This window comes from Vicia villosa, unplaced genomic scaffold (genome assembly GCF_029867415.1).
Source record: "Vicia villosa cultivar HV-30 ecotype Madison, WI unplaced genomic scaffold, Vvil1.0 ctg.001829F_1_1, whole genome shotgun sequence".
Taxonomy (NCBI): domain Eukaryota; kingdom Viridiplantae; phylum Streptophyta; class Magnoliopsida; order Fabales; family Fabaceae; genus Vicia; species Vicia villosa.
This window is the reverse complement of record NW_026705740.1, coordinates 57,109-129,197: the sequence shown is the minus strand read 5'-3', so window position 1 is coordinate 129,197 and position 72,089 is coordinate 57,109. Positions and strand designations below refer to the sequence as shown.

General features: G+C 36.2%; 3 protein-coding genes across 4 annotated transcripts; all 3 read right to left on the bottom strand.

Annotated features, from left to right (window-relative positions):
• Positions 1–36,131: 36,131 nt before the first annotated feature.
• LOC131636776 (probable F-box protein At4g22030) lies at positions 36,132–36,826 on the bottom strand. The gene is made up of 2 exons (XM_058907374.1): positions 36,800–36,826; positions 36,132–36,665 (listed from the first exon to the last, which is right to left on the bottom strand). Exons 1-2 carry the CDS (start codon positions 36,824–36,826, stop codon positions 36,132–36,134), a joined length of 561 nt encoding a protein of 186 aa, XP_058763357.1.
• Positions 36,827–37,958: 1,132 nt separating this feature from the next.
• LOC131636774 (probable F-box protein At4g22030) lies at positions 37,959–39,635 on the bottom strand. The gene is made up of 2 exons (XM_058907371.1): positions 39,217–39,635; positions 37,959–38,850 (listed from the first exon to the last, which is right to left on the bottom strand). Exons 1-2 carry the CDS (start codon positions 39,633–39,635, stop codon positions 37,959–37,961), a joined length of 1,311 nt encoding a protein of 436 aa, XP_058763354.1.
• An 18,970-nt stretch (positions 39,636–58,605) lies between these two features.
• Positions 58,606–60,735, bottom strand: LOC131636767 (S-type anion channel SLAH4-like). Of its 2 annotated transcripts, none has more exons than XM_058907364.1 (2): positions 59,698–60,608; positions 58,606–59,610 (listed from the first exon to the last, which is right to left on the bottom strand). In XM_058907364.1, exons 1-2 carry the CDS (start codon positions 60,595–60,597, stop codon positions 59,365–59,367), a joined length of 1,146 nt encoding a protein of 381 aa, XP_058763347.1. In that variant the 5' UTR covers positions 60,598–60,608; the 3' UTR covers positions 58,606–59,364. The 2 variants fall into 2 exon arrangements, with proteins under 2 accessions (XP_058763347.1, XP_058763345.1); XM_058907362.1 differs by having other exon boundaries at positions 59,485–59,610; positions 59,760–60,735.
• Between the last annotated feature and the right edge of the window lie 11,354 nt (positions 60,736–72,089).

Below are 72,089 nucleotides of genomic sequence, written 5' to 3'. Positions count from 1 at the left end.
ACGATTCGTTGGTTCCGTCGCTCAAAATTGCGCGTTTTGAAGTCGTGTCTTTGGCACTTTATTGCTCGTGCTCCAAAAGCGACTTGATATCTACAAAATGAATAGAAAACTATCAAATGGTATATAAATGAATAAAAACTCAATTAAATTCTATTTATACATATTTATACAAAAAGCGGGGAATTATTCAGAGAATATAATACAAAAGAATCGATAAGTGCCACAAAACAATAGTAAAAATAACGAATTTATGGTACTCAACACTCTCCCCAACTTTACACTTGTTTGTCCTCAAACAAGAAACAAACAACTCAAAGAAACGAAAGCAATCAACCAAAGAATCACGAATCGACAAGTTTTGAAAAACGGAAACAGATGTATGGCTCAAATGAAAAATGGTACACACAAAGTAAATACTTACCACTAAACTAGAATGATAACATAAACATGAAACAAACGCAAAGTACAAATAATATACCAAACATTCTAAAACAATACTAGTTCAAAAATGAATCACACCTAGCAAAATGAAATCATCGATAGATGACAAACACACAAAATAAGGTAATTTCACTCATCCACAATCTTGCAAACAAAAGACTAAATTATGCAGTCATCCAAAAATTATGTTGAAAACACAAATGCAAGAATCACAAGGACTTTTCAAGGTTGTAATGTGGCTTGGTTAAGAAACAAGGGATAATTCCTAAGGCTAATTGAAACAAAATTTTGCCCAAACCTAAGGGAGTGATCAACTCACAAAAGTTCAAACACAAAATTTCAATCAAACTTCCTCATCAACCCACATTTCACACCAAAGCACCATACTTATTTGCACAATTATTCAAACTCTTTTTTTTCTTTTTTAAAACTTTTCTCTTTTTTCTTTCTTTTTCTTTTCACTTTTTTTTTCACATATTTTTTTTCTTTTCTTTCAACCTCATAGCAATCAACCAATAAGTACACAATCATTCTCTCCCCAACTTGAATTCAACCATATTATCAAAATGTGAATACTCCCTACTTTCTAAGGCAAGGTAAAAATTCAAACCAAAAATCATGGTTAAGGGTTCAAGAAAACAAAGAATCAACATCCATACAAAAATGAGAACCAAACACTCATAGACAAGCATTTAGCAAAAACAACATGGACATTGACAAAAAGGCTCAAAGGAGGTACTAATGATCACACACTCACAAGGTGAATTGTCTATTTGGCCAAGGTAGTTGTGCTCAAAATGAAACAAAAATGCCTTGATCCTTTTCATGCTTTCATATAATCAACACAAACAAAAGATTAAGCATAATAAAATCCAGTTAGAACAAGAATGTGGTCTCCAGCATATGTAAATAATGGAAAGCTACCTCACAAAAAGGGTAGGAACTAAAGTGATTCACAAACGAACAAGTATACAAAAGAATGAATGACATAGAAATTGTAAAAAACTTAAGTAACATGAATATGCTAAAGTCTAGAAAGCGATAAAAACATACCTTGAATGTGTACAAAACTTTAACAAAATCATTACCATACACTCGCAAGTTGAAACTATCAAACTTGGAAAATCACCTTAAATTTCTCAAGCTACTCAAAACAAGCTCAAAGACAAACACACAACTATTAATATACACAAACTAAAAGACCGGATGAAATTGTCTAAACAAATTTAAAAGTGAAGATATGAAATTTAAGAACTGGTCCGATCTAAATTTGTTTAGACAATTGCATCACACTACCTAAACTAAACACAAACTAAAAAGAATAAACATGCTTGTTTTCCGTCGTAAGCTCGACGCCTGTTATTAAAGAAAGTTCCTTCAAGTTACTTCCGTCCGGCTATTCCTAACAACACACAAGCAAACGTGAAAAGAACAAACAATGATATAACAAATTCACAACTTTAAGTATAAATATAAACAAGTAAGACTATACAATATGTGCGATATATACAAAACTCAAAACAAAAGAAACTATTGCGATGCAAGTTCAATAAAACACCAATCCCCGGCAACGGCGCCATTTTGTTGGAGCGGTAAAGCGGCAAGCAACAAAAGATTTGGAAGTATTTATCCGGAAAAAATTATCGTCTCCACAGGGACTAGTGCATTGAACTGCCGTTCAACAGTTTCTAAAGTTATGAGTTTGGGTTATAATGGGTTTAGACGGTAAATGCGGAAATTTAACTTATGAACACAAAATAAATTCATTCTTCAAATAGAAGAAACTATCAAGTATTGCATATAATCTACTCTTCACAAACTTAAACTTATTGACCGAATATACTCAACTTGTAACCTATCAATATTACCACATGTCAACAACACAACCCACAATATTATCTAAGTGACGATCTCTCAGACACCTAAACAACACATGAGAAATCTGAGCTTCCCGTAAATGTCGATCTTTCAGACAAACATGACCACTCAGACGCATTAAGCACTGACACTAAGTGATTATCAACCTAATCCATCTCTGCAATTAAGTTAATAGAAAATCATCCTAGATAAGCATTAGATCCCTACATCTCTATAGCAACCCAAACACATAGCAACAAAGCAACAATCTAAGATAATAATCCATAAAAATATGAAAGCAAGCTTTATATAACATAATAGTCAACAAATATACATGAGATCAAAGTATATACATAACAAAACTCACAAAAGAAACTACAAAGAGAAGAAATGGAGAAAAACCCAAAAATCTCCCGGTTTGTCGACTTTGATTGATGAAGGATTCAACCCCGGATCATCCATTTGACAGCTCCAATGTGTTTTCTAGCATCATTCCACTCAATAAATGCTATTGGATGGATTGGAGCTCTAAAAAATCCAACCATACCTCCAAAAATGTGTTTTTTCTACCTTAAAACACGTTTCTGCCGACACTGCTTCGCCCGACGACTAAAATGGTTCGCCCGACGACTCCAGACAGCAAGTTGGCACATTTTTGGGCCATAACTCGAGAACCGTAACTCCGATTTGCGCCCGGTTCGAAGCGCTGGAAAGCTTATTCCATGCTCTATCCAATAATGAATGAATATCAACTAAATTGATGATTTATTTTTATTTGATTTTGAGATTTATTCGACGATTCGTTGGTTCCGTCGCTCAAAATTGGGCGTTTTGAAGCCGTGTCTTTGGCACTTTATTGCTCGTGCTCCAAAAGCGACTTGATATCTACAAAATGAATAGAAAACTATCAAAAATAAATGAATAAAAACTCAATTAAATCCTATTTATACATATTTATACAAAAAGCGGGGAATTATTCAAAGAATATAATACAAAAGAATCCATAAGTGCCACAAAACAATAGTAAAAATAACGAATTTATGGCACTCAACAAGTTTTGCAATGAGGCATTCGACTACTTTTGTGCTGCCTCTGGGATTGCAAGGCATAGAATTACTGCAGGAACTCCACAACAAAATGGTTTGGCTGAAAGGTTTAATCGAACTATTTTAGAGAGAGTTAGATGCATGTTGACTAGTGCTGGGTTAAAGAATGTGTTCTGGGCTGAGGCTGTTTCGACAGCAACATATATGATAAACAGATGTCCTTCGACATCATTATATATGAAGACACCTGAAGAAGTTTGGTTGGGACATCTACCAGATCTTGAAAGACTGAGAGTATTTGACTGCGTAGTGTAGCAACCTGCCTAAAAATTATAACTTAGAGAGTCGCCACCTATTCTGAAGGGCGAATAGGAAACCCTACGCAGTATAGAGATCAGGGTAAGATACTATATTCAGGTCGAGGGAAGGTGTTAGGCACCCTCAACCCTTTCCTATTGGCTTTGAATCTAAGGTAAAGGTTTATAGCAAAAAATTTGAGGTTTAATAGCTAAAGAATTGAATAAGGGAAAATTGAGATTTTAGGGAGGGGACTCGCCTTGTTGCCAAGGGCCTACGTACCTTCTTATGGAGGATCAGAGTCTACGTAGTTCGGGCACAGGGTTGTACGCCTTAGAATTGAATTTGATTATGGAGGTGTTTGAAGTTGTTTTTGAAGTTGTTTTAAAATGCGAAGTTCGAAGGTATTTTGAATTACCTTATCGTAGTTGTGAACATCGCAGTGTTTTAAAGGATGTAAATCCGTAGTTTTAGAGTGTCTTGAATGTTTTGAGTTTTGGGCGTACAACCCTGATTTTAATTTGTACTATTAACCGCGATAATCGATTGATTCAATTACCATAGTTAACAGATTAATAGTTGTATCATTACCAATTCTAATTGATTGATTCAATTATCACTAATAATGAATTATAGTATTTTTTAGAAATTTAAATGATTTAATCTGTATCATTACCCCTCGTAATCGATTGATTCGATTAAAAATGATAATGAATTAAGATGAAGAAAATAGGCTAATCATCGCAACCAATAAAAATGGTTGAAACCCTTTAGCCAAATAAGTTTATTTTAATTTATATTTAATTAAAGAATTAAATAGTTAATTGATTATTACCCATCGCGACCGATTAATTCAGTCGAAACGAATAACAATTAAATTCCTAATATTTTGGCCAAATGGCCAATGGGATTGGGCATATCCTAATATGTTAATGACCTTGACAGGGTTTTTATGACTTATGAATAATTAACTAAATTAATCGACATAATCGAATAATCAGGAAAATAATTCTAAACCCTAATTCTAATTGAATAATTCTAACCCTAATTGAATAATTTGATTAAAACTAACACAATTTAATTATCAATTTAATCTAACTAATTAAATAAAAATAGATAAATAAATAAACCTGGAAATGGTTCTGTGCAGCTGACCTTTGAAGCTCCATGGTATGCCCTCAATCCCTGATGCGTTAGATTGGAATCATTGGTGATCCAATGGCTGATAACGAGGCTCCTCCATAGTCTTGCGTTGGGGTCATTGTACCGAATCTGTAAGCTGAATAACTCAAAAAATATTGTCACCAGCCTCCGGCGAGGTTGCATTATGGATGTTCTGAATGCACCTCTCCCTGCCTGAAGCTTGTGTTTCGCTCCTTGTGATCTCAGGGACGTGAATGGGCACTTGGTTTGTGTTAAAACTTGCTGGAAAGCTTCCTTGATCGTGCCCTAAAATTCTATCTTTTGAAGTTCTTAGAATAGGGTCTTTTGCCACAGATTTTCAGCCCCCTTCACGTTAGGATTCTTATGCCCATATATACTAAGTCATTAGGTCAGTTTATGGGCTCCTCTTTTCCTTATGAGAAAGATCCAATTTAATTGAAAATTAAACTCTCTTTTTTTATTTTTTTGAAGGATCTCTCTTCCTATCCATGAACCACGAATTTGGGCCCTTGTGGATGTATCTTTAGGTCCTTGGGTGATTTAAAATGAATCCTTTTGATTTGCTTCACATCTTTTGGATTTTACTTAAATTAATTTGCTTTTTTTTAATGAATAAAATACAAAATAAATTAAATAATAGTCCAAAAATGTGTGAGTGAATTTATAGGTCCTATATGAGCTCATAATCATGTTTGAGATTCAAAAGTTTGGCCCATTCATTCAAAATTGTGAAAAATTGCTTATTAGGGTTTCATGCATTTCTTGAAATTCGACCAACTTGTGCGCATCATATCTCCCTCCATTTTAATCATATGAATGCATTCTAGAATTTTTTTTAGAAAGCCCAAAGAGTCCTCTAAATGACCTTTTCGGTTTCATCTCAATTGAAGCTTCCGTGCTCAAGTTATGAGCTTTGACCCAAAAGGTGTTTTTGTCGACCTTTTCGGAGGACCTGTAATGTTTCCGTCCATATCTCCCAAATAGCATTTCTTGATCTTGGGCCTAACATCAAAGTTGTAGAGGATGAAATTTCCTTGAGGATAGGCTTTGGTTGATGAATTTCTGACAAACCATGTGAGAGTTATGACCGGTCAAAGTTGCATTGGCTTTCTCCTTTTTAAAAACCCTATTCAAACCTTTGATTAGAAGAGAGTGTTTTGAGTTTAACCCTTGAGCCTCGAACCCCTTAAGATGAAATGAGACGGCAAATTTTGGGGTATGACAGCTGCCCCTGTTCAATCTTCTTGAACCTGGAGAGCCAGATAGGCACGTCTGCCTATCGTGATCTAAAGGTAGAAGATGATTGGACACTGAAATGCCCTAAAATTTGCATTTATCGAGGAGAACTTCCGTGGGAGATGGGCTTACAGATGTCACCCAGGGTAAATATCACTCCTTCTTCTCTTTTTTTTTTGCGAAGCAGATGCTCCTTTTTTTTAGGAGCTACACATTTTGATCGTAGCGTGGCCTGAAAAGGCAGTTTTGACTTTATGCAATGCTTATGATGCATGCGATGCATGATGCAGTGAGCTTCTCAAAATAAATGAGAGCGGTGTATGTATATGCAATATGTATGAATGAAGTATGTAAGTTGAAATGATGCATGATTGTTAGTTATGTTAATTGAAGTATGTTAGTAACTCTGAAAAGAAAGATATCACCTTTGATTGTTGTTGATGATGTTTTGAAAGATATCACTGCCGAGGGACTAACGTGATAAACCCAGTTGAGGAATCGTTTGAAAAATCTTGTATGTCTGGAAAAGCTCCTAGAAAGGATGGAATACGTCTTGAAGAAGACTTCCTGGAAAGGTTCCTGAAAAGGAATAGCGAGGACCTTCTGTTGGTTGTGTAATTGGCTTGCTATGGTCAGCAAGCTTCCGCAGTTTGTGAACCCCCACTTACTATAGTTCTAGTAAGTTTCCGTAGTTTGTGAACCCCCACTTACTGTAGTTCTGGTAAGTTTTCGTAGTTTGTGAACCCCTCACTTACTATAGTTCTAGTAAGTCTTCGTAGTTTGTGAACTTCTCACTTACTATAGTTCTAGTAAGTCTTCGTAGTTTGTGAACTTCTCACTTACCATAGTGCTGGTAAGCTACTCGCAGTTTGTGAACTTCTCACTTACCATAGTGCTGGTAAGCTACTCGCAGTTTGTACCTCTCACTTACCATAGTTCTGGCAAGTTACATCGCGATTTGTACCTCTCACTTACCATAGTTCTGGCAAGTTACATCGCAGTTTGTACCTCTCACTTACCATAGTTCTGGCAAGTTACATCGCAGTTTGTACCTCTCACTTACCATAGTTCTGGCAAGTTACATCGCAGTTTGTACCTCTCACTTACCATAGTTCTGGCAAGTTACATCGCAATTTGTACCTCTCACTTACCATAGTTCTGGCAAGTTACATCGCAGTTTGTACCTCTCACTTACCATAGTTCTGGCAAGTTACATCGCAGCTTGGACCCCAATAGGATTGCTTGCTATAATTCTAGCAAGTTCACCTGCACCGACAAGGTTATCGGCGAATATCATCGCAGAATTTACCTGTTTCACCAGGGTTATCTGCGAGTGTTATCGTAGAATTTAGCTGTACCCCCAATAGGGTTATTCGCGAGTGTTGTCGCGAAATTTACCTATGTCACCAGGGTTATCTGCGAGTGTTATCGCAGAATTTACCTGTATCACCAATAGGGTTATTCGCGAGTGTTGTCGCAAAATTTACCTATGTTATCAGGGTTATCTGCGAGTGTTATCGCAGAATTTACCTGTACCACCAATAGGGTTATCCGCGAGTGTTATCGCGAAATTTACCTATGTTATCAGGGTTATCTGCGAGTGTTATCGCAGAATTTACCTGTACCACCAATAGGGTTATCCGCGAGTGTTATCGCGAAATTTACCTATGTAGAATTTTGTTTTGTAAATGCGTATGCATCATGCTTATGCGTTATGCACATGCCCCCGTTGTTTGTATAATGCGTATGTGTGAATGCTTACACATGTATATGTTGTATGTATACTGATGAAACGGTCAGACGAGGACTGACTACCAGACGGGAACTGGACTTTGTAATGGTTTGGATTGCCAATAAAAATTGGGCTTTTGTGATATGTATATGCTAATGCTAATGCGTATGCATGTATGCTAATGCTGATGCAATCTCATGGTTTTATCTCCTCAAACCCTTTGAACTTGTTTATTCCATGCTTGCACTTATACCCTGACTATGCTTATGCTGGCTTTGTAATGTTTATGTATGCTTATGCATATGCGTATGCTTGGTTGACGTAATGAGTGGAACGAAGTAATGTCTTCTGTAAGATTACCCGAAAAAGGTCTTTTGAATGGATGTGAATGTTTGTCTTGAAGAAGACCACATAAAGAGTTACGGTGTAATGTATCAACCAATGTATGTAATGCGTGATTTGTATGTATTTGTGTGATGCTCCAACGGTAGGTTATTAATAACCAAAGCGTATATAGTTCGCTGGAGTTGCAGGTCTGTTTGCTAGGATGGGGTGTGTCATACCCCAAAATTTGCCCATACTATTTCTCATGTGCAAGTTCAAATCAATGCACAAGGTTCCTAGAACACTTCCATATGATAAAAATTGAGAGAGTTATGACTTGGTGATATTGGCCATATTTTGAGAAAACGCATAAAACAAATACTGAGTAAATTCATCTTTTTTTAAAGGGGCCTAAGTTTTGTGATTCAAACTTGTTCCAAAAGGTCATCCATGACCCATAATCCATTCAACCATTTTTTAGTATTTATTATCTATTTTATTTTGAATTTAAATTCAATTTAAAATTCAATAAAATATTAAAAATATGCAAAGATTATATTTGGATTCCAAGTGTGATTCAAAATCTCACCAAAATCAAAGGAAATTAATTGGATTTTATTTAAGGGATAATTGGCTAAATTTGGTACCAATCTAGCAAGTTTCCCTCGAAAATCAATCAAGAAGATTTCACAAATCAATCTTGCCAATTGCAAAGATTTAGACCAATTCTGTTGACCTACTTGAATCCCCATAAATACCTAGATTAATTCAGAGGCAAGGAGGAGTTTTTGGCTGGGCAAGAGAACCTGAACCGAATCCTTAAAATTCTCCCAAAAAATCCACATCGTTTCCTCAATTGCAGCGAAGTTCAAAGCTTGTTACCGATTGATTACGTATCTTGGATGCTTCCTGAAGGCGTTTGAAGCATCTGCAGAGTCGCACGCGTCAAGCATCACCGCTAAAATCACTCACGGTTTGCCTTTTTTTTGTTTTAATTCAATCGCATCAATTTACGCATCATGAGCATGTTTTGATCATGTGTTTACGTTTGTATGAGTGTTTGGTTCGTTTCTGGATAATTGGATCGAAGTTTAAGTGCAGGTTCGGCCCCCCACCATTTTTAGGGTTTATGAACCTCAAATTAGGGATTTCGGATGGAGGCGAAATCGACCCAAATTAATGGCCCCATTTGATTCGCAGTACCGTTTATAGTTGATTTTGATTGTTAGTTGTGTTGTTTTGAGCGTGATTTGCAGATTTGATGAGGGAGGGTCTACGGCCACGCACGAGAAACCGTTGCCTAAAAGCTGTTATATTTTTCCAGAAACTCAACGAGGAAGAAGAAGTGGCCTGGGCGCGCAAAGCTTGTTTAAATTCCTGAATTAATTTGGTTTTTTCTATATAGTATATTACGTTTATGTTATTATCATCAAATGACAATTGGTTCAGTGGTAACAGGAGCGCGTTAAGGCTTACATGTACAAGGTCAGGGGTTCGACCCCTGCGCGTGACAAGCTATTATTTTTGGGTTTGTTTTCTTTAAGTGTTCATGCAGATCCTGTGTGCGATGCGCGTAGGCATTACTATACACCCTCAAGATCCGACCGTCAAATCTGCAGCGTTTTGGATCAAGCGTACCAGGGTTGAAGGATTATCACATGGGCATTCAGTCTCACCACACTCAAGCATCAGCTAAGTTTCTTTCAAATTTTATTTATTTATTATTACATAAGCTTGTTTTTTATTTAATTATATATCTATATGCAATTCTTTCTTTATATTTTCCTTTTACAAAACATTTTATTAAATTTCTTTTTCTTTTCATAAATAATAAAAATCATATTTTTATATATTTATCTTATCTTATTTATTTATTTTATTTATATTAATTATTAAAATTAGTTTTTATTCATTTAAAATTCTTTAAAAATTCATATATATTTTATTTCAATTCCAAAAATTCCTAAAAAATTTTATTTCTTACACTCGATTCAATCTTTTGTCCCGATTTAATTAATTAGGTCGCAAGACCAATAATTAATTAAATCAATTTACCATTATACTCGATTTGAATCCTAATTAGGGTTTGCCCTACACTGAATATATCTCTTCTGTGCCTTTTCAGGTTTACCAACATGGTTCTTTCCGACTATGCGCCTCGCCGATTATAGAAGCTAAGTTCTATTTCATATTTATTTTAAATAGTCATTCTGTTTTATTTTGTTCCTTTTCATCAAATTAGGGTTAACCTTAATTGCCAATGAACTGCCTATACACTCACGCCTTGTTGTTTCTTCTTTCAGTTCTCAATGGTCAGAGTCAATGCTTCAAGCTACCCCCAATTCTCAACCTTCATCAATCGAAGCTAAGTTTCTTTTACCTTTTTCTTTTATTGTTATTTTTATTGATTAGTGTTAACCATACCTGCATCGAAACCGATAATGCACTCACCCCTATTTTCTGTTTATTTTTCCTCTTCCAATCTTCAGGGTTTGCCAAATGCCAAAGCTTCGCATAGTCGGTAACTCTAAACCCTGATTTTAAATTATTACTTCCCCTTTCCTCCGCTGGTTGCAATTTCCCTTCCCCCATTATTATTGTTAATATTAATTGTTGTGGTTAGTAATTATAGGGAGTGCAAGCTTGTAATTAACTTAGAATCACTAATTACAAGATAATATAACCGAATATAATCACATGATTGTTGCACCCACGCACTCTTTTGGGGTAACCTCTCTGTTGCCTGTTGCCTTGTTGCCTGTTGCCTTGTTGCCTTGTATTTTGTGCAGAATAGCCAGTCCCTCGAATACGAGGATACCTCAGCCATGTTGCCTCGATTAAAGGTCATGGTCCCTAATGATGCTGCCTTCGATACACTAACATGACCTCGACCCTCGAAAGTTGCCTACGGAAAAGGCTGAGGTATCTTCTGGCTGCCTACGAAATGGCTTATTCTGATCCTTGCCTTAGACTACCTGCCCTTCTATGGCATGGGACAGTCTTATGGCAAAGGATGCTTCGATGACCCTTCAACCTCCAAACGAAAGGCTTCCTGCCCTCTTATGGCAAGGATAGACCCTTTCATTCTGAAAGGCTAAAAAGAGACCTATCATCTGAGTTTAAGGTAATTGCCCCTAATTGCCTTGCAATGCTCAAACTTTCATTATATTCTTTCTCATAATTTTTCAAAAGGGCTACGCTCATTTACGAGCTAAAGTCCCTATCTCTTTCATCTACATTTTCTAAACAAACGAGCAAGCAAAGCAATTAAGAGCCCATGGAAAACCATGGATGCAAAGGGTGCCTTACACCTTCCCTTTGTATAAATTACCCCCCGAACTTAGATTTCTTTTAAAAGGTTTTTTCTGTTTCTTTTTGCCTTTCCGAACCTGTTTGGATAAAATAAAAGTCGGTGGCGACTCTTGCTTACCGCGACATTTCGATCGATAAAAAGTCAGTTCACCGTATTACAGAACTGGCGACTCTGCTGGGGACCAAATTTCGATAAAAGAGGGGTTACCTTAAAAGTTTAGGAATCACATAATTGTTTTCTATTGTTTGCTTTGTTTGTTTTATTTTTCAGGGGCGTTTTGGGAAAATTGAAGGACGAATCCTATTCCCGGATTCAAGAACACCTAAGTTTAGGAGTGGCATAGTCATGGAGACCCCCCTTGTGCATGCTTGGGGTTGGTCAAAATGAAGTTCACACTTGAGTTAGGCCTCCACTGGTTATTGTGTACCTCTTTTGCATGAGAGAGGTTTATGCATGTATCTTTGGGTGCGTCGGAGCTCAAGGACCTTTAGTAACCCTTAACCCATCTTAACTTTTAGGAACGTAGTGGGGGGGCTATTCTTGGTGCATGTCAAGTTATGGTCGCTACCCGATACTACAGCTCAGATAGGTTTCTTCCTAAAGTATCATTGCGTGGTATGCATGTACCATGTTCGAGGGTGCTTTAGAGGGGGCTGACAATTCTGAGTCACTTGGTAGAACCCGTTGCTGAAATCTCTTTATCCATAGAAATACCCTTGGGAAGGACACCTGATCAGACTCCGTGCAAGCCTTAAGCCAAAAACTGTGTGACTTGTGTGACTTGCGTGACTTGTTTGTGTTTACTACTAACCCTCATTTCCTCGCAGGTTTTATTGAAAGGACTTGTTTGTCCTTACCATCTCGCATTAAGTCTAACAAACTGCATTCGCATAACATCATGACATCATAAGCATGACATAATTTAACTAACCCTTTCAAGGATCTTAGGAATTTAGGGCGCACAATTTCAGGTGCTCTTATCAAGGACTGAATTCCTATCTAGGGGCAAGAGGATTTATTTTCCTCTGGCCACGTACCTTCCAATTCAGAGACTCAGTACCTATCAAGGGGCAAGAGGATTTATTTTCCTATAGCCTTGCACCTTCAAATTCATAAGTATCCCGAATCAGAGGCTATGACCCACTGGATATGGTGAGCTTGATTCCCATAAAAGAACATCCAAGAATCAGAGATGCGACCAAACCATTTTCAATGTTGCTAACTAGATTCCTAAAGATCTTTGAAAGACATTGCATTTGCATTCATAAACATCGCATAACAGGTTTCTTACAATAGGTCTCTCATCCTTCCTCGCTGTTTATTTCAGCATCATGAATCTCGAACAATCAGTTAAGGATCTCCAAGCTCAAAACACTGAGTTCCAAGCCTTGATTCTGAATTTGTCCAAGGGGCAAGAAGAGCTGAAAGCCATGCTGACTAAAAAGAAGAAGAAGAAGGGTAAGAAGACTCAAGTGAAAAAGCTTAGACCGATCTTGCAACTCAGGGATGCTGAAACCTCTGAAGACAGTGATGAGGATGAGCAAGATGATGATGCTAGTGTCAAGACTGATGTAAAAAGTAACCATGATTCTGCCAAGCCTTCTGAAGAAGAAGAGGACTATCACCATGCGGATGAACATCCTGATGACAAATACAAGTTGCTTGAAGAACGTATGAAAGCCGTAGAAATTCAGAAGATACCTGGACTGGATTTTGAAGAACTAGGACTCGTTCCTGGAGTCATTATTCCTCCAAAATTCAAGACTCCCGCCTTTGCTAAGTATGATGGAGTCTCTTGTCCTAAACTACACTTGAGGTCTTATGTAAGGAAGATTCAGCCTCACACTGCTGATAAGAGCCTCTGGATCCATTTCTTTCAGGAAAGCTTATCTGGAACTCAACTCGAATGGTACTATCAACTGGAAAGTACCAACATCCATACTTGGGAAGATTTAGTTGTTGCCTTCTATAAGCAATACCAATATAATTCCGATCTCGCACCAACTCGCATGCAACTACAAAGCATGTCTATGGGACCTAAGGAAAGCTTCAAGGAGTATGCCCAGAAATGGAGAGATCTAGCTGGAAGAGTCAAACCTTCCTTGGCCGACAGAGAGATGGTAGATATGTTCATGAATACACTGACTGGCCCTTTCTATAGTCATTTGCTGGGAAGTTCATCATCTGGATTCACTGAGCTTATACTGACTGGAGAACGTGTTGAAAGTGGTATCCGAAGCGGAAAAATTCAGGTGGCTACTTCTTCCGGTACTATAAAAAAGTCATACAATGGGAGGAATGAATCTGACACTGTTGGGGCAATTTTGGTCTCTAATCAAGCATCGATACAACAACAAAACAACCAACGTAAACAAAGCGCATCCAAAAGACAATTCACAAAGATCAACATGTCTTTGACTCAAGCGCTGCAACACTTGTTGAAAGCAGAGTTACTTATACAGATAGCTCCTCATCCAAATCCCAACACTTCCTCCCCTCGCTATAATCCCAACGCGAGGTGTGCATATCACTCCAATAGTCCTGGACATGACACCGACAACTGCTGGACACTGAAGAATAAGATTCAAGACATGATCGATGCCGGGGAAATCAAGTTCGATCCTCCTGCAACTCCTAACGTGATCACTGCTCCCATGCCTAATCACAACAAGAATGCTAATACTGTGGATGGCTAGAAGGATGGACTCTAAGATCATTAGTTTTACTTTCAGTTGCAATTTCTTTTTTGCTTGTTTAAACATTCGACTTATGATAGACATTATCTGTTTTAATAATCATCATCAGTGCATTGCATATGTTTGTCTTGAGTAATTTATTTCGCTACCACTCACTTTAAATTATGTCTTTACTTTGCATATGTTTTATGATACTCAATTCCTGCTAAAGCTGTAAGCCTTTTGAGGGAGGATGACGAGAACGATACCGCAGCCTCATATAGTATGCTTTTGAACAGACTATGCTGACGATGTACAGGCGTTGTTTCAATTCCTAAACAGTGGAGATATAAGGATGTTAATCACTCGTTAACCCCTTTGAGCCTAAGAAGTAGAAGTTTTCTTTCTCGTACTAATTAAAACCCTTGATCATAACCTGGGGCAGGGTAGTTCTCAGTTAATTTGGCTGTGCATTCTATTTTAAGAGAAGCATTCAGTACACCTTTCAACAAAGGTTCAACCATACACATCAAAGAAATGTTGGAGATTTCAATCAAAAGACAATGATGGTTCATCAATCATTAAGCAACGCAGTCAATATCTTTCAAAAGAAAAAATGGAAAAACATATATACAAAGAAAAGCCTGCTAAGTCAAAAAATCAAAAGATGACTTAGGCAAAAATCAAGGCACCCCGCTGACTGTAAGCGCAAAAAAGGACAGTTCAGGCAAAAGTTAGGGATATATATAAAAAAAAATGAATGAAAACAGAGAAGTCAATAAATTCCTGAACAACACAATGTTGTGACTACCAAAAGGAAGAAGTGACTGCCATCTCAAAGGCTCTCTTAGCTTGCGAACCATCATCGTTATCAAAAGCACAAATCCAAAAGTCTCTTGGAACCTGAATGCATAAGTTGAGTTGACTGAGCTTAGGACTGAAGTTCATCACGAAGAGGGGTGGGTACAATCAAATTTTGAGCCATTATCCTTTGTTTCTTAAACCGTGAACCAAGCCACGTTACAACCCTTGAAAGTCCTAACTGAAGCATGGTTAGTTCGAAAGCATACTGTCACCAAAAAGGTATCCCGACTCCTTAAGGTTTACTAAGATGCTGAGTGGATATTTCGCTTCTGCAAAAAATAGAATGTTTTACAAACATCTCTTGTTTTAATGTTTTTTAAAACTCAAGACAAATGTATGCATTGCATCTCATGAATTCATTATTAAACATATTCTGCTACATAATTTCAAATGTTAGCAACAGAAAGAATTTGCACAGGGTACAACTAATGACTAAAAGTTATCCAAACCAACAAAGATTACTCCTACACAGACAAGGGGCATGGTACGTTTTGCCCAATCAATCTGGGGCAATCAAGTCAAGATTCCAAGAATCTCTCAAAAGCAAAAATAGTCAGGGGCGTCGTCCTAAGATTATGATTACTAGGGGCATGTCGCCCATAGTGCACATCTCATAAAGTCCTCGCGAGGCGAATCTTTCCAAAGTTCCTACTAACTGGGGCAAACCTGCGCAAATAATACTGGGGGCAATTCTCACACCCCCACAGAGTAATCATCTTCAAATACTTTCGTCCCGACAAAGACATGACTCCCCAACAGAGTTTACATCCTCAACACTGCTGGTTCTCCAACACTTTGCTCTCTTCCAAATACTTTTGTCACCAATCAGGGTCCATCAAGTTACTGGTCATCCCCAAGCAGAAATTATAAATTCCCAGCCGAGCATCTCCAAAGCAAGATTAGACATCAAAATCACAAAGACATAGAGATTTATTTTCCCAATCAAGACAACATAAATCATGTTCATATATCATAAACATAGTCATACATTGCATACATTACCTCATAATAAATTCATACATAACATACAAGTTTCTCATTTATTTTGAGAGACTCGTCACATAAATACATGCATCATGGCATTGCATGCTGCTAACTTTGTCTTTCAGGTAAGTTAACAAATCATTCCAATCAGATATACATTCCGGAAGCTCGAACCCCGGACATTCTGAAAATTCCAATCAGATGAACATTCTGGAAGCGTGACCCCCAGACTTCTGAAACATTCCAATCAGATATACATTCCGGAAGCTCGAACCCCGGACATTCTGAAAATTCCAATCAGATGAACATTCTGGAAGCGTGACCCCCAGACTTCTGAAACATTCCAATCAGATATACATTCCGGAAGCTCGAACCCCGGACATTCTGAAAATTCCAATCAGATGAACATTCTGGAAGCGTGACCCCCAGACTTCTGAAACATTCTTATCAGATATACATTCTGGAAGCTCGAACCCCGGACATTCTGAAAATTCCAATCAGATGAACATTCTGGAAGCGTGACCCCCAGACTTCTGAAACATTCCAATCAGATATACATTCCGGAAGCTCGAACCCCGGACATTCTGAAAATTCCAATCAGATGCACATTCTGGAAGCGTGACCCCCAGACTTCTGAAACATTCTTATAACTCCCATCTTTTGACGCTCATTCAAGACACAATTCAGAAACAATCCAAGATCTAATTCAGTTACTACGAACGGTGCTGACACGATCAATCTCCAACAAATACTTCCCAATGGATTCAGTCTAACGTACGACTCATCCTAAGTATATTCTTCAGATACGGTCTAAACTACGACGTATTCTAATTCTCAGGTCTATCAAGCCGGATGGCATCTTGAAGCCCATCTCCGACAAAAGTCCCTACTTCAGCTAGGGCAAATTTCTTGGTATTCTAGTGTTCAATCATCTTCCACCTTCAGATACCGACTGACATACAAACCACTCTACATCTTCAGGTTTAAGATAATTGAACAGGGGCAGCTGTCATACCCCAAAATTTGCCCATACTATTTCTCATGTGCAAGTTCAAATCAATGCACAAGGTTCCTAGAACACTTCCATATGATAAAAATTGAGAGATTTATGACTTGGTGATATTGGCCATATTTTGAGAAAACGCATAAAACAAATACTGAGTAAATTCATCTTTTTTTAAAGGGGCCTAAGTTTTGTGATTCAAACTTGTTCCAAAAGGTCATCCATGACCCATAATCCATTCAACCATTTTTTAGTATTTATTATCTATTTTATTTTGAATTTAAATTCAATTTAAAATTCAATAAAATATTAAAAATATGCAAAGATTATATTTGGATTCCAAGTGTGATTCAAAATCTCACCAAAATCAAAGGAAATTAATTGGATTTTATTAAGGGATAATTGGCTAAATTTGGTACCAATCTAGCAAGTTTCCCTCGAAAATCAATCAAGAAGATTTCACAAATCAATCTTGCCAATTGCAAAGATTTAGACCAATTCTGTTGACCTACTTGAATCCCCATAAATACCTAGATTAATTCAGAGGCAAGGAGGAGTTTTTGGCTGGGCAAGAGAACCTGAACCGAATCCTTAAAATTCTCCCAAAAAATCCACATCGTTTCCTCAATTGCAGCGAAGTTCAAAGCTTGTTACCGATTGATTACGTATCTTGGATGCTTCCTGAAGGCGTTTGAAGCATCTGCAGAGTCGCACGCGTCAAGCATCACCGCTAAAATCACTCACGGTTTGCCTTTTTTTGTTTTAATTCAATTGCATCAATTTACGCATCATGAGCATGTATTGATCATGTGTTTACGTTTGTATGAGTGTTTGGTTCGTTTCTGGATAATTGGATCGAAGTTTAAGTGCAGGTTCGGCCCCCCACCATTTTTAGGGTTTATGAACCTCAAATTAGGGATTTCGGATGGAGGCGAAATCGACCCAAATTAATGGCCCCATTTGATTCGCAGTACCGTTTATAGTTGATTTTGATTGTTAGTTGTGTTGTTTTGAGCGTGATTTGCAGATTTGATGAGGGAGGGTCTACGGCCACGCACGAGAAACCGTTGCCTAAAAGCTGTTATATTTTTCCAGAAACTCAACGAGGAAGAAGAAGTGGCCTGGGCGCGCAAAGCTTGTTTAAATTCCTGAATTAATTTGGTTTTTTCTATATAGTATATTACGTTTATGTTATTATCATCAAATGACAATTGGTTCAGTGGTAACAGGAGCGCGTTAAGGCTTACATGTACAAGGTCAGGGGTTCGACCCCTGCGCGTGACAAGCTATTATTTTTGGGTTTGTTTTCTTTAAGTGTTCATGCAGATCCTGTGTGCGATGCGCGTAGGCGTTACTATACACCCTCAAGATCCGACCGTCAAATCTGCAGCGTTTTGGATCAAGCGTACCAGGGTTGAAGGATTATCACATGGGCATTCAGTCTCACCACACTCAAGCATCAGCTAAGTTTCTTTCAAATTTTATTTATTTATTATTACATAAGCTTGTTTTTTATTTAATTATATATCTATATGCAATTCTTTCTTTATATTTTCCTTTTACAAAACATTTTATTAAATTTCTTTTTCTTTTCATAAATAATAAAAATCATATTTTTATATATTTATCTTATCTTATTTATTTATTTTATTTATATTAATTATTAAAATTAGTTTTTATTCATTTAAAATTCTTTAAAAATTCATATATATTTTATTTCAATTCCAAAAATTCCTAAAAAATTTTATTTCTTACACTCGATTCAATCTTTTGTCCCGATTTAATTAATTAGGTCGCAAGACCAATAATTAATTAAATCAATTTACCATTATACTCGATTTGAATCCTAATTAGGGTTTGCCCTACACTGAATATATCTCTTCTGTGCCTTTTCAGGTTTACCAACATGGTTCTTTCCGACTATGCGCCTCGCCGATTATAGAAGCTAAGTTCTATTTCATATTTATTTTAAATAGTCATTCTGTTTTATTTTGTTCCTTTTCATCAAATTAGGGTTAACCTTAATTGCCAATGAACTGCCTATACACTCACGCCTTGTTGTTTCTTCTTTCAGTTCTCAATGGTCAGAGTCAATGCTTCAAGCTACCCCCAATTCTCAACCTTCATCAATCGAAGCTAAGTTTCTTTTACCTTTTTCTTTTATTGTTATTTTTATTGATTAGTGTTAACCATACCTGCATCGGAACCGATAATGCACTCACCCCTATTTTCTGTTTATTTTTCCTCTTCCAATCTTCAGGGTTTGCCAAATGCCAAAGCTTCGCATAGTCGGTAACTCTAAACCCTGATTTTAAATTATTACTTCCCCTTTCCTCCGCTGGTTGCAATTTCCCTTCCCCCATTATTATTGTTAATATTAATTGTTGTGGTTAGTAATTATAGGGAGTGCAAGCTTGTAATTAACTTAGAATCACTAATTACAAGATAATATAACCGAATATAATCACATGATTGTTGCACCCACGCACTCTTTTGGGGTAACCTCTCTGTTGCCTGTTGCCTTGTTGCCTGTTGCCTTGTTGCCTTGTATTTTGTGCAGAATAGCCAGTCCCTCGAATACGAGGATACCTCAGCCATGTTGCCTCGATTAAAGGTCATGGTCCCTAATGATGCTGCCTTCGATACACTAACATGACCTCGACCCTCGAAAGTTGCCTACGGAAAAGGCTGAGGTATCTTCTGGCTGCCTACGAAATGGCTTATTCTGATCCTTGCCTTAGACTACCTGCCCTTCTATGGCATGGGACAGTCTTATGGCAAAGGATGCTTCGATGACCCTTCAACCTCCAAACGAAAGGCTTCCTGCCCTCTTATGGCAAGGATAGACCCTTTCATTCTGAAAGGCTAAAAAGAGACCTATCATCTGAGTTTAAGGTAATTGCCCCTAATTGCCTTGCAATGCTCAAACTTTCATTATATTCTTTCTCATAATTTTTCAAAAGGGCTACGCTCATTTACGAGCTAAAGTCCCTATCTCTTTCATCTACATTTTCTAAACAAACGAGCAAGCAAAGCAATTAAGAGCCCATGGAAAACCATGGATGCAAAGGGTGCCTTACACCTTCCCTTTGTATAAATTACCCCCCGAACTTAGATTTCTTTTAAAAGGTTTTTTTCTGTTTCTTTTTGCCTTTCCGAACCTGTTTGGATAAAATAAAAGTCGGTGGCGACTCTTGCTTACCGCGACATTTCGATCGATAAAAAGTCAGTTCACCGTATTACAGGGTGCGATGCTAGCGCGATTTCCCAATACCTGTTTTGTTTGAGCTCGGGAGATCGTAGTTAGGAGAAAGAATTTGTTCGATGTTGTAAAGAGCGAGAACGCCTTTTTCCTTTTGTTGTGTGTCTTGCGGATTTGATATCCATTGCCCCAGTATTTTCATGGAGAAAGATGCTTATGAAGGAAGTGCCCCAGGGAATAGCCTTGTCATATGCTCCGATGTTTAGATTGAAGGGTGTGCCCCTGATCTCCAGGTCATGGAAGGTTATCCATAGTGTTCTATCCTCTGAATTTGAATTCTTCCCATGTCTGACATGCCCCTGTTTGAGATTGCTTTGAGATGTGCCCCAAGTCGATTGAACCTTAGGAAGACTGCCCCTAGTTAATAGGATGTTTGGTTGTATGCCTTTGTTTAGGAAAACCCTCTGGACGTGGTTTCCCCATTCAAGAGTCTTTATCAGAAATGATCGCCTTTGTGCTAAGTGTATATTTGTAGATGGCGTTGTACCCTTTGGGAAGTAACTCTAACGTGATGAAAATGCAAGTTTTGAAATCGAAGGAGTGGATGATTAGAAATGAATGCTTGAAGAAGCACAGTGGTTTGAAATAGTTTTAACAAACTTAGGAGTCAGTATAACAAAATCCTGCTTAGTATGCTTTCGTGGTTAACCTTGCCTCAATTAGGACTTTTGAATTTTGTAACTTGGCCTGGTTCATGTTTTAAGAAACAATGGATATAAGGCTCAAAATTTATTTAACCCACCCCTTTCTCCTTGATGTTCTCCAAATCCTAAGAATTCACTTAATCCAATGAATGCGCTTTGTTTGTAAGAGAATCGTTTCAGTTTAGCAGAAGCCTTTAGTGAAGATCCAAGCATTGATGTGAAAATGTTGATGAGATCCAAGCATTGATGAGAAGCTTTGAAGATTTAGCAGTCACAAGGTTATCCTTTGCATTTCGCCTTTATGTTTTTTCTATCTCTTATTTTTGCATGAACCAATTCTTTTGACTTTGATCCATCGGGATGCCCTAATTTTTGCCTAAGTCATTTTTTGTTTTTTCTGAAATTCTCTACTTTGACTTAGCGGACGTTTTTCTTTTGAAAGCTCCTTTTGAGAATTGATCCTTGGATATTGAATGTTGTGACTGCTGTGTTGATTTTGATTTGCAAGCTTCGCCTTTGATACTTCCTCGATCTTGAATGATGTAATGAGGAAGAATATTGTTGTAAATGTTATCTCCATTACTTCCTCATTCTTAGATGAATGCGAGGAAGAAGATGTGCTCGAACCTTTGCTTTGCTTGATCCTTATGCTTGAACCTTTGCTTGAATCCTTGCTTGGATTGACTGATTCTCTTGACAACCAAAATACACCATTGAATTAATTGAAATCTACCCTGCCCCTGGTTAAAATCAAGGTTTATTTGAAAAGTAGAAACAAGCTCCAACTCATGGCTCGAGGGGATGACGAGGGATTAACATCCTTATATCTCCATTGTTTGGGGATTGAAACAATGCCTGTACATCCTCGGCTCGGTCTTACCTTGAAAGCATATGTTTAGCTGGAATCAGTTATTTGTATTCTTCATCCTCCCTCAAGTTTGTTAATAATCCTAAAAATAGAGGTGTGCGACTGGAAAGTCGTAGTAGTGAGCGAATGAATTGACTCTAAAACCTGCATGGTCATCCCATTAGAATTGCTAATCCGAAGGTACAACTTTTTGAGTAACACTTAGCGATCGTAGGGGTCAAAATTCCGATCATGGTAAACACCTATTGATCCTAGGGACAAATCTCCTTTGTAGATCCACTGACCTTGTTTCACTCCTTAGTTCTTTAGACTTGTAGAAGTGAGGGCAACCTCAAATTTTCCTTGGGCACGTCAAACCTGTCGAGAATAAATTGTTAGCAGTGGGTTTTCGTCGTATCGGAACTTCATGAGTTTCCTTTGACTGAACCTCTTCTGCTTTCCCTAAGGATAGTGTCACACCATTGCAACCTTCAAAGTTTGTAGATTGATAGAGAGAACGCCTATGACTGTTTTTCCCCTTGGCGTGGAGTTAACACACGTCGCATTTCTCCATCGTATTTATGCATCTTTGTTCAGGATTTTTGCCCCAGTTGGACTAATCCTTGCCTCCAGGTTATCGTAGGGCATCCTTGTAAGTTTGATATGTTCTAAGATGAACCCCTTTATGACTAGATACATCTTGAGTGTATCTATGAGGGAACTCTTTGTTGAACTAATCCTTGCTCGATGACACCCTTTATTGTATTTACAAACCCGTTACGGAAAGGCATGGACATGCGGCTGACATGATGAAATACATCCTCTTTTTCTTAGTAAGACTAAAATAATTTATCCTCCTTTCTCCATAGTCTATGATCCTTTTTCTTGGTGAGTCTCGGGAAATCGGCTAGCACGGAACGGGTGGATGCGGGCGAAGATGAGAATATAAATGTATGAATGCATGAAAATGCAAATGCAAATGCATGCGTATGCGAGAGACTCCTTGTATTATAGCTCCTTGTATGCAATGCAGACGGGTGACAAATATAATCCTAAGGATAACCTATGCGGATTTAGGGGTGACATTAGACCCTAATGAAATTCTTGCGAGATAGACGTTATGACATGCCAATGGAAATCCCTTAGATTCAGGAGTATGTAAAAGGTAGCGGCTGGTGACCGTTCAAGACAGTCACCAAGTCTCATGGTCATCGAGAGGCCGTTCGACGTGTACCAATGAAGTTGTCCCTCGTGGGAAGGTTCTCTATGCGGAACACAACCTATCTAAGGACGATATTTGACGCAGTGAAATCCCTATAGGCTAGGGACGAAATATGCACAGATGGAAATCCAAAACCCTACCAGTTAGAGGGTACGCGGGAATAAATACAGGGTGACCGTTCAAGACAGTCATTAGATCTCATGGCCATCGAGAGGCCAATTGACATGCGTAAATGGAAATGTCCTTTGTGGGAAGGACACGTAGTTGTAAGATATAAGAAGGAACATCCCTACAGGCTAGGGAGTACTTAGATGTAATCACGGGGTAACCGTTCAAGACAGTCACTCGGTCTCATGGCCATTGAGAGGCCAATCGACGTGCGTAAACGAAGATGTCCTTCGTAGGAAGGACGCGTAGTTGTAAAAATACAAGGATATAAGAATAAAATCCCTACAGGCTAGGGAGGGCATAGATGGTGATGTCTTTCGTGGGAAAGACGTGGTCTTAGAAATCACAGTCCCTACAGGCTAGGGACTACGTAGGGATACCTGCAAAATTGAAACGCATAGATATTTGCAAACATATAATGAGCACAGAAGCACAAAAGTCCTAAGTTCATAGGTCCGACGTAGCGGCTCTTGGGAGCCAACCTTTTTATAGGGGGTTCTAGAAGGTCTCATGGGGTCGTTCGTAGCCGCCGAGACTTTTTGTCTCTTTGGATTTTAGAACAACTCATTTTATCCATGAGGTTCGAATTTTTGGGGTAGGTTCTCGGAGAGATCAGCCAAGTATCCAGTCCAGCCCTCAACAAAGTCAAGCCTCGTTTTGGACATTTCCGAATACTCAACCCACTCCGAGTGGAGTTATCAATGAGACTCTTAGGCGATTCATACTCCCCTATTGATCTCAAAGTTAACTCCCACACTTAGGGTTTAAACAAATAATTTATAATATCCCGACAATATAAAAAGCAGCAATTGTATATAAGCAACTAAAGCAGTATTTATTTAAATTATAGTAAAATAAATAAATAAAATTACTGTAAATAGATGTAAATAAATAAACAAATGAATTTAAATTTGAATATCTAAAAACAAACTAACCTCGAAGTCCAGCCGCTTATAATTTGACATTATAGTATGACAGTAATTAAATAAAAATTTAAATTACTGTAGTTTAAGGCTGTAAATAAATAAATAAATTTAAATTTAAATATTTAAAAACTAACCTTGGATTCTGGCCGCTTATAACAATGCAGTAGAACAAATATTTAAATAAAATATTAATTTAAATTGAGGTGAAATAAATGTATTTATAAATAAATAAATAAATAAAAATTTAAATATTTCTATAAAAAAATAAACCCTAAAATTGGCGAGTTAGCCAAACCCTAAAAATGGCAAATTAGTCAAACCCTAAAAGTTTGCCAAACCTAAACCCTGCCAAAATCTATAGGAGCATAGTAATCACCATTAAGTGGTGTCCCCAGCAGAGTCGCCAGCTGTAGCAACCTGCCTAAAAATTATAACTTAGAGAGTCGCCACCTATTCTGAAGGGCGAATAGGAAACCCTACGCAGTATAGAGATCAGGGTAAGATACTATATTCGGGTCGAGGGAAGGTGTTAGGCACCCTCAACCCTTTCCTATTGGCTTTGAATCTAAGGTAAAGGTTTATAGCAAAAAATTTGAGGTTTAATAGCTAAAGAATTGAATAAGGGAAAATTGAGATTTTAGGGAGGGGACTCGCCTTGTTGCCAAGGGCCTACGTACCTCCTTATGGAGGATCAGAGTCTACGTAGTTCGGGCACAGGGTTGTACGCCTTAGAATTGAATTTGATTATGGAGGTGTTTGAAGTTGTTTTTGAAGTTGTTTTAAAATGCGAAGTTCGAAGGTATTTTGAATTACCTTATCGTAGTTGTGAACATCGCAGTGTTTTAAAGGATGTAAATCCGTAGTTTTAGAGTGTCTTGAATGTTTTGAGTTTTGGGCGTACAACCCTGATTTTAATTTGTACTATTAACCGCGATAATCGATTGATTCAATTACCATAGTTAACAGATTAATAGTTGTATCATTACCAATTCTAATTGATTGATTCAATTATCACTAATAATGAATTATAGTATTTTTTAGAAATTTAAATGATTTAATCTGTATCATTACCCCTCGTAATCGATTGATTCGATTAAAAATGATAATGAATTAAGATGAAGAAAATAGGCTAATCATCGCAACCAATAAAAATGGTTGAAACCCTTTAGCCAAATAAGTTTATTTTAATTTATATTTAATTAAAGAATTAAATAGTTAATTGATTATTACCCATCGCGACCGATTAATTCAGTCGAAACGAATAACAATTAAATTCCTAATATTTTGGCCAAATGGCCAATGGGATTGGGCATATCCTAATATGTTAATGACCTTGACAGGGTTTTTATGACTTATGAATAATTAACTAAATTAATCGACATAATCGAATAATCAGGAAAATAATTCTAAACCCTAATTCTAATTGAATAATTCTAACCCTAATTGAATAATTTGATTAAAACTAACACAATTTAATTATCAATTTAATCTAACTAATTAAATAAAAATAGATAAATAAATAAACCTGGAAATGGTTCTGTGCAGCTGACCTTTGAAGCTCCATGGTATGCCCTCAATCCCTGATGCGTTAGATTGGAATCATTGGTGATCCAATGGCTGATAACGAGGCTCCTCCATAGTCTTGCGTTGGGGTCATTGTACCGAATCTGTAAGCTGAATAACTCAAAAAATATTGTCACCAGCCTCCGGCGAGGTTGCATTATGGATGTTCTGAATGCACCTCTCCCTGCCTGAAGCTTGTGTTTCGCTCCTTGTGATCTCAGGGACGTGAATGGGCACTTGGTTTGTGTTAAAACTTGCTGGAAAGCTTCCTTGATCGTGCCCTAAAATTCTATCTTTTTAAGTTCTTAGAATAGGGTCTTTTGCCACAGATTTTCAGCCCCCTTCATGTTAGGATTCTTATGCCCATATATACTAAGTCATTAGGTCAGTTTATGGGCTCCTCTTTTCCTTATGAGAAAGATCCAATTTAATTGAAAATTAAACTCTCTTTTTTTATTTTTTTGAAGGATCTCTCTTCCTATCCATGAACCACGAATTTGGGCCCTTGTGGATGTATCTTTAGGTCCTTGGGTGATTTAAAATGAATCCTTTTGATTTGCTTCACATCTTTTGGATTTTACTTAAATTAATTTGCTTTTTTTTAATGAATAAAATACAAAATAAATTAAATAATAGTCCAAAAATGTGTGAGTGAATTTATAGGTCCTATATGAGCTCATAATCATGTTTGAGATTCAAAAGTTTGGCCCATTCATTCAAAATTGTGAAAAATTGCTTATTAGGGTTTCATGCATTTCTTGAAATTCGACCAACTTGTGCGCATCATATCTCCCTCCATTTTAATCATATGAATGCATTCTAGAATTTTTTTTAGAAAGCCCAAAGAGTCCTCTAAATGACCTTTTCGGTTTCATCTCAATTGAAGCTTCCGTGCTCAAGTTATGAGCTTTGACCCAAAAGGTGTTTTTGTCGACCTTTTCGGAGGACCTGTAATGTTTCCGTCCATATCTCCCAAATAGCATTTCTTGATCTTGGGCCTAACATCAAAGTTGTAGAGGATGAAATTTCCTTGAGGATAGGCTTTGGTTGATGAATTTCTGACAAACCATGCGAGAGTTATGACCGGTCAAAGTTGCATTGGCTTTCTCCTTTTTAAAAACCCTAATTCAAACCTTTGATTAGAAGAGAGTGTTTTGAGTTTAACCCTTGAGCCTCGAACCCCTTAAGATGAAATGAGACGGCAAATTTTGGGGTATGACACGTAGCCTATGCTCACATTAGGCAAGACAAGGTCGAACCTAGAGCTGTGAAATGCATGTTCATGGGATTCCCTGAAGGAGTCAAAGCTTATAGGCTATGGTGCATAGAGCCAGGTCACCAGAAGAGTATCACTAGTCGAGATGTATTTTTTAATGAAGCTGAAATGGATTTTAAGAAAATTGATGATGTTGGTCGAAATACAGAAACATATGACGAAGAGCTGGAACAGGTAGAGATTCCTGTTGAGGTGGAGCATGTTAATGCTGAATTGCATATCCCATATGAAGTCGAAGAAGAAGAAGAAGATGTAGAAGAAGTTGAGGAAACTGCCTATTGTCATGAGATAGGTCGAGAAGAGTCATCAAGCCACCTCAGAGACTTGGGTATGCAGATCTTATAGCATATGCAGTAAGTCTAGTAAGAAGGTACATGGAGAAACCTAGAAAGGCTAATTGGAAAGCATTGAAGTGGATTTTAAGGTACATAAATGGGTCTCTGAATAGGTTCCTAATTTATGGTGGAGCCTTGGGTGAAGATAGTAAAGCAGTAATCGAAGGATATGTCGACTCTGATTATGCAGGTTGTATAGATTCTGAAAAATCTATTTCTGGATATGTTTTCACTATGTTTGGCACAACAATTAGTTGAAAAGCAAAACTTTAGAAGATTGTTGCTCTATCAACCACTGAAGCGGAGTATATTGCCCGTACTGAAGCTGTGAAATAAGCATTATGGCTTGAAGGTTTTGCAAAGGAGTTGAAACTTCAAGGTCGAGGTATCACGGTTAAGTGGTTCGACAGAGATTGTGTCGAAGACCTACATACTGTAGTCGAAGTGTGTTCTAGTATGTGGGTGTTGAAATGCTAAGGTTGTTAGTATTTCGAATTGGGCCTGTTTGTTATGTCCAATTGTTTAAGTTAACTTGTAACCTAAGTTGGCTTGTAATGAATATTTTTAAAAAAGTCCATTAGTTTAGTATGTTAGGTTTTATTATAAATAGCATACTAGTCTCTCATCATTGCATACTGCAAATCCTAATTTAGGGCGAGAGGGTTATTTTTTATTCTTGTAACTTGTAATCTTGTTTAAAGAGAAAGAAAAGAATATAAGTTATAACCAAACCTTGTTGTTCTTAGTGTTTATCATCTTGTCTACCCTTGTGTGTTTCTTGATATCAAAGAAACAAGTTATACTTTGTTCATCGAGGCATCCTTTTTCACAACAATAGCCTTTCGATTAAAGACACATTTATAACCAACTCGTTTTGATACTTTAGGCAACTCAACTAGAATCCATAATATTACTGTCATCCCTATATTTTAATTCTTCTTTCTTAGCATTGATTCCACTTTCCATGTCTTTGTGAAGGAGATTGGATCCAAAATTAATATTGAATGAATAACATAATCTTTTGAAATATTTGGTCTTCTTTGCCTTTCTTACCTTCTTACTGCTATTTCTTGTGCGTGTTTTATCACTTGTTCTTGCTCATTGTAACTTGTACATTGTCAACTGGTTCATTAACTATTTGTTTATTTTGTAGGTTTTGAATGTTGGTTTATTGTCGATGTGTCTTACACGAAGGTAATACAACCAAAGAGACAACACCCTGTGATGGTCAAAAAAGTGAGAGGGAGAGATGTCACGATAGTAATGCCTTTTTAAAGAACATCGACACCTTCCTCTTTTTTCTTCTTTTGTTTCGGAAACGACACGCACAATTCTTCACGCGAAATTTGGAAGAAAAGGCAGCCTTCCTTGGGGGAGTGTTTCCTAGCCACACGAACTTTTAATTTGTCCTAAACTATTAGGAATGGGAAAAAGATCTCAATCTACCTTAAGTTGTCTAGGTGTAGGGATTTCACCTAATAGAGATTTCTGAGGTCCAGGAGGCTGGTTATACTAAGGGAATGTATTAGCACCCTAAGTATCCGTATTACTCTACGGGAACCTTTTCTACCTTTCTTTGCATTGATTTTATGTTTGTTTGTTGCTTAATTATTGGTATAGTTTCTCCTTTGTGTTAGGAGAAGAAATGAACTGAAGATTGACATATGAACTGAATGTTTTTGATGTTTTGTTTGCTTGAAAAGATTCCTTGTGAACCTTTTGCCTACATATCCCTAATGGAAGTCAGAGCTTTTGTAGTTCGGGGAACTAATTAGGGAAATGGATTGAATTTGAAGGTGCCTTGTTTAAAGCTCAAGGTTGAAGATTGAATGATATCTGTTTACAGAAAAGAGACTAAAGTCATCTTTATAGAGAGATATTTCTAGTATTCCACCACAAATATTTGAAGTGACAGAAAAGGGAGGTTCATTTCATAAGAGATGGGACCTTACTTGGATGAAGTAAGTATGCCAGTCACAGTCTCTTGAATGAAAGAACAATTCTCAACCAGTTTAGGGAAAGGCATCAAGTCTGAGTGTGTGTTCCTCAGAGCATGCCTCTCAAAATCCTAAATGGGAGAATGTATTGAAATTGAATTGAAAAATGTTTGTATGACTGAATGTGGAAAAATAGGAGAAATGTCTCTTCGTAGAGATAAATCACATCTATCTATTGTATAAGAGATCTGGATTTGACTGGCTTGCACAAGGCCCAGGCTTGAGGCTTAAACTGACTGTTTGAGACCGACACTAAAGGGATTCCTCTGCTGGAGATGACTCCACTGGGGAAGTTTTGATTGAAGAAAATATGTGTTGTGTACTAAGCCCAGAATTGTGGTTGACTCAGTAGGGAAGAAACCTACTAGGGAATTTGTTCTTACTGAATAGGAATTGATGGATGAAAGCCCAGAATGTATGGTTGACCCTACTGGGGAATTTATTCTGTTGAGGGTTTTATTAATGAAGGAAAGACCCAGGGTAGACTCTACTGGGGAGTTTATCCTTATTAAAGGTTTGAATTGGAGGCTAACCCTTTCCAGGGGATTTTTGTCTTTATGAAGGTATTGATGGAGGCTGACCCTTTCCAGGGGTTTTTCACTCTGTTGAGGAGGAATGATGGAGGCTAACCCTTTCCAGGGGTTTTTTGTTTGCTTTGTGAGCTTAAATGATGGGTTGCACTCCATTGGCATGAAAGAGATGGATGGGTTTTGTGGTAGGTATTCTGTACAAAGCCCAGAATTGAGGCTGACTCTATTGAGGATGAACTTAGAGGGTTTTATTTATGTCCCATATGATTGGGTTTGACTTTCCTAGAGAACAGGAATGTTTCTAATTTTAGATTGACTATCTGCGGGAAACAGAGGTGTTTCGGTTGTCTATTTGGGGTTTGTAGGAGACCAGTTTACGCCTGTTTTGAATGGATTTTTTCTTAAGGAATGTGTATCCTAAGGGTGAAATTGACTCAAATGGTGAGTGTGTGAAAGGTTGTTTGATGTTGTGTCTTGTATGAAGCCCAAGATTGAGGCAGGTTGTTGTGAAGAGTTTGAAAAGTTTATGAATGAAGGTTGTTTTGGTGTCTTCGACAACGCTCAAGATTGAGGCTATTCCTGCTAGGGGATAAAGTCTGGAGGTTAAGCTCACAGGTTTTCCACAGGGTATGGATACTTAGTGGTTTGAAAGATGTGGTTTTATGTCTTGTACGAAGCCCAATATTGAGGCTATCTCAACTAGGGGGAAAGTTCAGGTGTTGGAACCCCTAGTCTTACTGGGAGAATTCTAGGGTTTAAATCCTTTTGGCTTTTTCTGAGGAATGGCCCTCAGGAGGTTTGAAACCTTTGATTGTGTAAAAGGGATTTTTCTGACTTATACTCAGGGAGAAGCCCAAAAGATTTGAAATGTTTACTGTTATGAAAATATTTGATTGAAAATGATTTGAAATGAAAGTGAAATTGAACTAAAAGGGATTTGGCCTGTAAAGGAGATTGGGACATAGACTCAAAGAGATACTCAGTTGAATTGATTACTATTTATAAAAAAATAGTTGATCGAAAATGAAGTTTGAAATTGAATTGAGCTGTAATTGAACATTGAAATTGATTTGAAAATGAAATTGAATGTATTTGAAAGTTTGATGTAGGGTTTTTTTGTGTGAAAACCCTAGTTGTCTGTTTAATCGAAAGTTAAGAAAACAGTTTGAAAAGTGACAAAAGTCAACTGGACTAAGGTAAGGACAAAGCCTACAATTAATTAAGACCTAAATGATTAGGGTTTGATCACAAAATATTTACAAAGTGATTAGATTTGAAAAAAAATCAAAAGAAAACTATATTTTAAAGTATTAAAAATACTTAAAAACATATGATTTTAAACCTAATAAAAAAATATCAAATAAATAATATTTTTGTGATTTTTTTAATATTCATAAAATAGATATGATAAATGAAAAGTGTATGAAAAATCAAGTGAAAATGATTTGATTTGATAGGTGAATGAATCAAGTGAAGTTGGGAAGAAAATGATGGAAAATAATGGCAAAAAAATAATGTTTGGTCTCACAAAGGCTTGAACACACGCCCTTATGGCCCACACTCCAAAACCTAGCCAACTGAGCTACGCGCTCAGTTTGTATAACACACGCGTTCAATTCATTGTATTTAAAATTTCCCCAGGAATTCAAATTTCACGCGCCACCATCTTCATCTTCAACCTCAAGCTTAGATTTTTTTGAATTTCTATCTCTCTCGATTCTCAACCAAATTGGATGATGTAAACATGAATTTCACTCGGTTTTCAACAAGGATCGTGATGGTATCCTCAAAATTCATTTATTCTAAATGTAATCTAAGAATTGACTGGATGAACACTAAGAACCCTAAAACTGAAATTCAACATGAAATAGTGTATGCGCATGATATGATGCAACTGATTGAGGGTTAATGATCCTCATATGTGCATAAAACTATTGGTATCATAAGTTTGTATTTATGAAGCAGGAATTATAGAGTTTGAAGTTCATGAAACTTACCTAAAAAAGGAATGTGTTGAGATGCTTAGCTTGAGTTGGAACCTCCTAAAACTCCTTGCTCGACCCAACTGATGCAGCTCAAAAATGAAGATGAAGATGATGATTCTGGTGTTTAAGAGCTCCAACAAGGTCTTGGATCAATCACACTTACCCTCCTTGATATGTTAGAGCACCCAATTTCAATGACTAAGCCTTGGAATGAAGAATTGTCTTCCTCGCACCATGAACCTTTGAAAATTGAGTGTATGCGATAGGAATTGTGGAAAGCAAGTATTCAAGTTGCTTTGGTGTAATTTGGAACTGAAATTAAGCCATTATTTATAGGCAAAGAGTCTGAGATAGTGAGGGAGTGAAGTGAGCAAGGTGAGATCACTCTTGGAATTGCTTAGGCATGAAGAAATCCAAAAATATCCAAGTGCAATGATGATCAATTTTGATTCCTCTTGATCAACTCCCTATCCATTGATTCCATCTGATCTTATGGCTCATTTCTGATGTGTAGGAGCATCAAATTTGGTTTTAGAAATATTCCTTGATGATTCACCAATTTTCCATAAATTCCATTTTGTAATCATTACATAATCACATGTTTTGAAAGTTTGTGATTGGTCAAATGGAAATGTGATGATGCATTTGATTCTTCCCAATATCTTATGATATAATTAAAGTGTATATGTACCAATTAGTGAAGGCATTTGCACAAAATTGGCAAAAATCACAGTAGGTCTGCCTTGAAATTTCACTTCATATGCCTTACTTTGATCAGTCATAACTTTTAGCTCAAAATGAATTTGGAGATGGTTGAGCATAATTTGGGAAGCCCTTGGCATGTACTTTAATCCATTAGTTTTGTGTTTCCTCAAAATCTTTGAGGAAGTTAGTGAAAATGACCCATAAAGTTAGAAGAAAACTAGGGTTTTTCACTAACTTAGGGTTTTGCAACAACTTTGAAGCTCCATATCTCTTCAATGGTTGATTATTTGCAAAATCATTAGTTATGACAAAGTTGTTTATTGGACCAAAATCTATAACTTTGATGTTGGAAGTTTACTTCAGTTTGTACTTGAAATTTTGAGATATTCTCTCTCAAAGTTTTGAAGAAAATCCTTGAAAAATACTTAGAAAAATTTCTAAGTATGAAAATTCAAACTTTGACTTTTTGATCCCTAATTGATTTTCTTGATTTTTCTAGGTCAAATGACTTCACTAATCATATATTGATGATTTTGATCCTTAAAAGTCCATGGTTGACAAAAATCCAAAAAGTCAAAGGTAATCCTGTACAGTTGACTTTTTCCTAATGAACCGAGTTTCTGGAGATTTCTAATGAATCAAGCTCTCCTCCTCAAATGAATGATATGAGTGGATAATATTTAATTATTAGAGGACCTTGAGCTATGATTTGAGCCATGGGATCTTGTCTTGGTCAAAAGTCAACTGTTTAGGTGAATTAGGTCAAAAAACCCTAATTATGGACCTAATGAAATTGATGACTGTGGATCTTGAATTGAAGTACAAATTCCATCGGATATTGATATAGGGATTATTTGAAGATTATGGGGCCTTTGGGATCATACCTTGAAGCTTTGCAAGTATTCCCAAATGCGAGCCCTGATTTCAGTCCCTAATAGGCTCAAAACCCTAGTCTAGTGACCTGGGTAGGTCTGAGACCTGATGCCAGGAGATTGAAGATTATAGGTGGATGGATGAAACATCTTGGGCCCTATGATTGTGTTGAGGATCACTCTACTCATTGATTGACCCTTTGTCTGGACTTCTTGTCCTCTGAAAACCCTAATTTGAGTACTTCGTGAACAAGCGACTACTCTGGGTATGACACACCCTGGGAAGATTCTTTAGGTGAAGAAGATTCTCCATAAGTCTCCATAATATCCACTTTACGTGATTTCTCACTCCCATTAAACTAACCATTTTCAATAAACAGAGCATTCCTGACTCAATTATTCTCGTACTATGAATAAGACATTAAAATCTATACCCTTTTGATTTTTTAGGATACCTAACGAAAATATCACTAATGATTCTTGCATCAAACTTCCTTTTATGAAAATTGTTATTATTGAAATTTGTAAAAACGGAATTACAAAAATATATGTATATATACAAGTATGTGCCTTGTATACTAAATACTTGTAGGGTAAGTTCCAAGGGTGATTGGCTGGAAAATACTTGGCATAGGAGGACTGAAGGCTTCAGCTAGGATGTTGAAGGAGAAAAACAAGAAATATTGGAAATTCTGGTGGATATTCAACCACGACATAATGTGCAGGACGAGATTGTTTTGCCCTTTGAGAGTCTAAAGGAGTTTTCGGTTCGATCGTACTATAGTAAACTGATGCAAGAATCAACGAAAGGGGAGGAGGCTCCAAGGAACATTGAAGCCTTGAATCTAATTTGGAAATCCTTCGTTTCGTCGAAGATGAGGATTTTCGGATGGCACTTGATTAAAGACAGATTACCGACTAGACTGCAGCTCATGAAAAGAGATATTATCCAAAGTAATATTGACAGTTTATGTGTGTTTGGTTGTTCGCAGACGGAAGACGTTGATCACATTTTCATTAATTATGTCAAGTTGAGAGTGGTGTGGGAAAACATTCAATTATGGCTTGGTGTGGATCCTATTAGAGAAGACACATGCTGCAACTACTTGTTACATACGGTGAAAATCTTGAAAAACAAGTGCTCTATGAGAAGAGTTGGTGTTGTGTGGCTGACGACATGTTGGTGTATATGGAAACATCGGAACGATATGCTCTTTAACAATGTAGTAGGTGATCCAGCTGAGATTGTGCATAATGTGAAAATGTACGCGTGGTGGTGGTTGACTATTGGGTCAAAGGAGAAAGTCTTGTGTAATTTCTTCGAATTGTCACAGTTTCCGCTAGATTATATGTAATTTTGTAATATTAGAATTGGTAGGAACAATTTGGCACATTTGTAATTCTGTAATATCTTGTTGAGTACTATTTGTACTCTGTTTTAATACATCATCGTTTATATAAAAAAAAAATAGCATAAAAATTCTAACAAACTTGGGCTTAGATTACTTAACTTGGATTACTCTCAACAATTATGAATAAATTTCATCATCATTTATACTAATACGTAATCATTGGTCAGTAATAGCTCTTTTCCTCAGTTATTAATATTTATGTTTATTACTCTTTTTATCTCATTTTTAAATAAACAATGTGAGATCAATTGTTTTACCTAATAGCCGATGTCTCACTATAAACACAACAACATTAAGGGTGTGTTTGGTTCAAATGAGGGAGAGGGGAGGGGAGGGGATTTAAAGGAGGGAAGGGGAGGGGAGGGGAGGTGAGAGATTTTTTTTAATCAAATAAGTGTTTGGTTCAAAATAAGAGAGGGGAGGGGAAGGGAGGGATTTTAATTAAAAATATGTTTGGTTCAGGAGGGGAGGGGAGGGGTTTTATAAATAAATTACATTTTTACCCTTATGATCTTATATAAGTGATATAATATTCAAATATGAAAATTTCATAAATGTTATTTTGGTAATAATTTTTTTAATATTTACGGACTAAAACGTTATAATTTACCATAACGTTAATAAACTGAGTACACTTGATTCATATTATAACTCTCTGACACAAATGAAACTATATGCTAATAATAATCTTTAAATAGTGATGAATCATCTAACAAAACAAATACATAAAATAAGTTATTATTAAAACTAATAATTTAAATTTATAATAAAATGAATAAATAAGAAAATAAAATAAAGTAAATGATTTAAAATTTGATATAAAGAAAATGTAATAGGATAAATAACAAAACTAGAAGAAAAAATAACATAAATAAATATTTAAAAAATTATAAAAATAATGTAATGATTATGATTTGTATTAAGTTAAAAAAATTTGAAGGTGGATAATAGTTATAATAAGTTGATGGAAATAATCGAGAAAACTCACATAGAAGAGAAGCATTAACACGAAAAAAAAATTGAAATATTAAAATTAAACTGAGGATATTTTAGTAAATATAATAATTTTTTACGTTTTAAAATTCAGATTCCCTCCCCTCTCCTCCAAATCCCCCCAATTCGGAGGAATGCAAAAAGTGAGGTTTGGAGGGATTTTGCTCCCCTCCCCTCCCCTCCCTTCCCCTCCTTAAATTTGAACCAAACATATTTAATTAAAAATTTCCCCTCCCCTCCCCTCCATCTACTTCGAACCAAACACACCCTTACAACAAAGATAATTATCTTGCCGTACTTGTGCTTAGAGATTTTCTTTGTTATACTTTGATGATTATTCAACTTTTTTTATTATATTATATTCTCCAATACAAAATGTCATGAATAGGTAGCACAATAGAGTACCTAACACAAGTACAAATACAAATAGAAAACAAAAGAATGAAGTATATATCATACTAGAAAAGCTTGCTAGCAAATTCGTCTGTAGCAATCCCTTCCATACAACCAGAAGCAGATTTTGAAGCAACTTGTCTTAGCTCCGAAACACTTCTTCCCAACATCATTGCTATCTTCATTTCAAATACCTCACCATTTTCTCTTTTCTCCAAATCATTCTCTTCAAGTGTGATTTCAACACTCTCTTCCAACATCCTGAAAAATCCACCACAGCTTCTGTACATTTCAAACACCATACCAACTTGTCCACCATGTTCAAAACAATTTATTGCACAAGCCATTGACCCTGCCATCAAAGGAACCATGGCTGAAAACAACGCATCACCATTTCCTACAAATGCAGAACCTATAGCTGCAATTCCAGTCAGTAATGGACCTGCTATTGCCAAACTCTTGTTAACCTTCAATAATATATTTCCAAGTCTCTCATAATTCCCTATGTCTCTTCTCTTCAAAACTTCAACAACTTCCCTCAGTTCAGTTTCTAGTTCTTCACTCCACCCATCTTTTATAGTATTCAATACAATAATTGGCTTAGATATTTGTTACATTTGACATGTCATTGAAAAGTTAAATTTCTGATTATGTATTCAATAACTACAATTTAATCTATTGTTAATTTGCATTTTCAATTAAGAAATATGCACAATCCCAATGTTTTCAATACACTAGTCAACGAAGATTTAAATGACATTAATAGAATTATTATTTTTTTTACATTTGGGTATTTCTTCAAACAGATAAAGAGCAACAAAAAGCACATCCTAACACAAGCAGCATAATGGTGGTCAGCAAGAGATGCATAGAGAGATGGTTTTAGAGACTTACAATGGTGGTCAGCAATTCTCGAAACGGTTTGAGAGCGTCTCCTTTGACTGAGACGAAGATTCAGCCGGAGGCGGGGGTTTATCCCTATTACTCAGCCACGAAGTGAATGAGGAGACGAAGAGTTTGCGAAGGCGGAAGGAGAAGACGAAATTCAGAGATTCAGTATCGAAATTCAGCCCCAAACGAAACTCAAGGATGGAATGGTGATTCAATATCGTGGAAGGCAGAGATTTTCATGGAGATATGCAACAATCATGGTAGGTTTACGTTTGGGGAAAAAGCTAGAATGGTATCCTGATTTCTGAAAAACGTAATAACCTGGGAATGTTTTGTTTTAAAAGATATAATTGTAAATACCCTACGAGAGCGCTTTTAAAAAGCGCTTTGGTACCCAGCGCTTTTTAGATAGAAAGCGCTTTGGTAACCTACCCCTTTACCAGCACTTTTAAAAGTGCTTTGGTAACCTACCCCTTTACCAGCGCTTCTTTAAAGCGCTTTAGTAACAAGCCCTATACCAGCGCTTCTTTAAAGCACTTTAGTAACCAACCCTATAGCAGCGCTTTTCAAAAGCGCTTTCGTAGGTACCCCCTACATGAGCGCTTTTTTTCCTTGATTTTTAGTTTTGTTTTTAGCGAAGGCCTATAGCAGCGCTTTTGTAGCTGCGTTGCTAAAACTTAAATTTGGCGTAGTGGTTCTTCAACTCAGTTATTAATATTATTGTTTATTGTTCTATTTTTGACACAACAATGTGAGATCAATTGTTTTACCTAATAGCCGATGTCTCACTATTAAACACAACAACATTAAGTTACAACAAAGATAATTATCTTATCTTGCCGTAATTGTGTTTAGAGATTTTCTTTGTTATACTTTGATGATTATTCCACTTTTTTTTATTATATTATATTCTCCATTACAAAAATGTCATGAATAGGTAGCACAATATAGTACCTACAACAAGTACAAATAGAAAACAAAAGAATGGAGTATATATCATACTAGAAGAGCTTGCTAGCAAATTCGTCCGTAGCAATCCCATCCATACAACCAGAAGCAGATTTTGAAGCAACTTGTCTTAGCTCCGAAACACTTCTTCCCAACATCATTGCTATCTTCATTTCAAATACCTCACCATTTTCTCTTTTCTCCAAATCATTCTCTTCAAGTGTGATTTCAACACTCTCTTCCAACATCCTGAAAAATCCACCACAGCTTCTGTACATTTCAAACACCATACCAACTTGTCCACCATGTTCAAAACAATTTATTGCACAAGCCATTGACCCTGCCATCAAAGGAACCATGGCTGAAAACAACCCATCACCATTTCCTACAAATGCAGAACCTATAGCTGCAATTCCAGTGAGTAATGGACCTGCTATTGCCAAACTCTTGTTAACCTTCAATAATATATTTCCAAGTCTCTCATAATTCCCTATGTCTCTTCTCTTCACAACTTCAACAACTTCCCTCAGTTCAGTTTCTAGTTCTTCACTCCATCCATTACTACTATTATTACTATTATTATTCCTCTTCATCATCTTTCTTTCTGCTGCATTTCCTTCTCTTCTTTTTTCAGGCCACCAAACAGCAGGTTCATATTTTGAAGGAAACTTTTCAAGCATAGCTCCTCCTAACAAAGGAAGTGGATAAGCTTTGTCAAGTGCCAACAGTTTCTCCATTGAAAACTCCACATCTTCCTCGGTAATAAGACTACCAACACTGATTTTGGTTTGGATTTGAGTCAAAAGCTGTTTAAACAATCTTGTAGCATTGCGTTGTTCCTCGGCAAGTTGCGAAGGCTGAATCTTGTTCATGACAAGAAGCATACAAGTTGCCGCAGAAAACAGAAGAGTGGATGATAGTTTGAGACATGGTTTTAAATTGCGGCTGCGGCTGCGGATGCGGTTGCGGTTGCGGATGTTGCAGTTGCGGTCATTGCGCTTGTTGCGATGCGTATTGCGGCCGTTGCGGCGTGAATTTTTAAAAGGAAGTGTTTGAAATATTATATTGAAAAACACTTAATGTTATGTTTTTTCATTATATAAGAAGTAAATTGAATTTTAGACTTCTAATATATTGATTTTTGATGAAAATACTTACAAAAACATGATTAAAATTGTCCGATGGGGTTCCTAATACATCCGGAAGCGAGACTATAAAATCACACCGCAATTGCGGTCCGATGCGGTTGCGGAGACAACCGCATCCGCAATATTGCGGGTGCAATTGCGGTTGCGGACCGCAATTTAAAACCATGTCTCAACAGCACCAACAGCAGCAGTTGCAGCTGCAACACCGGTTAAAGTTGTAGCAGTGAGTGTGATCATGTTGATATTGTTTAGAAGTAGGTCATTCCAATTCTGACGCTGTTCGCCTACGTTTCTGTGCATTTCGTATCTGTCGGATACAGCTTCTAAGATAGCATAGAGTTGCATGGTGGGGTTGTTAGAGATTGCAGAACTGGACAAATCATTTTTTTCATGTAATAATAAAGGAACTGAGTCTGTGAATGTACTTAACCCCCCAACCACCTTGGATCCAGTGAGTATATTAGTCTTAGGATGTGCAGAATTGAGTCTTGGGACACGGATTAAGGAATTTACATTTACTCTCTTTGAAGAAAGTAAGGAGAATGAAGGAGAAAATATTGTTGAGGTGCGCATGGAAGCCATGAAAATATAAGAAGGAATTTACGTGTATGTGCAGAATTGGGTTTTGATTAGTGTTTAGTATATAGTGAGGAATGGTTTATGACATTTGGGGTTGCGTAAAGTTACCCATCTTTTATTTGTTACATTTGACATGTCATTGAAAAGTTAAATATCTGATTATGTATTCAATAATTACAATTTAATATATTGTTAATCTGCATTTTCAATAAAGAAATATGCACAATCCCAATGTTTTCAATACACTAGTCAACGAAGATTTAAATGACTTAATAGTTTTTTTTTTTTTAAATAGAAGAATAAAGAAGGATAATTTTCATAGTTGTTGTAGTTTACTACTAGTAAATAAACATGATTCTAAAATTAAATCATGCGTATAATATATTTATATAACTTTCTTTGTTTTTTAATTTTTTTCTATTTTATAACCGTATTTATTTTAGCTATTTTCCCAATTTATATAACATATAACCAAATAAATAAATAAATAAATATATATATATATATATATATATATATATATATATATATATATATATATATATATATATATATATATATATATATATATATATATATATATATATGAAAAATGCTAATCAGTGTCCTCGGGGCACTCTTTAAGTGATTAAAGTGGTAAGCTTTTAATAAAATGCGTGTATTCAATTCATTGAAAATGTATTGGAAATTGAAATGTTGATTTTTATAAAGAATATTTTCTTTATTTAGATATATATAATTTAATTTTTTAAAAAATAAATAAGTAGATCCTCAACGGCCACGGAAGGAAATCGTCGTACGAATGTCGCTCTCCAAACTTCAAAGCTCCGTCGTCGCAATACCTGCAAGACAGGACACCCAGCTCATGATGAAAACTCCACGCCGCGAGGTTAAAGCCTTGATCGCGACCTTAACCTCGTTACTGGTCGGAACTCAATTGCGACCCCTCGATTTGTTCCCATCACAGTCGAGTGCAAGAGTTTGTCGAGCAAAACCCCATACTATCTTTGCAAACATAAAAACATTCAACACGCAAAGCATACTAAAATAATTGGGCAATTGAAGGGAGCGACCGATAAGGCCGACATATTAAAATATTACAACTAAAAGGGGACAAAACCCAAAATGCGTACATAAAAGTAAATGGCACGCAGGCCAGACAATATATGGGGCGTAGGAATGTCTTCAGTATCCTCCTCCTGGGCATTCTCTTCAGTATTCATACCATCAATAACCACGATTCAACCATCTAACACCCGGGAGAACGAGTCAATTCACTCATTGAAAAGCTCGACCTCAGGGTTAACGACCCGGAGCTACTCCACCGTATTGTTAAACCCGACCCGCAAAGTGTCTATACAATGCTGCTCAAGCAATCGAATCCCTGTGATTAGCTGGGCACGTGTCAACATGGTTTTCTCCTCCTCAGTCTCATCCTCCACAGGGCGGGCATCAACTTTCATCTCGACGACGCGATCACGAAAACCATCTCGCTCCTTGGTCATCTCCTCGAGTTTCTTGGTCTTCTCACCCAAATATGTAACGAGCCCAGCCTGGATTTCATACTTACCCTGGTAATCAGCAAAGTCGTTCTCCAATTTACTTTCATTCTACATACTTGTTTTCTCGCTCTGAAATTTACTTTAGCATCGGAGTGTCTTGGAGGTACCCCTCCTTTTCTTTGAACCGACCAGAATCACGTTCAAGGCTAAGACGATTGTCTGATCGACTTTATATATATATATATATATATATATATATATATATATATATATATATATATAGTGATTCAAAAATCAACAACAAATCAATATAATAGATATAAAGGTATGTAAAAATAAATGGATAAAATAAAAAGTGAAATGAAGATATTTTCAACTGACTCATATAATTTTTAAAAATATATTAATATTAAAAAATAAATTTATAATATAAATAGCTAAACGAAAATGATCAACTTAAAATTAATGACAATTAAAAAAAAAAAACATTTGGTATAAGATTTGAAATGTTGAGTTGAGTGTTAAATTTTAAGGTTGAAATTCAAGAATATGCTTTATAAAATGCAATGTATTCTTAAATAAGTTAATATAAAATATTTGTAAACATTGCAAATTTTCAAAAAAGTTTACTTAATTGATATGAATATTTAATTGTAAATATCTGGTCATTGAAAAAAAAGTAGCAGCGGCATATACAAGAAATTGATCTTATTCTGCCACTTAATTGCTAGCTAGCCATTAAATGATTTCACTTTATAAAGTAAAATTATATTGGAAATGCAAACTATAATTCATGCATCTGGAATAAATTTGCAATTAACAAAGTATTAATTTAGACGATTTTTCAAAAATACCCCATAAATCTCTTAATCATCGGACGAAATTTCATAAATCTCATAAATTTTCCGAAGTATATTTTTTTCAAAAAAATTAGATTTTTCCGTAGATACATCTACGAATTTATGAAATCTTCAGTATCTACATCTATGGAAGGGTTGGAAAATAACGTGTTTCGTAGATGTACCTACGAAATATTCTGTTATATTTTAAAACAATTATATTTCACTCAAAAACTCAATTTTTTTACTATAATTTGATGTTTCATTTTTGTTATAAAAATTTGAGTTTATGAGTGAAATGCAGTTGATTTGAAAATATAACAGAAATATTCCGTAGCTACGGAACACTCTATTTTCAAACCCTTCCGTAGATGCAGCTACGGAAGATTTCATGAACTTAATTAATTTGGGATTATCTCAATTAATTGGAAAAATCCTAAGTTTAACTATATTTTAACGCGTCAGTAGATACATCTACGGAAAAAACCAAATTATTTAAAAAAAGTATTTTCGAAGATACATCTATCGAAGAAGAAAGATAACTTTGCCAATTCGTAGATGTGTGAGAGATTCATGGGTCTAGTTAGAAATTCTCTTAATTTATAATTTTTTTTATAGAAATTTTGGTATCTGACCTTGCGACCGACTAATTCAAGAAGGACCAATCTCACCGTCCACTAGCGGGGGCCCCGTTTAAAGTTAGAACAAAGTTCTGTATGGACCGACCCAAATTAACACATAAAATTTATAATATTAGTGACATAAAATTAACACATGAATATTTATTTGTTTGACAACTCAATTGGTAAATCTACCCAATATTTAAGGTTGGGTATATAACAATTCACCAATTCACCATTGTTAAGAAATGTGGTTGAGTTTAGCAAAATGTGGTTGGGCCTAACTAACTCTACAAAACCGGCTTGTAGGGTGGGGATTGCCCCCACTTATAAGGACATGTTCACCCACTTATAAGGACATGTTCAGGCCATATATTGTCCAATGTGAGACTCTTAATACATCCCCTCACGCCCAGGACTAGACAACTGGAGCGTAGAAATAAATGGTGGGTGGTCCGATAACGGAAACCATAGAAGGTGGCCCGCCGGATCTTAAACCAGACTCTAATACCATATTAAGAAATGTTGTTGGGTCTAACTCACACTACAAAACCGACTTGTAGGATAATGATTGCCTCCACTTATAAGTACATACATGTTCATGCCATATATTATTCAATGTGGGACTCGTAACAACCATTAGAAAAAATAAGTGAATGAATAAATGTTTTATGGAAATGAATGGACAAGAATTGATGATGTTGTAAGAAACTAAAACATTATTCTCAACTTAGAAAAACATGTTCCGAAATGCGAAGACATTTATTTTGTGCGAAATTAAAAATCCGTAGGAACAGTTGGAAGAAGAATAATATGCCATGCCAGATATAATTTTGATGTGTAGAAAATGAAATCAAAGGCATTAAATTGACTGTGGAGCTGGGAGCTAATATTGACTAATTCATAACAGGAATGATCATTATATTGTTGATCAAGTAGCTTAATAACTCTTTGTTGAAACTGCTGTTTTTAGCACTTCAGTTGGCGTAACCGGTTACGCCTGTTACCGTAACCGGTTACGAACCCGTGAAACAGATTTACTGTAGATGTTGCGTTTGCGTAACCGGTTACGCTGTTTGCCGTAACCGGTTACACTGAAGCCCAACTGTTTTTCTGTTTGTTTTAGGGTGTTTTAAATCATTCCAATCATTTTGTAACTTGTACTATATAAGGAGCTCACTACTCCTATGTTGTTGTTAATGCCAATTCACTATCTCACCCTCAATTACTCTCTCTCTATTATTTCTTTTCATTCTTTAATCTTCATCTTCTTCAATTGATAATTTTTCCCCATTAAAGAAACCTTAATTTGATTTGTATGTTCCAACATTTGGCATCAAGAGCTCTGGTTCTGATCCGATTCCGCTGCAACAATGAGTACCAATGATCGAATCCCATCCAATTTACCGATTCTTGATTCGAAGAATTACGACAAGTGGTCTAAGCAAATGAAGGTCTTGTTTGGATATCAAGAAGTTCTCGATATCGTCAACAATGGAGTCACACCTCTTGGGGCTGAACCTACAGCTGCACATCAAGCCACTTTCAGGGAAGAGAAGAAGAAAGATTACAAAGCTCTCTTCTTGATACACTCTTGCGTCGATGGTGATAACTTCGAAAAGGTTGGTGATTGCGAGTCTGCGAGGCAAGCTTGGTTAATTCTTGAGAAAGCATATGCTGGGGCTGCGAAGGCGAAGGTTGTGAGGTTACAAACTCACAAGAGGCAATTCGAGTTAACGCAAATGGAAGAGAAGGAAACGATCAACGATTATGTGACGCGCATTACGCGCTTAGTGAATCAAATCAAATCGTGTGGGGAAACGATCTTAGAGCAGAATGTTGTGTCAAAAATCTTACGTTCGTTGACGTCAAGATTCGACAACATTGTGGTTGCTATTGAAGAGTCGAAGGACCTTACGTCGCTGAGCAAGGATGAGCTTCAAAGTTCCCTAGAAGCACATGAACAAAGAATGGACGAGAGAGGAAGCGATAAGGCAAAGGCGGAATTAGCTTTGCAAGCTCGTTTCAATGAAAGGAGTAAAGGTTCGAAAGGGAAATGGCCTTCGAAAGGGAAGCAAGGCGATGGTGAACCTAAACATTCGAAGGGACAAAAGGGTGAGAGCAGCAGCTCAAACGGTTATGGTGATCGAAGCAACGCGAGAGGTGGAAAACCAAGAGACATGAGCAAAGTACAATGCTGGAAATGCAGGAAACTTGGGCATTTTCAAGCAAAGTGTGGTGCTAAACAGCCTGAAACTAAAGGGGATGAAGCCAAGGTTGCTAGGCAAGAGGTGGATGATGAAGCCACACTCTTAATGATGATTACCGATGAGTGCGAAGGCATGGCAGAGGTGCTGGACAGCAGCTGCAAGTCACGGGACAGCAGCTGCAGCAGTGCAGAAAAAGCGACAGTTTTGAGTTCGGAACAAAATGTGATGATTTCGGTTCGTGATGGAACTCAAGGCAAAGAGGAGTGGTACTTAGACTCCGGATGTTCAACGCATATGACGGGAAGAAGAGATTGGTTTGTGCAAATCAATCAAGTGGCGAAAAACAAAGTGAAGTTTGCGGACGATTCCACTCTCATGGCCGAAGGTGTCGGTGATGTGTTGATCGAGAAAAAGGATGGTGGACATTCTATGATCAAGGATGTGCTATATATTCCAGGTATTAAGTGTAATCTTTTGAGTATTGGTCAATTGCTCGAAAAAGGTTACAATATACGATTGGAAGATAAGATCTTGCGGGTTGTTGATGCTAGTGGAGTGTTGATCCTAAAGGCTCCCATGGCTACCAATAGGACTTTCAAAGTTGAGCTGAAAGTATTGGAGCATAGGTGCTTAGCTACAGCTGCAAGTAGAGAGGAGTGGTTATGGCATTATCGTCTCGGTCACTTGAATTTTCGTGATCTCAAAGCGTTGCAACAAGAAGGTATGGTTACCGGGCTGCCACACATTAACATTCCAGCTGAGTTGTGTGAGGAATGTGTGAAAGGAAAACAACACAAAGGAAGTTTTAGCAAGGATGCGGGTCATAGGACCAATGCACACCTTGAGGTGGTGTATTCCGATGTTTGTGGACCTATGCAAGTGGACACATTTGGTGGCAATCGATATTTTGTCACGTTCATTGACGATTTTAGTAGAAAGTTGTGGACTTACGTCATCAAGAGAAAGGATGAGGTGTTTGATGTGTTCAAGAGGTTTAAGTCCATGGCGGAGAGGCAATGCGGTCGCAAGTTGAAAGTTCTCAAAACGGACGGTGGAGGTGAGTATACCTCGGTTGCGTTCGGGAAGTATTGTGATGATGAGGGTATAGTGCGTGAGGTTGTGCCACCCTATACGCCGCAGCAAAATGGTATTGCCGAGAGGAAAAATCGTTCGATTATGAACATGGTTCGAAGCATGTTAAGCGGTAAAAGCCTACCAAAGGAACTATGGGGAGAAGCGGTCTCTACAGCCACATACTTATTGAATCGTTGTCCTACAAAGAAGGTTGAAAAGCTTACACCGGAAGAGGCTTGGTGTGGATTCAAACCGAATCTAAGTCATTTGCGTGTATTCGGTTCGGTGGCTTATAAACATGTGCCGGGACAATTGAGAAAGAAGTTGGACGATAAAGGAGAAGAAATGATATTCGTTGGATATCACTCTACAGGCGGTTACAAACTGTTCGATGCGAGAAATCAGAAGATTCAAATTAGTCGAGATGTTATTTTTGAAGAAAATAACAGCAGCAGTCTCAGCGTAACCGGTTACGGCCAGCCAGTACAAACTGGCGTAACCGGTTACGGACAGGAAAAACAGAGTCAGAATTCTGCAGGGAACAGCGTAACCGGTTACGGCCAGCCAGTACATACAGGCGTAACCGGTTACGAGCAGAACAGAATCCCAACTGCTGTACTTTTTGATGATCCAGTCAGTCCCGAAACAGTTCCGCAGCCTCCGAATGATGTTCAAACTGAAGAACACCGTAGAAGATCAACAAGGCAAAGAGTGTTGCCTTCTAGACTCCAAGAATGCGAGAGATTCCAAGATAACGAAGTTAATAATGAAGGTGATTTCGTTCATTTTGCGCTTATGGCCGAATCCGAACCGGTGAATACGAAGGAGGCTCTAAGGGATCCAAAATGGATTTGTGCAATGAAAGAGGAGCTGGAATCAATCGAGAAAAATGGTACTTGGGAGTTAGTTGATCTACCTCATGGTAAAAAGCCAATTGGTGTCCGTTGGGTTTTTAAAGTGAAAGCAAATCCGAAGGGCGAGATAATCAAGTATAAGGCTCGATTAGTAGCGAAAGGGTTTTTGCAACGTGAAGGAATAGACTTTGAGGAGGTGTTTGCTCCTGTGGCTAGGCTTGAGACCATCCGATTGGTTGTTGGTATTGCAAACAACAACAATTGGAGCGTTTATCAAATGGACGTCAAATCTGCGTTTTTGAACGGTCCACTTGATGAGGAAGTTTATGTTGGACAACCCCCTGGTTTTGAAGTAAAGAATCAAGAGATGAGATACTACAAGTTGCATAAAGCCTTGTATGGTTTGAAACAAGCTCCAAGAGCTTGGAACAAACGCATAGATGGCTTCCTTGTTGACATTGATTTCAAGCGGTGTGTGTCCGAACATGGTGTATATGTGAGATCAAATGCTAAGGATGGAGTGATAATTCTTTGCTTATATGTGGACGATCTTTTGATTACCGGCAGCTGTGAGGAGAGTATTTCAAGGTTCAAGAAGGAACTCATGAGTGAGTTTGAGATGACGGACCTTGGAATCATGAAATACTTCCTTGGCATAGAGTTCCAAAGGTCAAAAACGGGACTGCTCATGCACCAAAGGAGGTATGCACTTGAGATCTTGAAGAGGTGTGAAATGGAACATTGCAATGTTGCCATTACACCATGTGAAGCAAGGCTACAGCTGTCCAAAAGTGAGGATGAGCAAGATGTTGATCCAACTCAATATCGAAGATTGATTGGATCATTGCGGTATGTGGACCTCCGATTTTTTTAATACCGGGCCATACCTCTGTTCATTAGAGATACGTGAACTGACTCTTTTTTGTCGCTTAATGCTTTCACATTTTTTGAAAATATCACAGAGTCGCCACCGACCTTTTATTTTATCCAATTAAGGAAAGGTTTATAAAAGAAACAGAAAAAAGACCTTTAAGAAATTCTGGGTAAGGGGGTAGGTTATACAAAGGGAAGGTGTTAGCACCCTTTGTATCCATGGTTATCCATGGGCTCTTAAGTTTGCTTAGCTCACTTGTTTTTCGATCACTTTTCAATTGCTCTGAAATTGCTCATATGTGGTTTCAAATACCTTTGTAATTTGAATTTTGTAATGATCCGTGTGTGGATGTATACAAAATGCTTTGTTTATCTTTCGAAAGATGTTTTGAAAAGAACGTTAACTTTGTAATAATCCGTGTTTGGATGTATACAAAGTATTGCCTTTTTTGAAAGTTTTGAAAAAATCAACAGTGTATGAGAATTTTGTTTGTTTTGATTTGAGCAAGCAAACTAGGAGGTCTACCCTGAGTTGTAAGGTCTTTATCCTATTTCCTTTAAAAATCTATCCTTTCACCGGATATAAAAGCAAGGTTCGATTTTGTACTCAAAACAGTGGAATTTTGACTTTGATTTTGAAAGGAATGAGAAGGGATTACCTCAAGAGGTGCAAGTGTGATTGTGATTGGATTCAGATATTTATCTTTGAAGTTAGTGATCTAACGGTTCAATTTTATCTTTGACATACACGCAGTTTATATTTGCTGGAAATTAAAGTGCGGAAATGTAAAGTGCGGAAAGTAAATCTACGCTATTACATCGATTGTGCGGGAAATGTAAACTAGCCTATTTACATGAATTTGACATCCTATACATTTATCTAGGAATTTTAAATTGCAAGAAAAATAAAAGGCATGTTTTTGGAATTTTTATGATTGGTTTTAATTATAATTAATGCATGATTAATTAAATTAAAATGAAGAAAAAGATGAAAATTGATTTAAACCTAGAAATTAAGTTTAAAATATGTACAAAATATTTGTTAATTAATTTTAAAACAAAACTAATTTTTTTTGAATTTTTGAAATTGATTTGAAATTGATTTAAGTTAATTAAAACATAATTATGCAAATAATTATACAAATAATTAAAACTTAAAGATAAAATTATTCAAAATATGTACAAAATTAGTTTATAATATATAAACAATATTTAACACAAAGAACAATTTTTTTTATGATTTTTTGATTGGTTAGAATAATTAAAAAGCAAATATATAATTATATACTAATTAATTATGCAAAATAGCCTTAATTTAAATAAAATATTAATATTTTTATGCCTAAAAATAAATAAACATTTTATCAGATTAAAACTAAAAATAAAAATATTTTTGGTGTTTTATGATTGGTTGATTTTAATAAAAATGCAAAATATAGAGATTTATTAATTAAAACCTGCAGGGGGGTGTGCTAAGCAAATCTGGAAAAGAACTATGTTTAGTTCAAGAGATGCTTTTTGGGCCAGAAACCAGGGGTGTGGATATCACTACGTACAGGCCCAGTCCACTTGTTCTTTTATTTTTCTGATTTTTAGTTATGTGGGGTCCACGTTTTTAAACCAGAGCCAATCATGTTATAACGTTTTGCCACGCATGCCACAGACTTATTGACCAGCCAATAGGAGCGAGGGAAGGAGCCACGCGTGCAGTCAACCCTGCCCTAGCTTTGCTGACCGCCGGAATAGTGTTTTCCGGTTGTCTTCTCCGGCGAGGTAGCTTGCCAAACCTGCGAAAACGTTAGTTTAAACACCAAATGAAGGCCCTACCCCCCTAAATCGAGGCCTGGGAATCCATTGGTGAGGTTAGTTTGGACTGAAAGTGCTTGTGTTAAGAGATTCGAAGAGAAACATAAACTCACGGTTGACAATGGCAACCTATGTTCAGGACGTTAGAACTCTCATGCTAGGGTTCAAACCTGATCTGATGGTGATTATAAACTCAACCATAGCCATGAGACATGTTAACAACGCATAAAATTTGAATTTGAACTAAATGAAAGTTTACCAAATCGGAGAGTGAGAGAACTCGAGTTTCAGGCCTCTATGAACTTGGTTATGGATCTGAACTTACTCAAATAAGTTCCAGGAAGTGATTTATGGACTTAGTTTGCTTTGAAACTAGCTGCAAATTTGAATACGAATTTTGAAGTTTCTTTTATTATTTTTTGAAATATGAAGTGTGTTCTTGCTATATCTTTGATCTATTCCGTGTGTCCTCCTTACATTGAAGTATACTAGCCTATTTATAAGCCAAGGGCTGCTTAAAAACTAAGCTAAAAGCATTGATGAGCTTTGTTGAAACTTTGATTTTTAAATATTAAAAATCTTTGAAAACTTGACCAAGTCACCTTGCCTTTACTTCTCTTGCCTTGCTCTTCAATCTTCTGCAGAAAGAGGAAGATTCTTTGAGGTGAGTCATGCTTGATTTGTAAGCTACCATTTATCCATGCATTTTCCTTTTAATTTTAATCTTAAAGTAAGATAAAATCATGCAAAAATGGATAAAAAAAGGTATGGGCTTAGTCTTGGTCGTGGGAGGCCCATAGTATCATGGAAATGATGTTTGAATGCTGAAAACTTGGCCCCATTTGGAAAAAATGCCATTTTGAACAATGTTGATTTCATGTATTTTCCCAAAATTTAGCCAACTTCAACAAGGTGTAAATCCTTCAATTTTTGTCATATGAAGGAGATCTTGCACTTTTTAGAAACCTCAAAGAGTCCTCTAACCAATGCCTTTGGTCTCATGTCAAAATGATTTTTGAAGCTCCTTGTGTGTCCTTTTGAAAAAAGTGTCTTTTTGTTGACTTTGAAAATGACCTGTAATGTCTTTGATCATATTTTTCAAATGGTGAATCCAATGACCATGGGATCAATGGCATTTGAAAGATAATTGAATTTCCTTCAAAACAAGCTTTGGTTTGAATTTTTTGGATGAAGGATGAGAGAGTTATGATCAGTCAAAGTTGAGTTGACTTTTCAGGCAAAAACCCTAATTTTGAATCTTAGGGTTTTGTTGATTTTTGATCTTTCCTTGATGAATTATGATCATCCAATGATCAAATGATGAATCCTTTGACAAAATATGGACTTTGACAAAAAAAATTCATTTTTGACTGTCTGTTGACTTTTTTGGTCAAACGGGTCGTCTGTTGACTGTTTGAGCTGCTGACGGTGCGTCTGAGTGAATTGAAGTTTGAAAATTTGTCTGATGGTACTTTGAGATATATGGATGTATATGAAATCCATTTGAGCTCTCAAAAACTTGTTGCCCCTGTAAAAACAAGAAAAACCCTGATTAGGGACTGTTTGTGTAGGAGACAGTTAAGCGTACCTGATTTTTGTGCAGTGTTGAGTCTCTGCTAATCATGTGATATTCAGAAGACTTCTTGAACAAAAATCTTGGAATTTTGAATTGTGAAAGATTGATTTGATTGATGGTACAAAACACTGAGAATTATACTGCCAGCAGTTTGGCTGTCAACTGACTGTTCAGGTATTGATGTAGCAGTTAGAGTGAAACATCAACAGTCAAAGTTAATTTTATTTTTTTGTTGTTTTTGTTTTTGTTTTATGTGAAAAATGAAAGTTTATTTACATGACTTGTTAAAAAAACACAGACATAATAAATAACTAATATTTACTGTTACTAGTACAGTATGAGTTTACTGATTCTGCGCCTGCAAAAAGATTTAACTCTGTACCAATTGTGTCAGTACCATTTATCTGTAAATAAATAAATAGCATGTGTGAAGTAATAAACAGTATTTGGCGTTTGCGTAAGAATAAATTCAACTGCAAGCCAAATTACTGTATAAGAAAATTTCTAAAAACTAAGTATTTCATATATCAGGATATTTGTTGAAATAAAAATCCATGATTATATGAGACCCTTAATTTTCAGATTGGAGTTTTCTTGAAAAATGATGTGGGCAAATTTTGGGGTATAACACGGTATTTGTGCAATACGCGACCGGACTTGGCATTTAGTGTCGGTATTGCGAGTAGATTCATGGAGAGACCAAAGGTATCTCATATGGCAGGTGTCAAGAGGATCCTTAGATATATTAAAGGGACTCTTGGTTGTGGAATTCTCTTTCCGGCATCGGATACGAACCGAAAGTGTGATTTACTTGGTTTCACCGATTCCAATTGGTGTGGTGATAAGGATGATAGAAAGTCAACAGCTGGATACATCTTTATGCTAGGTAGAACTCCAATCTCTTGGTGTTCGAAAAAGGAACCGGTGGTAGCACTCTCATCTTGTGAGGCCGAGTATATTGCGGCATCGTTGTGTGCTTGCCAAGCCATGTGGCTTATGAATCTATTGAAGGAGCTTAATAGTAGTGAGGGTGAGGCTATTACTCTCCTTGTCGACAATGTCTCCGCGATCAACCTTGCGAAGAATCCAATTGCACATGGAAGAAGCAAGCACATAGAGATGCGGTTTCATTATTTGAGGGAGTTAGTGAGCGATGGAAAGTTACGATTGGGGTATTGTCGAAGCGAAGATCAAGTAGCTGACATATTGACCAAGGGTGTGACCAATGAGGTGTTCAAGAGGCTGAGAAGGAAGCTGAGCATGGTGGACTTGGACCAACTGAAGTGAGGTGGTGTGTTGAAACTGCTGTTTTTAGCACTTCAGTTGGCGTAACCGGTTACGCCTGTTACCGTAACCGGTTACGAACCCGTGAAACAGATTTACTGTAGATGTTGCGTTTGCGTAACCGGTTACGCTGTTTGCCGTAACCGGTTACACTGAAGCCCAACTGTTTTTCTGTTTGTTTTAGGGTGTTTTAAATCATTTCAATCATTTTGTAACTTGTACTATATAAGGAGCTCACTACTCCTATGTTGTTGTTAATGCCAATTCACTATCTCACCCTCAATTACTCTCTCTCTATTATTTCTTTTCATTCTTTAATCTTCATCTTCTTCAATTGATAATTTTTCCCCATTAAAAAAACCTTAATTTGATTTGTATGTTCCAACACTCTTCACATCTTAACAAAGAGAATAATTTGAAGAAAGAAAATATAATTTGCTTTATTTTATAAGTGTTGGTTATTTGAGAAGATGTGATTTCAAAATTATAAGCCTCACATTACATCATTCAAAAGTACTATAAATTAAAATCTAAGAATATTTTGAATCTATTTATTCCTCTTTCTAAAACCATTTTTGTTTAGTTTAGAGGTTGTTCAACTACAAAGTTTCTACTTCTAAGAATTTCACGATTAGAAGTTTTAACATGAGAAATCTAACTTATATTTATCTTTTTTATGGTGATTGTGTTCCTCATTAGTCTTGAATTACTTTTATTTTTAATATAGATGGACGCCATTAACATAATGTGTTTGGAAATTATTGGAAAAATATGCATTAAAACATTTGATTAATGAAGAAAAAATATTTTGAGATTATTAGAAATTAAAATGCTGAAAAATAGAAAGAATGTCGATATAAGACGTCAAAACTGCGAAGGCATGTCCAGCGGGCGGAGGGTTCGGTTTGGGAGGTTCATGGGTATTGTGTTTGGTCGATTCACATTAATGTTAGAATACTATAAATATCCTTAGAGGCCGGGGAGAGTTGTATCATGGATTCAGATTGCTCTTATCACGTGTGTTCAAGAAAAGGTAGAGCAAGGTGGAGAGACCTTTAGGGTGTATTTGGTTCGGGGTAGAGGAGAGGGGATGAAATATTTCTAATTAAATGTGTTTGGTTCAAATTTTATGAGGGGATGGGATGAGAGGGGAGGGGAGGAGAACAAAACCCCTCAAAAACACACATTTTGTGTTCCTCCAAATCGGGGTGATTTAGAGGGGAGGGAAGGGAATCTGAACTTTAATATTTTAAAAATTATTATAATTACTATAATATTCTCAGTTTTATTTTAATATTTTAAAATTATTCATTTTCTTTTATATTATTGTTCTCTTCTGCGTGATTTTTCTCGATTGATTGTATCAATTTATTATAATTATTCTCCACCTTCAAATTATTTTAAAATTTTTGTCCTTAATATAAATCATAATCATTTCAGTTTTTTAATTTTTTTTATAACTCTTTTATGCTTGCTTATATTTTTTTTTCCAATTTTGTTATGTATCATCATATTTTCTTTTATATCAAATTTTAAATCTTTCATTTTAATTTATTTATTAATTTTATTAAAAGATTTAAACCATTTATATTTAATAATAAATTATTTTATGTATTTGACGTGTTAAATAATTATTTACGATTTCAAAGTTGTTATCAACATATAGTATAATTTGTTTTTGAACATTTTATTCGAATTAAGTGAACTCAATTTTTTAACGTTATATAGTAAATTAATTATAACTTTTTAGTCACTCAATATTATAAATTTTACTAACAAAAAAATATGTATAAATTTTTCACATTTGAATATCATATTGTATCACTTATATAAGATAATAAGGATAAAAATATGAATTATTAATAAAATCTCTCCCCTCCCCTCCTGAACCAAACATATTTTTAATTAAAATCTCTCTCTTCCCATCCCCTCGTTTGAACCAAACACCCATCTGATTAAAAAAAATCCCCTCACCTCTCCTCCCCTTCTCTCCCCTCCATTAAAATCCCTTCCCTCCCCTCCCCCTCATTTGAACCAAACAGACCCTTAAAGGTAACTAAGAGGACTAAGAATCACTTCTAAACATATTGGACTTTGTGATTCATATATCGAGAGTTGGGGATATTGAAAAACACTTGGGTAGAAAATAAGATTTGTTCTTGAAAACTTAAGTGACTATTTTCTATAACTCATTTGTAATTTTTTGTAATAACTTTTGAAAGTATAGTGAATCAGATAATTGTTCTCTTCCTCAGAGTAGATCATTTGATCGAACTAAGTAAACAAGTTATTGTGTTTCTTCTCTTTTATGTTCTCATGGCTTGTTGTGGATTTGCTTTTACTTTTGGCAAGTTATTATATTGTTCTAGGCCATTTATTTTAGTTGTCATGTACTCTACCTTAGTGCCATGACAGTGAAAAATCTCTTGCGAGAATTATGTTGTATTGGTGGAGTGTTAAGCTTGTTCTTATCTAAGAGTGTAGTTATGTTAAGTAATATCCTAGTTTGGTTCTTGATATCAACATATGAAAAAGCTTTATTTGGTTATTGAGTTTATTCAGTAAAAAAATTTGTTAATCAGTTATTGAGATTACTTGTGAAAATCTCTTTTTGGTTCTAGAGATTAGTCGCTTAAAATATTTCTTTGGTTAGTGAGCTTAATCTGTTAAAAACTCTGTTTGGTTTGGGGGTCAGCCTGTATAAAATCTCTCATTTTTGTAAAAAGGTTCATGTGCATATCCTTAAAAGCTCAAGACTCATTATTAGTGTAATCCTCAAAAGAAAACTCTTTGGGATAGGAGTAGACCAAGTGGTATAAGTCAAATCTGTATAAATCTTTGTTGCACTCTCTTTAACTTTGTCTCTTCAATCTTTTCCATTTACATTTATATTCTTTACTTCTTCTGCGGTGCATTATCTTTGATGATGTTGTGAAATCGATGCCAAGAACAAAATATAATAGGTTTATTTTCTTGTAAAGAAATCCACAGGGTATGAATGTGGGAAGCAAGAGGAACACAATGAAATTGATAATAACCTGTTATTCTTTACTTTCTATATGAAACAAGATTACAAGTGTTACAAAATAACAAATAACCTCTCTCACCCTAATTAGAATTTGAAGTATGCAAAGATGAGAGACTAGTATGCTATTTATAATAATCCTAACATAATGGGTTTTTTCATAAATACTCATTACAAGCTAACTTAGGATACACTATAATTTAAACAATTGGACTTAACAAATAGGTCCATGATAACAAACCTAGCAATATCAACTAATGCATATTAGAACAACTTCAACTACAACACGCACTACTTCGACAACAACATGTGAAGAAGCTTCGACCTTATGCGTATTCTCTGTCGAACCAGAAGCTACCCTTCGACCATACTAGAGTTTGATCCAATATCTCACAAATATCCACCTTGGAACAAACTTTATAAAATCAAGGTAACAAACTAGCTTTCTTCATGCAGCTTTATCAACTGCATACAGTGGAAAAATTTGCAACTTGACAATATCTTGGTGATCATATTAGCAACATTTGTGATTTGTTGAAACCATCAGCACTTGAACTTCTCCATACTCGATTACCCCTATGACGAAATGCAGCCTCACATTGATTTACTTGGTTCGCTCATGATAGGCTTAATTCTTAGACAAATGTATTGCACTTTGACTATCACATTTAACAGTGATAACTCGACCTTGAAGTTTCAGCTCCTTAGCAAAACCTTCAAGCCACAATGCTTCTTTCACAGCTTCAGTGAGGGCAATATATTCCGCTTCAGTAGTTGATAAGGCAACAACCTTATGAAAGGTTGCTTTCTAACTGATTGATGTGCCAAACATAGTGAACACATATCCTGAAATAGAATTTTTATAATCAATACAACCTACATAATCAGAGTGTTGACATACCCTTCGGTTACTGCTTTACTATCTTCACGAAAGGCTCCACCATAAGTTAGGACTGTGTTCATAGACCCATTTATGTACCTTGGAATCCACTTCAATGCCTGCCAGTGAGCCTTTCCAGGATTCCCCATGTACCTGCTTACAAGACTGACTGCATATGTTATGTCGGGTCTAGTACAGATCATAACATACATCAAAGAACCAATTGTGTTAGCATATGGGATGCTATTCATATAGGCTCTTTCGACCTTAGTACTAGGACACTGATTTATACTCATCTTGAATTGAGTATTTGTTGATGTTACAACCGGCTTTGAATTCGACATACCAAATTTGTCGAGAATCTTCTCCAGATATGTCTCTTTAAGATAAGCATAATCTCGATTGCTTTCTATCTCTTCGAATGTCAATCCCAAGAATTATGGATGCAACTCCCATATCCTTCATGTCGAACTCCTTATTGAGTTCATCCTTCACCTTCATCACTTCCTCGACATTGTTGCTTGCTATGAGAATATCATCCACATAAAGCAAGAAGATGACAAATGAATTTCCAGGTCAAAATCTGAAGTAAACACAGTGGTCGAACTGACTTCTAATGAAACCTATGTGTGCCATGAACTTATCCAATCTCCAATTTCACTGTCGAAGAGATTTTTTCAGTCCATATAAAGATCTATTCAGTTCGCACACATAATCTTCCTTTCCCTTTTCTGCATACCCTTCAGATTGCTTCAATAGGATTGTTTCATCTAGATCTCCATACAAGAAGGTTGTTTTCTACTAAAAATAACTTTTAAGTGATGATTGATTATTTTCTAAAAGGGACTTCGAAGGTGTAATTTGTACCATGCAAAAACGAGCAATTACAGGTTTGAAATCCAGTACTAGACACGCGAAAGTGAATGGTGGCTCTAAATTAATTTTTTCCGCGAAAAATACTTTCTCGTTAAAATAATAAGCTACAATTTTGTGAGTACTAGATGTCCACGAGAATTACATTCCGGTCTCTCATCATTAATATTAATTCAAAACTAATAATTTTACAATTTCGCAAACAAACAATTCGACATGAATCTGCTCCGCTGCAATAGGTAACTCCTCCACATCAGCATGAATCTGCTCAGCCTCAATAGATACCTCGTCGAAAATAATAGGAACATTTACCTCCTCCGCAACAATAGGAAATGGATCAGCTTCCACAGGAGCAGAATCCCCCACATCATTAGAAACTCTAGCAACTCGGCGTCAGGGTGCGCGGAACTGCCTCTGCGCGTGCTCAGGCATCCGTTTCTAGTGAGAACCAGTTGCAACAAGTCGTTCAGCCCATAGCTAGGAAGCCTCTACCTCTGTCTCAGCAGCTCTATAGATAGTTGCCACTATATCACCAGACCTTCCATAATGGTGTTGTCCTTTCCTCTGGTCCTCATTGAAAAAACATTAAAAAATATTAGTGGAAAAAATAGAAAAAACAAAACAAAGCTTTTAAACTACCAAAAATTTTGAAATTTCAAGAATTTAAAAAAAAAAATTGAATTGCCGGAAAGTTTTGGGAATTCTGAAATTTCTGAGAAATTCTTTCAGAAATTTCGGAATTTTTGGTATTTCACTATGTTTTTCAAAGAATTTTTGATATAGAGGTAAAATTTCTAGTATCCTACTTACTATTTTCAAAGAATTTCTGATATGCATTGAAATTTCTAGTATCACCTAAGATTTTTCAAAATGTTTAATTTTCAGACGTGAATTTGTGAAATGGTGAAAATTTTGAGTAGGGTTATAATTAACTTTTCAATGAAAGGGGGTGTCAAATATAACTTGGGATATCATGTAGAATCTTCAGCTCATTGGTTAGGCGCTGGATTCAACTTTCATCTTATATTTTAAGAGATCTAAACAGGACGAATTTGCCCGTTTGCCGCCCCTAATTAGGATTATATGAAAACCGAACATTCCATTCCAAAACACGTACCATTACATACCTAATCTAAATTGACATTATTAATTGCACATTTTCTCCCACTAATACAATTATACAAGTGAGAAAAAAAAATCGCGTAGGTATTTTACATCGGTTCGTTACAAAGAAAATTTCATAGTTTTTAAAAATTAAACCATCGATTGTTAGCTTTATTGAAGCGAAAACTGTTTCCTCACTTTTTAATCGGGTTTAAAATCTAGAGAAGTAAAAGAAAATTGTTAGGCTTATTTTCTAAATAAAGTTAGTTAGGTTTTTAAAAACAAGCTACCGTTCATATTCTATACTAACATTACCATTTTGATAGAAAATGTTTGCAGTTTTATTCCGATAATAACTAATATATTACTGAGGAAGTGTATTTTTCTAGCATTATTCTATATATATTAGTGCTGATTTATGTTTGTTCTTATTGTATAGATAAGTAGACATTTTTTCCATCTTCTGTTTCACTACTTAAGATCTCCACAAAATTCCTTGAAATAGTCCTTAGGGGTGACTTATCTTATAAGAATCTATTCTTGTTGCTTTTCAATGTTCCACATCCAATCTTGACCATTCCCTTGGAGCTTTATTTATTTTTGACACTAACGATTGTGAATCATTCCCTTTTCTCAACAAGTTTATCTTTTGTTCAATGGTCTGCAGCTGCAGTACCTGATATTCCATCATTCTCATTATGGTACCTATAAATTATTTTTGAATTTTTTTCTGCAAACTTTTATTTTTTAGTGAGACTAGACAAGTTTCAAGTACCATTAAAATGTGTGTTGTCCTTGTTGGATTTTCCAGAGTCAAACCAATTATACTCAACTCATGTGCTTACGCACTTTTACTTTTCTTTGTTTTGTTTGATTTGAGACTTTATAACTTTCCAATATAGTTAGTTCTTTATCCAAATCATATATACTTAGTGAAGATGATTGGGTAAGAAGAATAAAGTGCAGAGTATGAAGCACGGACACCCCAAAAACGGTACCGACGCTGACATACTGACACAGATAATAATTTGAAAAAATGATTTAATTAAACTTAATCACAAGTGTCGGTGTCAGTGTCCGACACAGACACGTCTTTTTTCTGAGGTGTCGGTGGTATAGAATATTCGGAAAAATTGATCAACTTTCATTAGCTTCCTTTTGATGGAAAGGAAGGAATTTTGCTGGATCTGCTTCCAGTTCATCATTATATTTTCATTTGCTGGGTGCTTTTTTATGCATCAGCTTCTCAATTTTGAGTACAGTTGATAGCATCAGAAAAACAAAAACCAGAACAGACACAATACATATCAGAAGCATTAAACCAGAAGCCATGCTAGTTTTCACCTCATGAGCATATTCAGCACAAGCTAGACCAAGGAATGTTAAAGGGAATGAGTAGATCCACCATGTAACGTTTAACCTTTTTATAGTTTTCTTGAACAGTCCTGGCCTGCAAGCCTGCATTATACATGTCGCGATCGTTACAACGAAAGCGATAATCAAAATAGCCAACAAAATAAAAAGAGAGAGATGAATTGAACCTACCTGAGAAAGAAAAAGGAACAAAGAGAGAAAGAACAGCATCTTTGATGAGATGAGAAAAGAACCTGAGATGGATTTCCAAGCTAAACTTGCCATGCTTGGAGCAGCAAAATACAAGAAATAAGCTGGCCTTAGAACTATAGGAAACTGGTTATTACTCGTCAGACGCTGATACAGCGTCACGAATAGAACCAAATAATGTACCATTCCTAGCGAAAACATTGAAAGCGCGCATTCGTTCCAACCGATTTCGGTCGCTACTTGAGCCGCGACCAAGTTTCCTATAACAGAAACAAGGTTAACAGGGTTTGCTACCACTGACAGAAACCTCTTTTTAGTTGTGAACCATTGTCCGAATAGTTTTACATCAAGAAGGAATATGACAAAGGAAAATGACAGACAAAGAAACTCGTAGTAACAAGTCCTCGGAACAATCGAAGGCGGAGACGATTGAAGCATGAGAAGATAAGAAATCCAAGGAGTGTACATGTAGTTAACTCCAATATGATGTGAGAACTCATCCTTCACTGCATTAAAGTGCAAGATGCACTTAAGCATATAGAGAAAAGACAAGATGGTTGCAATGACTACTGCAAGACACCAAAGTAGTAGATAAGCCACAGAAGGCATCAAGTTAAAACCATGCCATAGAGTTTGTGATTCATTGTTATGCTCACTTAAACTCTTCCATAGCAAAGCTTGAGCACCAAAGGAAAGAGAGATGAAAAAGTAGCCTGCATGGATCTTAGTTAAGAATGGTGGTGACTCTGAATGTGATGATGGCTTGGTTTTTGGGTTTGAAATGGAAATGGAATCATCACTGCTTTTAGCACTAGTATGATGATTGTTCATGGAAGCACATACAATAATGTCAATTGCTGGCTTGATTGCAGCCTCATCCATTCTATATAGTTGTTATATATGTATAGAAGTGATTCAGATTTGATTTCTATAGATTGGTGCTTTGTCCCTACTCCAATTGAGGAGATATATATAGTGCAAATTAAGTAGAGACATTGAATTTAAAAAAGGAAAAGCATTCCTATAAAGTAAAATGTGAGGAAGCTAGCTATAAGATATATTTACTCTATGGTGCATATAACCTTACAACTGTTCACTTTTTCCTTCTTCTATGTGTAGATTTGTCTAGACATGTGGAATGCATAAAGTTTGGTTACTAATTTAATAGGAAATTCCTTTGCATGCACTATCCACCAAGAGCATTTTAATACTAAGAGTTGTCATTATGCCTCTTGTTCCCTTTTTCTATTTAGAATGAGAGTGAACAAGATACTAACTACCAGTCACTATATGGAAGATCTCATTGTAAATATTTTGTCTATTTTCTTAAGACTCTTTATAGGGACAAAGATTATCATAGGCATTGAAGAAAATGAATAAAGAATTGCATTTGGAATTAATATTTGAATGGCTGAAGTAAATTGAGAGGAATATGCTGTAGACAATATTGAAGCAAAAATATGTGCAAGAATTATCCTTCCAAAACAAATATAACATGTTTACTTTACTTATTTATCAATGTTTTAGCTAGGTTTTATTTGACAAAAATAGTATATAAACTTGCTACAACAATTCAACTTATAGTTGAAAAACCTTGCATATATAAATTAACTACTAATAGGTCTCTCACGCGAGAGACCTCCGTTTATTTTATTTTTTGAGAATTTCTTCACCCACCTCCTAACTTTCTTGCTCACCCCTGGTGAATTTACAACACTACCCCGTGTTTCGGAAGTTCATTTCCGAAAAGGTACTTTTTTTTGAAAAAAATGTGTTTTCGGAAATGAACTTCCGAAAACGTGTTTTTTTTAATATAAAATATTGATTTCGGAGATGCATCTCCGAAATAAAGTTACATTTTCAGAAAATGTGGTGTTTCGGAAGTTCATCTCCGAACTCACCCCCCTTGGAGGAATTCGGAAATGCACTTCCGAAAAAAGGTCTGGACAGAAGAAAAATAACAAACAAGAACGATTCGCTTTATTTAATCGGATGAAGACGATGGAGGAGACGCTGCAACAGGTTAGAAAGTCCTGATCCTCTAGAAATCCATACCACATTGTAACTTACCAACATAATAAACAACAACAAAAAACTTATGAGCAAACTATACTTACATCATAGTGGTGTAGATCCTTATCAGCCACTCGCAGCTGAAAATGATTAGCACGAACTTGAATTTTCCTTCCCAATTTTCCTTCCCAATTTTCCTTCTGAGACGACGGAGCCGACTCTAGAGTAGCCTTCTGTTTAACTTCGGCAGTCAGGCTCTCGATGGAGATCAAAGCCGAACTCAAGGAAGCAACCGGCGCTGCGACAGAAGGAACAAACGGCGCTGAAACAGATGGACGAACAACCGGAGCTGCAACAACAGACGGAGGAGAGGTAACCGGGGCCGGAGCATATGACGGAGGAGGTGGATGTCCGGAGGAAGAAGGATTGGAGGTACGTCCACCGCGAGAGCCACGACCACCACCACCACGGCCTGATCCTGCAGCATTGATGGATGATTGTTGAGAATGTGCAGGAGATGGTTGACTCCGGCGATTTTCGGGATGATTTCCTCCACCGCGGCGAGACATTGTGATGAAAGCAGTAACAAGAGATAGAAAACGTTAAAGCAAAGAAGAAGACTTAGGATCAAAAATGATTTGGGATATTTTGAAAGAAAAATGGGTGAGAAGCTTTTAAATAGGAAAGTGTTTTAGAAGTTAACCGTCTGAGAGTGGTGGGGAGAAGGAAAAGGGAACTTCGAAATTTCAAAAGGTTTTTTATTCTTTTAAATAGGGCGTGGCTGTGGAGCTTCCCAATTTTTGTTACGTAGGCTTTTAAGTAGGAAAGTGTTACCACATTTCTTAGAAGGTAACCGTCTTAGAAGGCTTACGTAGGCACATGTGTCCACATTTCTTACCTGATCAGGGGACGTCATTACAAAAAAATCAAACAAAGGGGTGCGCTGGGAAAGTCAAAGTTCTATGTTTATAATCCAGAAGATGGATAGTGTTCGCGGCGATGAAATCCAAGAATCTACATATTGAAATCAGAACAATCCAAAAACTAAGATGATAAATCCAATACAAAAACACTGTGCGATACAATCCGAAATCAGAACAAAACAAAACAAAACACGTCAAACAAAACAAAAACACGTTATTCTGCCCGACGAGCGTTCCAAATACACATCAAACAAAATAAAAACACGTTATTCTTCCCGACGAGCGAACTCCTCCGAATGAAGATAATTATACCAATCCTCATCCCACTCAGTATCAGAACCATCAACGTTGATCACGCCTGAAGACTGAGTCTGCACGTCCGAGCCATGGACCCCCAGGGGACGAGAAGCAGAACCAGTCAAAACCTTCTTCTTCTCCTTCACCTCCTTCACCTCCTTCACCTCCTTCTTTGAAGAACCCTTTCTTCCCTTAGCGCCACCTATTCCTGCGTAAAAATGAAGAAAGAAAGGTCCATGAGACCTCCTTTTATAAAAGAAGAAAGGGACACAAACTTCAAAGAAACAGGCACAATAAACAAAGGCGTTAAAAATAAAGTACTTGCAAATTAAAACGGACACTCCCTACCCTCTCTAGAAGACGCAGTCCTGCGTGTTGGTTGATTGTCTGACATGTTCCTGTAAACAATTGAAATCGATTAATATGCGAGACAAAATAAAAAACAAAAAAAATTTGAACTTCTGATACATTTCGGAAGTTCATTTCCGAAAACTGGGATGGAGGTGTTTTCGGAAATGAACTTCCGAAACACCCCTGCGATGGAGTTTTCTGCAACTTCCATGGCAGACCCCTAAACCAAACTTCAAACCAAATCAAAATGCTTCTAAACAACCTAAATACTACTAACAACCTAACCATATATCATTTATGCAATTAAAACCCTAAATAACATGCATTTGAATAATAGATCTAAAAATTTCAAAACTTACAAAGTGTTAGGATTGAGGGCTTTTGAATATTGTTTAGCAGTGTGATTGGAGCCTTGATGCAGCTTTGGAATTCTGTTTGCACAAATTTTCGCCTTTGCCACTTTTTGTTTTGATTTAGGGTAAATGATTGGGGGAGGGGGAGTGTTTTGATAAATTTGCAGAAATCGCAGTATTTCGGAAGTTCACTTCCGAAATAATGTTTTCGGAAATGAACTTCCGAAATAAGTCAATTTTTAAAAAAAAAAACGCTTTCGGAAATGAACTTCCGAAGCAGGGGTATTTTGGAATTTTCGCTGGGGGTGACCCCCCATAGGGAGGTGGCTAAAGAAATTTTCTATTTTTTTTAGTTTTTGACAATGATATTGGGTTTTTTTTGTCAATTTTAGTGGAGATTATTTTGTGGGGTCAAAAGCCTTATTATTTTAAAATTCTTTTTAATGTTCACACATATTTCTAAATTAAATTGCGAATTATTTTTACCGGGGCTCAATAACCCCCGCTAAATGGTTGAAAACGAAAAAAAAGAGAGGTGGAAAGGCTTGCTTACGAATGTGAGAAGCCTATTAAGGTCTCTCGCAGTAGCCTGAACCCTATGAGTGTGTTTTAATTTTATTTTATTGGATAGAGTCGGAAGTGTTGGGAAAAAAATGGTTTTCCACTTTTTAATACTAAATGTTAAGGCATTGAAAATAGAGTCATTGATAGTGTCAAGAGTAGCATTGAGTTTCCCAACACTTAAGAAAACACACATTCACGTAATCAGGATACTAATTATCGTTCATTTTAGATCGGACAATTAAGATTTAAGTTTTATATTAAGCCATCAGATCTTGTTCAAACGGTAATTAGTAACCCGAATGCGTGAATTCGATGAATGTTGCATATTCATTTTTGGTCAAGAGTAGCCTTGTGCTAAATGTCAATGGTTCATATAAGAGACATTGACATCACTTCTCAAAAAAAAACTTTTAAGGTATTAGATATATGAGACACATCTCTTATATATCTAACTTTTTTTTTTCATTTTTTAGTCGACATAAAGTTAATCTCTCAAACTTAAATTCTAACAATCTCTCCCTTAAATATAATTCATTCACACTACTAGATTAGATTTATATTAGGATCTCACTACTGCTCATTTATTAAGATGAACCAGAGTTCTGATACTACTTGTTGGAACGTATGGAGCGTTGAGAGTAGCATTGGGATAAATGCTCAAGCTCCATAAGAAACTTTGTCATTGTGTCTCTCAACGCAAAATCTTAAAACATTAGATATATGAGTCACATCATATATATATATATATATATATATATATATATATATATATATATATATATATATATATATTCTTCATTTCAGATCAAAGTAGAACTAACATCTCACACTTGAATTATGAAATATCCCCTCCAGTGTGAATCAACTACATCACTATTTCATGGTAGGATTCCACTTTCGCTTCTCTACCAAATCATATATAAGTTTTAATATTGCTTGTTGAGAAGTTCGGGAAGCATTGAGAGTAGTCAATGAGCTAAACGTGTAGGATCTATAGGAGATTTTGACATCACATCTCATTCCAAAATCTTAAAGTATTAGGTATATGAGTCACAATGAGGAGGAGATGACTTCTCATATCTTGAAAATACATTTGCCTCATCCCAAAGAATGTTGAGGCTTGAATCTAAAATATTTTCAGATACAAGTTGCTCCATTAGATCAATTGCTTGAAAGTCAATTATTAGTAGGGGTGTTCAAAACCAAACCAACTCAATAGAAAACCGCAAACCAAACCAAACTGAAACCGCAAAAAACCGCATTTGGTTCGGATTAGTTTGGGTCATCTTTTAACAAAACCGCACGGTTCGGTTCGGTTTGCGTATTTTGTAAACCGCATTATGTTACAACCTAACTTTTACTTAACTCACATCCAACCCAAATTTAAACCTGTTATACATTAACATTATAATTACGAACAATTTTCTCATCCTTACACATATGATTTCAGTCTCGATCTTCTCAAATCTCTAATAGCATTATCGTGTCTTCTTGGCCACATACATATTCCCTCTTTTTCTATAAACTATACTCTCTTATATTCTTTCTTTTTCATCTTCTCATTTTTATGCAAATGTTCCCTAATTCAGTTTCGTTTTTATCACACATCTTCTCATCTAATCTCTCAACTCTTTTATTTTTTATTTTTCACCTTCACTAATCTTTCGTCTCTTCTATTTTTTTTATTTCATTATAATAATTTGTATCTTGTTTTATGCTATTATTTTATGTTTATTATTCTACTTTTGTCTAATTTAATTTTTACATATTAAACCGAAAGTTGTTGTCAAAATATGACGAGTTTTGGTGTTATTTGATAGTGTATGAATGTCTAAATACAAAGTTATGTTGTCATCTATATGTGTGTGTATGGCTCAATAAAATATTTGTAAAAAACCGAATCAACCGAACCGATCCAAACCGCATTAGTTTGGTTTGGTTCAGATTTTTTTTAAAAGCCAACCGAATCAAACTAAACCGCACGATTTATTCTCTTGTGGTTCGGATTATTTTTTTCGTCAAAACCGCTCAAACCGCACCGCGAACAACCCTAATCATTACTTTTATTACTTTTACTATTTAAAGGTTTTATCATGTTAAAAATTGGATTTTGATTTTTAAAAATTTTATCTCATTTTTAATATTTTCCTTACAAAATGATAGATAAGAAATTCAATTAAATTCTTAATTTTAAAAATGAGAGAATGAGGAAAGACTAATTAGATTTAGGCTATAAGTTCAAACACCACTTCAAATAATGCATAACAAAAAAAATGGTAGACTCATTTATCACACGATTCTGCCATAGTCAAACAAATTTGTAAACTAAATTAATATAAATTAATATGTCATAACCTGTTGAAGAGACTAACGTTTATTTTTAGATTTATATACAATTTCAATTTTTTCTATTTTGACTTATTCAAAAAAATTTATTCTTCCATTTTAAGCCACTATTTTGATCTCATAGTTTCTAACTTTTTAGACTTTTTTTCGTACTATATATTTTGAGTTAGAATTTCGGTGAAGCATCAAATAGGAATGGAATCATGTCAGGTTGATTGGATTTATAGCCTAGAATGCAAATCTAGATGTTTTTAAACAAAAAATAGACAACTAAAGTTTTTTAAAAAAATATTATTTGGTTAAAAAATTAGATTAATAGTATTTATGTCTATTTATATTTAAATAAATCTATTAGAAATAAATTAGAAATTCTATTAAAAAAATTGAGGCTTTTTATCTTTGAATGAATCAGAAAATATGAAGTGAATTTATTATTTGGAGGAAGAAAGAGAGAGTAAATGTAGTAAATAAGAAAGAGAAAATCTACCAATCGTTAGTTGGTCCAGTGGTGATTGGCGCTGGACTTGGTAGGGAGAACCACGGTTCGAACTCGCCCCCGAACCGGACTAAACCGGTGGTTTAAAGCCAAAAAAAAAAAAGAAAGAGAAAATCTATACCAATATATAAAGGCAAAATATGATGCCCCCGAACCGGACTAAACCGGTGGTTTAAAGCCAAAAAAAAAAAAGAAAGAGAAAATCTATACCAATATATAAAGGCAAAATATGATTTTGGTGTAGTTTATTTTTCTTTTAATTATACCCTTTCCAGTTTTTTTAAACTTCAATCTCTCTTTACTAACTGTTATATGGCCGTTTTTATTTCTTTTTCATTTTTTTTATTTTATAAAATTAAAATAAAAAATCAACTCATGATAAATAGTATTTATATTTTTATCCGTTTGCACATTAAAGAAAGCAGACAGACGGACACGTGAGTGCCCGTCTGGACGCTAGTGTAAGTAAGATAAATGTATTTAGTAAAATAAAAAGTCACATATTCATCTAATTCAATCAAAGAGTTATTATTTTTCTCTCTCATCTCTTATATTAATATCATATATTAATAGTACTCTCATTTGATATGCTCTATGTCCTATATTCGTTATTTGGGTGGTAAACGGACATGTCCGTCCCGCTTAAGTCCACCTCACAAAAGCCTGCAAAAAAATGGGACGGGGCAGGACGGATATTGTTGAGTGTGCAGACCTAAAATCTTATCCCGCCGCACAAAAATACGGACGGGGTAGGGAATGTCTGCGGACACTACACCTTTTCGGCCTAAAAAATATAAAATTGAGTTAATTCATATGTTCGAAAAACCCGCAAAAAAAATGACAACATGAAACAGTCACATTAAAGGGTGAGAACCTAACAGAACGGGCATGCCCAAGGGATAAGTCCGTTTTGTCACCACTATGAATATTACACACATTCTATTTACATGCACAAGTTAACGTGTATTCCAAACCAAATCCAAATACTGATCAAATAGCAGGATATTTTTTATCTTAATTGGTGCCTAAATAAAAACCTCATTTAATTACCAAAAAAAAAAAAAAAAACTCTCATTTAAGTGATTATTCGAATGGTTTGTGACGTGTATAAATTCTCTTCAAGTGGACAATTTATATGAAATGGGTAATTTGATGGATACTCAACTAATGACAATTTGCAATGGATAACACGAAAAATGTTATTTTCAATTCATCTTTTTCACTTTTAACATGCAGTGGCAGAACAATGATAAGATTTTATATGCTTTTCCTAACTTATGAGATTTTAATTAATTTGTGATGGATTCCACTTAACTATCAAATAAATACGCATATAAGGCAAATCTTTATCCTTTCATTTCTCGAAGTGACACTTATCAATAAGTTGACCTTACAATATGTAACAAATTATAAATTTGGTGGAAGTTGTTCTTTGCCTTTTATCAAAATATTGCTTTTGTTTGATTCTGTTGCGGAGACAAAAATATTTAGTCCTTAAAATAATATTAAAAAACCTAAACTCTTACTAGGGTTGTATTTCAAGTCACTCAAGGATTAATTTGACCGTACCATCATGGTGTCAAAGACATGTGTATGAGGAGAATAATGATGGTAATATTATAGTGGTTTTAGCAACAAATTAAACATTTATTCTTTAGATGGTGTATCAATCAAAGATATGTAGATGTTGTTTTTAGTACTCTGCTGACATCTCATGAAAATTTTGGGGAGTATAGTTTCAAGGTTGAAATTTAAAGAAATTAACGGAAGGACACCACATGAAGTGGAGCCTACGATTTAATTTGACTTAACACGAGAAAATTTTTCAAGTTCAGACATAATAAGGATTGACAGATTGAGAGCGCTTTCTTGATTCTATGGGTGGTGATGCATGGTCGTTCTTAGTTAGCCTACGACGAAATAATCTCCACATAACCGTCAAATCTTCATCGGTCTTCATCTCAATAAGATTGTATTTTATCTTCCATCAATATTAATTCAATCTTTACGAAACTCGATATTTCTCACCTTTCTGTTATCGGTGTTAGTCAGCAATTCATTCAACTTGGATGACAATGAGGCAAGAGATGTTCCATCCGGAAGCCAAAACTCTACAGGAGGTTTATCTCCGTTAAAGTAAACTTTTGTCTTAATCAAAAATTGAGTAAGAGACATTTTGAGATGTTTTTGACAACAACATATAACCCCTATTTATACAACTTTAGATTCATTCTGGACCACACAAACGACCGATACAATCACAGTCGTAAAAAACTGTCGGTAGAATTCTAAACGTTAAAAAATCTTTAAATTTGCAATACTAGAAATTTCACGTTGTTTGAAATTTCTGGTATCACATGGAATTTTTTTAAAATATCGGTGTTATTTTTCAGCGTACCAGAAATTTTTGAAATTCCCAGTATTAGTTCATACCGAAAATTATGAATACACTATCAAAAAATTTGTTTATACTAGAAATTTTGAATTTTCTATTGGAAATTTCGTATGCATATTTGTCTTCAAATTTGAACAGGGACACTTTTGAAATTATGAAATTATGTGGGGGTGTCAGGTTTAAGTAGGGGGTGACAAGTTAAACTCTTGAACATTGAGGGAGTAGAAAGTGTTTTGGGCTTTGGCGTGCCACAATATTTGGAGTTGGCGTAAGAGAATCTCTTTGTACACCCATATAGGGTGAAAAACACCCCTGAAAACTCCAAAATATCATTCGCATATGCGTATCTGAACGCAATTTTTTCACATTTTTAGATGTTTCAGATATGCAAATCTGAAATGACATTTTTTACAATGATTTATTATTTAATAGTTGGAATAAAAATATGAGCGATTTTTTCGCATTTGCATATCTGAAGTCACCTATAACAAACATTTCGCATATGCACATGCGAAATTTGCTCTGAATCAATTATCTTTGTAAAAAAAACTTCATCATTACATTGATAAAACCGGAGAAACATAATAACTAAATTTGATACCTTTTTATGATTTTGAAATAACAACTACGTAAAATAAAATAAAATATCAAAATACAATACAACGGTTGTTCTGAAAGTGCAAAATGCACGAATATTACAACACAAAATAAAAATCCTAAAACATAGGCTACTGCTACTACGGAGTATGCCTAATCATAACCCCCTACGACCTTCTCTATCTCCTATAGCCCGCCGCACTAGACGCCTCACTGACAATCTTCTCAAGTACTACAACCACCTTTACACCGCCCTCCTGAATGATCCATATGTACAATGCCTCCTGCCGAATCAACTGTATCCGCTGACATATCGACAGAAGATCAATGGCATGGTCATCCTCGGCCTGTTGATTCTCCAATAGCTCCTCGTGCGCTGGCCTAGGTAGACGCACATGAGCATTGGGTGTCATGATAGGATGTGACACTTTAAAAAACCATGTCATGTATCCATCTACACAGTTCCAGCTCTAGGATGCCTGCATAGCCCGATACTCCTCTAAAACTAAATGATGCTCCTAATACTGAAAGAGATTAGTGAGAGCTGGACGGGTAATGGTGTCGGGAGCATCCTCAAATGAAGACCTAGGTAACATCCGATCGCATCCAAACTGTCTGATGCATCATTCTGATAAATACCTGACCATGGTATTTGTCCCACATGCTAACCATCCAGAATATAATCATATGCGGTCGAAGGGGACAACGTGCTGGTAATCACAAAAGGGCGTCCAATTTATGTCATCGTGAGCAGTACGATCGAGGTATACCTAATATGGCACCACTTTAAGATTCCCCCTTTGGAGGACGTATCATGCAGCCCTATGCATGTCATTAGTGTACAATGGATCAGGATCGTAGCCATGAATGCGGTGGAAGTAAGAGATGATCCAGCTCTGAAACACAAATAACACAATATGTAAGTACATGTTAATAAATAACAGATTTAATTTCATACAATTAAAAAAGAAAGGTACTGTGAGAAGTGTGCAAGAGCTAGTCAACTGTCTGGTCCTCCAGTTGCATGCTTCATTTAGCTTCTGATATAGGTATATCAGAATAGCGGTCCTCTAGTTCCACTCATGAACCGTATTCAAATCCATAAAGTACTGAAGGTATGTCACGTCCATGTAGGTTGCACTTTTGTCCACAAGAGTGACGTGCCAACCAAGAACATGAACTAACACCGGAAAGAACAACCGCGGTGGTACTCAACAAAAACCGCATCACTCTCATCCTCGGCCTCAGCTGCCGCCACCAAGTGGTGTTCATAAAGCTCTTTCAGGGTGGAGAACTTGACATGCGCCTCATTCGTTGTTCCACACTCAAAATCGGCCGCAAAAGGATCCATACCTAGATAATCCACCATCCACTCGATCGCCTCAACTCATTGTATCCGAGAATGGTTGAGCAACGTCCCTCTGATATGCATGTGGATCAGACAAGCCACATCATGAAGGGTGATCGTCAACTCCCTAACAGAAAAGTGGAAAGACGACTTCTCCTTGTGCCACCTTTCGGCAAATAAACCCTGCATGTCGTGGCTTATAGGAACATATCCGGTGCAACATAATTCTCCAAGTTCGGATCCAACAACAACATTACCAAACCACTCAACCTGCGGTTTAAAGAGATCAAAGCTTTTCCGCGAATGCTTCATGGATTTTATAGGCACCCGTTCCTGTCACAAAAAAATAACAATGTTAGTAGATCGTTTAAATCCATCCCAAATATTTATAAGTAAACCGTTTAAATTTAAAAGTGCAATAAGAAAACAAACTCGTCGTCCCAAATATGTCGAGCGGCATGGTCATGATAGTATATCAGGAGAGACGTGTCAGAAGGCCCTCCTGGGTAGCTGATTTTTCTCCCTCTTATGCATCATGTACATCCTCCTGAACAACCTCGTCATGCTCAGGGTGAACCTCCTCCTCAGGTTGTCGCACGCTCGCACGCTCGCGAAATGTGAACAGAGTCGCCACCAATATATTTATCCCATAAGGGAAAGGAATATCAGAAAACCTAGAATAAGGATAAGA

Bases quoted from the DNA above. Each gene is read 5' to 3' on its own strand.
- LOC131636776 (XM_058907374.1), bottom strand. From the start codon at position 36,826: ATGTCATTTAAATCTTCGTTGACTAGT. The intron at 36,666-36,799 runs GTATTGAAAACA...CAAATATCTAAG, and splicing joins TTAAATCTTCGTTGACTAGT to CCAATTATTGTATTGAATAC.
- LOC131636774 (XM_058907371.1), bottom strand. From the start codon at position 39,635: ATGGCTTCCATGCGCACCTCAACAATATTTTCTCCTTCATTCTCCTTA. The intron at 38,851-39,216 runs GTTTTAAATTGC...CCGCAGCCGCAG, and splicing joins GTTGGTGCTGTTGAGACATG to CCGCAATTTAAAACCATGTC.
- LOC131636767 (XM_058907364.1), bottom strand. From the start codon at position 60,597: ATGGATGAGGCTGCAATCAAGCCAGCAATTGACATTATTGTATGTGCT. The intron at 59,611-59,697 runs GTAGGTTCAATT...TGTATAATGCAG, and splicing joins TGTTCCTTTTTCTTTCTCAG to GCTTGCAGGCCAGGACTGTT.